Raw genomic sequence first — 71887 nt, 5'->3', positions numbered from 1 at the left:
AAGTCCATGGTGGATCCATGGCAAAGTGTGAAACGTAGGTATGGTATTTCAGTGAAGAAAACCATACTGAGTTGTGAAAAGTAGATATGGTGTTTCAGTGAAGAAAACCATACTGAGTTGTGAAAAGTAGGTATGGTATCTCCGTGAAGAAAACCATACTGAGTTATAGCAATGTGAAATATTCAAGCAAATCATAGCACCGGGCAAACGATGTACTTAAATCCGTAAGACGATCCTTAATTTGGCAGGTATTTGTAAGTGCAAATGAAGCTAAATGTCGGAATATAAGTTGACATCTGATATTGAGCTCGATTGGATAGATTCACAGTTTGAGATTGTGGTTGGCAAGAAATGTTAAATTTTTATTGTTTATTAATATTGTTAGTGAAATTTTGGTAAGATTTTATTATGAGCCTATGAACTTACTAAGCTTTCTGTAAGCTTACTTGTGTGTGATTATTGTTTCTTGTAGATTGATATATATATATGTTTGGAGGATCGGATCTACATCAACAACCACACCATCCAGATTTACTCCGGTAGATTTTGTTAAACAACTTTTTGATTTATATGGCATGTATAGGGACTTGGTCATTTTCTGTGTATCCTTATGATATGTCTAAGGAGTAGCAAGTAAATATTCGATAATGATTAGTTATTGAAATGGCTATGTAGGAACGTGTTTTGGTGTTGTGTGTGTTTAAATGATAGTTAATACAAAGAAATGATAAAAGAGTAAGAATTTGCAATGGAACAGTTTTTAGACAGCAGCATTGACATGAATTTGAAAAATCACCAAAAATGGTAGAAGTTGAATTAGAAGCTGAATGAGATATGAAATTAAAGCTGAATGAGTCTACTTTCACATAAAAGAAATATAGTAAGCAAAAGAGTTGTATATTTTTAGATATTTGAATTTTAGTGAGATGGGATCAGAATAGCTTTTGAAATTCTCTGTTCTGAATTTAGAAAATCATTAAGAATTGTACAAAAATAATTTGGAGTTATAATTTATATGTTTAGATTCATTAGTGAGTCTATTTTCAATAGAAACAAACGAGAATATTATCCGAATTCTGTTCATTGAGATGATTAATTTTTAGTTAAGAGGGGTCAGAGCTGTCGAATAGTGAAACAGAGGAGATTTTAAAGAATAAACTGTACTAATTGGCTAAACCAAAAATTCTGAAAATTTTATGGTAAGAAGATATATGAGTCTAGTTTCAGGGAAAATTTACGGATCTAAATTTTTAGTTTTGAAAACTCGAGTTATAATTAAATTAGTGACTATTACGCATGTGGACAGTTTTATTGTGAATAATGAAATGAATTGTTTTAATTTGTTTTAGTATTTGAAAAATTATTAATGTTCCCGGTTTGGACTCGAACTGTTTCTATTGCATGATTTAGGGTCTCGAGATTTCTTTTTAGGGACATATTGAATGAACGTGAGTGAATTAAATTTTTTAAAAGCAAATTTTTATGCTCCGAACTAGTAAGTTAGGTAATGCCTCGTGCTCGACTCCGGCAACGGTCTCGGGTAAGGGGTGTTACACTTTTTGGATAGACGATGAGATTAAAAATAATATTAATGAAATTAGTTACTATAACAGTGAGATTAAAATAAGAGGTGAGATATGTGGTAAGAATGGAAAATGATTATTAATGACATTAAGTTAAATTTTATGTATAAATAGAATAATTAATTAAAAATATTTTAAAAATAAAATATGTTAAATAATAATTAAATTTATTATAAATACTAATTAATTAAAAAAAACAATGAATAATTAAAATTAATTTTATACTAAATTATAAAATATATATTAAAATTCTATTTATGTTAATAATAATTTTAGTATTAAATAATTAAAATTTTATAAAAAATCATAAATCATTTCTATATTTTTTTATTATATAAAAAATTTGTAAAAGATTTTTATTCATATAAAAGTAATTAATCATTAAGATTATTTTTTAATCTTATCAATTTTGTAATAATAAATATTATATATTTATTAAATTAGTATACAAATCAAAATTATACATGTTTCATATAATAACAAAAAGAAGTTGTTTATGTATAATTTTAATTGAAAGGAAAAAGTTGCAATTATATAAAAGGAATGTAGGAGTTAAAAGTAAAAGCACAACCTGGTTGGGCATTGCTTTTACCAACTGTAGTTTGTTGCTCCAGTGAGAATTAAGGGTTGTGGTGGTTTTGGTTGATCTCACCATTAGTTATCCTCGGTGAAAAAGAATACATGAGGATATACTCCTCAGGTTCCATTTCACCATTGGTGTGATGAGATTCAAAGGTAGGATTAAGCATCATTGCAACACATGAAGTCATGTTTAACAAGCAACATATATCAAAACAAGACAGCAGTAGGATTAAGCATCATTACAACACATGAGATCATGTTTAACAAGCAACAGATATATCAAAACAAGACAGCAGTTAGTTGGCTTTCATTATGTTATCTTTGACAAGGCATAAGATTATGACCAAATTAATTATGGTACACTACGCCGTTTTTAATCTGATTTATAGCAGATGTAATTACTCTTCATCAACATGATCGTAATCCGTATAAGATAAATAATGAGAGAAGGGAAATAAATTAAAACTTTGAAATATTTTCCCATCACAGAATTCACAGGACAGAGAACAAAATGAGAACTGCATTACCATTTTTGTGAAACACCCAAGCCGCAATTTCAATCGATAGGTCCACAAAAATCAATCCTTGAACCAAAATCACTAACCTTACCTATCAATCATTATAACGTACTGACGCTCACTACTTGAAATCAACATCATGCAGATTCCAAGATTCCTTTCATTTTGGAATCCATATGAAAAAACCATCTTTGTAATAGTTTATGCTTGGGATGAAGTGAGGTGGACCACATGAAAACCAGCTTTGAAATACTAGCTTGGCGTGGTAGTCAGATCCCTCCACTCCTTTCTCATAACAGAATGTGTATGTCAATCACATTCAACCTGGGAAAGCAAACTTTGTTACGTTAAGCAAGCTCCCACTCAATCTATTTTATGGAAAAAGTTTTCCTTTTTCTTCATTGCAGCAGCCTTTGCTTTTTTCTTGTTTGGATCTTTTTAACCTGCAGCTTTAAACCATTGGAGGGCATAAAAACCCTGACCCAACGCTTCCAATATGACCCCATCAAGGTTTTTTTTTTAGGTTGGATTTAATTTTTCAATTATTGAAGTCGAGATTAATATAATTACCAAAATACTTTTATATATAAATATAATAATAAAATTTTATTAATATTTGCTTTAGCATACTTATACCAAAAAAACAATAGGGTAAATTCTAAAAATAATCACCCAATTATTATTGTATTTTTGTTTTAGTCATCCATGTTTAAATTTTTTTGTTTTAGTAACTAACTTGTTCAAATTTTAATATTTTGGTCATTCATCTGTTAAATAACTAATAGTGGCATTTTTTTATAGGAATAATAACAAATTTAGCCCTCCAATGTTTACAAATTCTATCAATTTAGTGTTAATTCTAAAAATTCAACAAATTCAACCCTCAACTTTACACATTCTATCAATTTAGTCTCACTTCTTAAAAATTCAAAAATAAAAAAAATAAAAAAATAACATTTAAAGTTTCATTTTTTATAAAAATAAATAAGATTTTATAAAATAATACATACACAATTATAAATAAATGAATACTCATTTTTCTCTTTTTTTGACATGAAATTTACTTATTAAAATTATATTTTAAAATAAAATATTTAAAAAAAACCCACAAGATCTAAACCAAATTCAAATTTTTTTAGTTTATTTTATAAATAATAAATTCTATTATATGTGTGGCCTTACTCTTTAGTCCTTGTCAAATTTGCGGAGTACTAGGCACTATCTTCACCCACAACCACTGACACCAATATAACCTTTACTCTGAACTCCTTAGTCTCCACTAGAGGTGCTCATGGGCCGCCCGGCCCGAAATATGGGAGAGTTTGGGTAAAAATATAGGCCCGAAATATGGGGTTGGGCAAAAAAACGAGGCCCGATTAAAAAACGGGCTGGGCATCGGGCAACACTTTTTTGGCCCGGGCCCGGCCTGGCCCAGCCCGAATATAATAAATATTTTTATTTTTTTATGTTTTAAATTTTAAAATACTTTTAAAATACTTTTTTTAAAATTTTTAAATTTTAAAATTTTTTTAAAATACTTTTTTAATTTTTTTAATTTTAAAATATTTTTAAAATACTTTTTTTAATTTTTGTTTTAATTTTTAAAATAAATTTTTGGTATTTATTTAAAAAACGGCCGGGCCCGGGCTTATGACTTTTTTCCCGGGTTGGGCCTGGGCAAAATTCTACGCCCATATTTCGGGCCAGGCTGAAATTTTTTTCTGGGCTCGGCCCGAACCCGGCCCGGCCCATGAGCACCTCTAGTCTCCACATCCTCCATCATTGCGCCATTAAACTAGAAATTAGTTTTAGAGTTGTTGCATAATCTTCCACCTATCGGGTCTCTAAGACCTTATCTTAACCTATACATCCCCAATTATGCTCACCCTCAAGCACAACCTCAAACGTAACAAACCTATTCTGAGAAACAACTTTAAAAACATTAATTCTCTCCCTTTTTGATAAAATATTTTTTTAAAAACCCACAAACAAGATCTAAACCAAATTCAAATTTTTTAGTTTATTTTATAAATAATAAATTCTATTATATGTGTGGCCTTACTCTTTAGTCCTTGTCAAATTTGCGCAAATTTGCACTATCTTCACCCACAACCATTGACACTAATATAACATTTACTCTGAACTCCTTAGTCTCCACATCCTCCATCATTGCGCCATTGAACTAGAAATTAGTTTTAGAGTTGTTGGCATAGCCTTCCACCTATCGGGTCTCTAAGACGCTATCCTAACCTATACATCCCCAATCATGCTTACCTTCGAGCACAACCTCAAACGTAACAAACCCGTTTTGAGAAACAACTTTAAAGACATTAATTCTCTCCCTTTTTGACCTTAGGCTATAATTTTTCACCCAACTTGGACATGATGATCGTTGATGTTGAAAAAAGGGCAAAGTTGAATCTATGTAAATCTTCTTCATGGTTTTCCCCATTAATTTGTTTTATTTATAAGATTATTATTTTTATAAAATTATTATTTTAATAAATAAATTTTATGTTAGAAAATGAGAAAAAAGAGATATTAATTTATAAATATTTTGATAAATTTGTATGTAATTTTTATAAAATCTTATGTACTTTTATCAAAAATAAAATTTTAAATATTTTCTAATTTTTAAAGTTTTTAATTTTTAAAATTATAAGAATCAAGACTAAATTGACAAAATGTGTAAAGTTGAGGGCTAAATTTGTTTTTATTGCAATAGAAAAAAGGTCACAATTGGTGATTTAACGGAAGCGTTAGTGACTAAAATGAAAAACTTTAAACCTAAGTGACCAAAATAGAGCACGCTAATAATAAAAACATTAAATTTTATTGTTTTATTAGATAAAAGTAAATAAAAATAAAGATTATAACATATTGAATCAGATCTCGATTAGAATTAAGTATAACTTTAATTTTTCATTAAAACAAAAAAAAATAACATTTAATTTGGAATCGGATTTTAGAAGTACATCTGATGAAGGTTGAGGCGAGCAAAAAATCTCCTTCTCCTGCATCCTTGCCATCTCTACTTATGTATATTGAATTCGCTCAAATAATATTAGTTACTGCGAGGTATATTTTGTTTTGAAAGAAGATGTGGCTGGGGCTTAATCTCTAATCACCCATAACCAACAATCCGGTAAAAATCCTTGAATTATTTTACTTTTTAACTTTTAGAATTTAGATATGTTTGAGTGATAAAATGTAATTATATTTTAATTTATTATATTATATTTGGTAGCAATAATTGAGGTATTCAATAATTACTCATGCATGAGATACAATTACATCTAAATATAATTTTTAAATACTTTACAAACCCACCCAAATATTGATTTGTAAGTATAAATTAAAAGTCTACAGTAAAAATATAAAAGAATTATCATAATTGTTAGTTATTTTGTATTATCATTTAAATGTCTAATTGAATTAGCCTCACTCATCAATAAAATTTAAATTTACTCAGAGAAATAATTAAAAATCGTAAATTATATTATTATGATATTATTTGGTTTTTATATTTTTATATAAAATTAATAAAAACGAACTTGACGTCATAGTATTATTACAAAATTGCTCAAGTCATTTTATTATTTAAAAATTATATTAATCTTATTAAATAATAATATAAATTAAAATAAAGGTTAATCTCACTAAACATCGTTAAACTATGGTTGAGATATTATATTTGTCCTGAATTTTAAAAATTTTAATTACATTTTCGAATTATCAATTCTGTAATCATCAAATCGGATCAATTTCCAATTTAAATATTAAATACTAATTCAAATTATGTTATTTTTTTCTTTAATAAGGGAGGAGAAAATCTCCTTTACTAATTAACCAATGGTTGGGTTGATAAATTATCAAAAAATTTATGTTCAGAGATCCAATTTAAACCTCTAATGTGGGGCCGGAGGCCATGTACCAGTAACGAGAAAAAAAGAAATCTAATAAAATCTACCTTGGCGAGGTTAAGCAGCTGACCCAGTGTTCCACCATATCCGTGAAGGCCTTGAACCAGTTCAAGAAGGAGAAACTTCAATGCCTCGGCTGCAAAGCTCGATTGGGTTCATTGTATTTGGGCTGATGGAATGCAATTGTGCAGCTTGAGTTATTCCTTTTCTGCTTTTCAATCGCACAAAAGCTCGTTAGATGTGTGTCATATGTGAATGGAGTAGCCCTACTATTGTTCCTTTATACTAGGAGATTAACAAATGCTTGCCTGTTGGAATTAATTAACAAATGCTTGCCTGTTGGAATTAATGGTTATTTTATTTTTTATTAATGCTGCTTTTGTTTCTGACGGCAACATCTGATAATCAGAGGACAAAGGATGTCATCACCGTTGTTGTTCAAATTGGATTTGAAGTGACCACTGCACTGAATAATGAAGTCACTTGGTTTTATTTACATTTGTATATATATTTGTTTGGTTGAATATTGGCATGATTAATGCATCATTAATCCGTATCAACACAAATTGCATACAAGTAGAACATAAAGCAGCACAAAAAACCCCCATAGCTTCTGGACTCTGGTGGCTCCCAAAGAACAAGACGGTGCCTATTTTTACTTCCCGGCAGCGAATGCGTCAACGGGAAAGGTCTTGGTTACACCAGCAAGGCTCTTGAAGTAAATTTTTCCAGTGGGTGGATCGTCCACTACAATCTCATTTACTGGAGGCCATAACATGAGTTCTCTAGCCTTAACTCCCTTCAGCTTCTTGATCCGCTTCTTGTCAACAAAACCGGTAATTTCAGTGTCATAACTCACCAGTTTGCTGATCATCTGAAATTTGTGTTCAACCTTCTTTTTCTGCACAATCCACATGTAACCTGTATTCCTTACGAAACCAACTTCAATCACATCTGCAAGAGGGAGAAGTCCCAATGGGAGCCCAAACTCTTCCAGAAGACCAATAGCCATATTCATTCCCTCATCATGCCCTTCCTTCACAATCCCTCCCTCCTTCTCTGCCATTGAATTTAGAATATTTCTCAACTTTTTTTTCACTTTGTTGCAATTGCTTGCAGTTGTGTGTGACCTTAAACATGAAGTAAGGAGATTACTTATACTGCTCACAGCCACGCTTACGACAAAAAATGAAATGAGAAATCGAGGTTAATTACATTGTGTGAGCTACCACAAGGGGTTTTTCACATAAAACAGTCCATTAACGTTTTTTAAATCTCTAAACAAAGTCCATAAAATTTTTTCCCGTGATGTATTTAACAAGTAACATCATAGAAAAAAGAAAAGGGAGTGGGAGACCTGTTATCACTCACTGCATTACTGTTCTGTTGTACGCGTTAATCCCATAAAAACTTACATTGTTATCCCATGTTTGATTTGTAAGCTGAAATAATAACTGGCATTTTAAATCTATATTTTTGGGGTCGAAAATGGATTCAAGGTTTTTTCTGTATTTTTTGCATTAGTAAATTACTGAATAGCCTGTTTCAGTTGTTTCTATCGCTTGATCTGCATTGTTTCTGCTGTTATTGTCCGGGTTCTCTTGTTGTTTAGCCTTCTTATAAGGAAAAACTGTATGGCCTGCACCCTGTACCAAAACAAGGCGAGGGGAGACGAGCAGGAAATATCTTTTGGTCATGCAAAGAAATGAGCTTGGCAACTAATATATTACTTTTTTTATGGGCGTCTAATAATCTGCGCCAAATTTATCCCATATAGGAGTTTGACATTACAGTTAAAAGTTTCATAAGAAATTAAAATGTCATTTTATCCAAAAGCCTACTTCTAAAAATCGAAAGTGTCACCTTTTATTGGTCAAACTATAACCTTAACCATATAAACCAAATCATTTTATTTTACTACTATTGCTTGCTTTTATGGGCCAACTTATACAAACTTTGTAGATATGATTAATCAAGGTTGAGGTGGAGATGACATATTCTTGAATAGTGATTTTTATTGAATTCGACAATCGGAGACAACCAACGATCATTGTCGAGATGCAGCGCCTTACGAGGTGTCCAAACCAATTTGTTTATTAATATTTTTAGCACTATCTTAATGCGAGACTGTGTACTCTATGGAAAACAGGAGCACAAAAACCTATACATATCATACTATACATGTAATATCCTTTATCCGGATTCAACCTGTATTTCCAGTAAGAAATATTATATTTAAACACCACAATCGTTTAATTTGAATATTTATTTAAACACTTTATTTTAATATATTTAAGATTATTTGAAGTTTTTCAAATAATTTCTATTCTTCCTTTAGAGTTTGGTCACAAATGAGAACTATTTGGGGGGTTTTTTGGGTCAAAACAAAGTCAATAACGTAATATTAAAAAATGAGTGTCGCGACACTGAGGGTAGAATATTCCAATGCTGCGACACTAACTCGTGATGTCGCAACATAGTCCAACGTTGCAACACTAAATATTAAATGTCGGCCACAACATGACTTAGAACACCTAAAACTAAGTCAAAACTATCTTCAATCACTCCACAACATTTCTAAACTTTTTTAAAATTTAAATATATCAAAATATCATTTAAAAATCACATATAACACATGTAAATATCCACCCAATAAAGATCATCCTAAGGTACAAAATAACGTTAAACATGCATAACATAGTTTTGAAACCACTTACCTAATAGTTTACTACAAATATTTCAATGGTTCTAATCCTATGTACATGGCATGCAATTATCAGAATACAATTTCCATACACTTCAAACTTTGCTTGATGATGAGATAAGGATGACCACTTCAAAACGATCTTTACCTACGCGTCCAAAACAATGCGTTAAGCTTATGAAAGCTTACTCATAAATTCAAATCTTACAATTAATTTAATTAGCTAATTTAATGAATAAACATATTTAACATGATTACAAGAATTAAACTAAAGATAATTAACACAATTTCACTTACCATACTTTCATCATTTAGAAGTAGATGAGCACGCAAGTGTTAGATTATCACGAACACTAAAAGTGTTTAAACACAAGTATCAAAGTGCTAAATACACGAGTCCGCTATAGAATTTCCAATGACATGTCATCTATATCCCACAAGTTCAAAACTTGTTTACAATAGCTTTAACATTAATATAAAATCAATATTCATCACAAGCACAATCAAGTTTCATAATTTCATAATCACACATAACTTTTCAATATTTTATAATTTAGTCCTTTTTTCTACACATTTAATTACATCAACAATAACTACAATCATTTACTACTTTCTTGAATTATTCACACATTTATTAAGTTACAATGACTTAAATTCATGACATTAACATGTTCATTAATTTATTATTTTCAAAAATCTAATTAGTTAAGAAAGATGTCTAAAGTACTAGGTTATGTTTTCTTCAAACTTTATTTACTTGTTTCCTCTTGCCTACACTCCTTCCATCTTCTTTCTTATCTTTCTCTTCATTTCATGGTAATTCCGTAAAACATGAGAAATCAATATACTTATTTCATAACATTTTCGTGTTGAAATAATTATAATAAATATAATACTACTACTAAATCATGAAAATCTTACCTTAAAGTCTTAGTTTGTCATATTATCTAGATTTTCTCTCTCTTCAAACATTAACACTAAGCTTGCTAAGTTGTAAAGTTTAATAGTTTTTGGCTTGGAGGGGTATTTGTTGATGATAAGGACCAAATTGGAAGGAAAAAGAATTTTCTGTCCAACAATGGTGGGTGACATGAGTAAGAGGATGAAAAGAAAGATGAAGAAATCCCTACATCTTTTCCATCATGCTATATATTTATTTTAATAAAAACTTAATACATTATAAATAAAACATTATAACTTAATAATATAAATATATTCATCATCCTTATCCACTTAATTTTGGTAAAAATTGCTCACCATGTTCTCACACATTTCACCACTAATTCAATTTAATTTTTTTATAATTTAAAGTTCTCACTTTGTAAAACCTTACAATTTAGTCTATACTTCGAATTAACATTTTTTAATACATAATCTTTTGAATTTTTTATGTTCTCCTACTACCTTCTCCACTAATACTTACAAATCACATTTAATTTATTTCGAAAAGTTGGATTCATAATTACTGAAAATAATACTATTAAGACCAATGAATTTTCGAAGATGTTACAATAGATGCACATAAAGAGGCAACTTTCTGCTGATGTTTTCAGTATTGGAAGTGGTTTCTTTTTTACCGTGAAAATGGGTATTAGTTAACTGGTCTGAAGTTCACATTTAGAGCACGTAAGTTTCCCTTTCTTTGCTAGTAATCTTTTAAGAATATCATCTCCATTTTTGGCACTTTGCTTGAAGTCAATGGTGAATACTACTTTCATCTCTTTCAATGTTGCATTGAAATGATGTTGTTGTCTTTGTTTTTTCTAACTTTTAATAAGTAGAAATATTAAAAAATTAAATATATTTATAATCCAACAATATATAGCTTGGTAATTTGCATGCGCTTGTTATTTCTAGAGGCATTATAAATTAAATCAAGTTCAAAATAAAATAATATTATTAATAATTTTTAAATATATTACAATAACATAATAAAGCCCGAACAATTAATGTAATTAGCATGACTCAAATCTAGACTACACCTAGGGCGATGAATAATATTAACCATCACATCATCTCATAGGATTCAATCATTTAAATGATTTAAATATAATCTATATTTTTATTCCCTCTTTATTTAAACTTTGACAAATATGGTCACTTTTCTTTTAGCAACCGTTTAGTTCTGAAAAAAGCAGTTATATTAAGGCCCTGTTCTTCTGCACGTTTTAGAAGGACTTTTGGCTGAAGTCTTTTTCCCTTAAAAGGAATGAAAAACAGCCTCCTTTTCTTCAGAAAATTTCACCATCGGCAAAGGACTTCTCTCCAGATGAAAAGCTAAAAATTTCTCATTTTCTTCAGCTTAAAGTGCTTTTGGCTGAAAATTGACCAAATTAACTTGTCGTCTTCTCCCACAAACTTTCTTTTCCCTCATCTGCTGGTTCTTTGGAACTGTCTTCTCCCACAAACGTGCTTTTGGCCGAAAAGAACAGAAATTTGATTTCTCATTCAGGATAACTGCTACTGCTTTGAGGCAACCCTCCAGTGCTTAAAAGCTTAAAAGATACCCAGGAGAAGGTACGTTGGTTTGTTTAAATACATAGCTGTTTTTGATGCTCCCCAATTTGTAAAACCTGTGCTCCCCAGTTCTGCTGGAAACGCTACAGTCTAACCTAAATTTGTAAAACCTTTTTGTATCCTATTTATGAATTTACGAAATTGCTTGATCTTTTTTTTTTGAAAATTCATTTCATTTCATTGATTGTTTTGGCTCATAATTTTTATCGCTTTAAATGTTTCTTTCGCTTTTTTCCTCATCTTCTTTATTCGTTGACCTTTCTTGGTCGACTCATTGATTTCAATTATTTGAGCTCTTAGAGTTGGATATTTTTAGATGTAAACGTGACCTGCCTAGCTCTTCAATGTTTTCGGCGATTTGTTGCATAATTTATGTCTAAGATTAAGATCGTGTTTTGCCGATTTAATTTAGTTTTTGCGTTTTTATTGTTTGAAATTATGACTAGCGAAGCTTCATCTTCTTTTTCTTTAATATGTAATTCCCTTTGATTGAACCTACATTTCCTACCCATCTTGAGATGTCTAGGTTAACCTCATAAAGTTCCATTTTCAGTTAGCCCTTGATTATTGCCTTTACAATTGCCCGTGTCACTTTCTGTTTTAACTATAATTATCCAGCAAACTTGCATGATTTTTTGTTGAAGTACCATTCATTTGGCTATGCTTTTGATTTTTGAACCTTCATAAATGATACGAGTTTACAAATAATATATTTGCCATTGTTCCCTTTTATGAATCTTGAAGAAAGTATTTGGTTGATTTAGGAAGATGTATTCAGTGTTCTCCAAATTTGTAGCACCTAGTACGTTAGTTTCTGATAGGTAGGATAAAATAATGCATGACTTGAAAACACTCTCCTAGTCGGGTTTATCAATTCTTAAATATATTTATCAATGTATATTGGTGGTTATGGTAGTATTTTTGTGCCCCCCTGATGCTTATTAACTTGCTTAACATTTAATCTTAGTAGTAATGGTTAAAGCTTGTTTGATGTGGAGATGTTGAAATATCTTATATCTACCTTATTGGTTGGAAACTTTTTCATGTTATGCTTGGCTGCATTTAGATTTGTCATTTTGTTTGTGGTAGTTTACTTCCTCGCTAAAATTGGGTTGTATGGTATCTTGCTGCAGGTGCTGGAAGAACATGAACAACTTGGTTTTATCCCTTGCTCCTAAATTTACCAAATTGCTAACTCTCGTACTAGGCTAAGAAAATCCGCAGCTTTAGGACACTGCTGTGGAGACGATTGCGAAATTGTCATGGTCTGCAGGATCTGGACCTCAGCAAAAGTTTCAAGCTTGGTGATCGCTCATTGTATGCTTTGGCCTATGGTTGCCGTAATCTTGCAAAACTTAACATTAGTGGCTGCACATCATTCAGTGATGAAGGTCTTGAATATTTGACTAAATTTTGTCGAAAACTAAAAATATTAAATCTCTGTGGATGCGTTAAAGCTGCAACTGATTGCGCATTGCATTGCAGGTATGAACAATACTGTAACACCCCCTAACCCCAAACCGTCGCCGGAACAGGGTTACAAGGCATTACCAGACATATCAAACAATTTACGGATAATTCATAATAAAATAACATTCGTAATATAATTGTATAACTAAGTCCCTGTAATAAACTTTTGAAATCCAAAACGTGAATTAAAAGTGAAATGAAACTCGTTCAAGTACTTTAATTTTTTTTTACCAAATTTCGGCAGCATTTTTGTTTATTTTCACATAAAACCCCCTGCAATTAAAAACCATATCATTTCCAATCACAACCAATTCATTTAACATTCTCAATTTCTATTCCAAATACCTTCTAATCAACTTAATCAACATAATATCAATTTAAATTTAACAATATACTAAATTAAATAAAAATAATTAAACTTCTTTCATTTTAATGCATAAACTTATAATACTAACATTTTTTTTAACCATTTATATTAAAAACATAATAACATTTATACACATCCTATGTACATGCTACATTACCAAAAGAAAATATACATCACCAAAAGTTTGTTGAAGTCGGGTCTGGCTTTGGATGCTGGTTCAGTACTTGACTTCTACAACCTGCGCACTGAAACAACCGTACGCTGAGTATGCATATACTCAGTGTTATCACTATAATTCAATTTATAATTAATTACATTAAATCACACACATACTTTTTATTACAATTATCACTACTAATAAACAATTCAATATTTTTATATTATCAATTAATTATATATATAAATATCATTCTTATTTCTTTATTTCAAATTTCACTTTTCACCTATACTATATCATTCGAGATTAGTTTTATCAGTAAATTTATTTCATTTATCTCTATTAACTTGACTCGGACTTGGCGGATACACGGATTTCAACCAAACACACCAGTAGCAGTAATCAGTAACGGTAACAGTATTCGACACACAAAGTGCCGAATCGGTAACAGTAACAATAGTCGGCACATAAGTGCCTGATCAGTAAGCCGGCAAATACCCCGTTCTCTTCCATATCCTATGGCATGCCAACTATATCCGACTAGCCCGACTAGTTAATAGGGTATTTAATTCACTTTTCAGTACAATTTTCCTTCTTAGTTCAGTATCAATTATAAATTCCTTATTTCAATCAGTTTCACAGTATTGCAGTAATTCATTATTTCAGTAATTTCACAATTCAATGCATTATACATACAATATTCAGTATTTTCACAATTCACTCAGTACTCAAAACAATATCCAGTATTCCATAATTCAGTTCAGTATCAGTTTCAATTTCATTATCACATTATAAATTTATCATTTATTAAACACTTACCTTAAAATACTTACCACACATAATTATCAAATTAAACACTTAATAATAATAAAGTTTGAATTATAGTGATACAAACCGTGGTTCTCGTGTCTATTCCTCGTCTACTTTTTCTTTTCCTTTCTTCGTGGATGCCTCGGGTGCGATATTAGCTACGAAAAAAATTAAGATAATTTTCATAACCATTAATACAATATAATTTAACTGCTGAAATTTTTATCTAACATTTACTTTAATTCTAATTTAATCCTAACTAAACCTATATATTTTTCTTTCTCAATTCATACCTTTTTACTACTTAATTTCCTATCAAACTCACATTTAACTATCTAATTTTTATCATATTTTCATAATTTAGAATTTATTTCAATTTAATCCCTAAAATTCAAAACTTATAGTTTAGTTTACAATTCAATCCTTTATTCAATTCCAATTAAAATTTCTATCAAATAAACCCTCAATTCCATCATTTATTCAACATAAACCCTACTCAAAAAAAAATCTATCAACTTTCAAAATTTCAACTTAAATCCAAGAGTATTTCACTCTAGGATTCCAAAAATATCAAATTTAAAAGGAAAGGACTTGATTAAACTTACCTTTAAAGCTTTAAAGCCTTAAACCCAAATTTTTCCTTTCTTTCTCTTTTTCTTTTTCTTTCTTTCTCCCCTGTTTCTTCTCTGTTTCGTCTCCTTCTATTCTGTTTCTTTCTTTTCTTTTGCTTTGTTTTATTTTACTTTATGTTTAATTAATTAATTATAAGTATTACAACTATATGTATTTTATTAATACACTTGTATTAAATCATCATCATACACTTGTCTTTATTTATTTTGTTTATCAAACAAAAATCTCATAATATAATTATTTAATTAATTAATATTTTTTACTTAAATTTTAAGTAAATAATAATTATAATACAAGTGTATATATATAGATATATCTTATTACACTTGTACCATCTTTTCGCCATACATTTGTCTTAATTTTAATTTATTCCATAATAAAATAATATAATTAATATAAATTACCATTTGAATAAATAATTATAATAATAATTATAATAATTATACACATATAATATTTATATATAACTTAAACAAAATCTTGGATTTAATGCATATATGACGCCTCTTTCCATGTAAATGGCTTAATTTCCATTTTAGTCTCTATTATTTTCTTTTAATCTATAATTAAACTTTCACTTCTATTGCAATTTAATCCTTTTTCCTAATTATTCTTAATTAGACTAAATTCACTTAATTAATACCTAATTAATCACACAACTAGTCTCGTAAATACTTCTAATAATTATTTTCGAACTCAATTCACTAAGATAGAGGCCCGATAATACACACTTTTTCGGTGCCCACGAATTTTGGGTCGTTACAAATACTATTATTTACTTGCTGATTAGAAAATTGACTTACTTGAGTCAGAAATATTGGTATAGGCTATTGGACAGAACAACAATATGTTGCACTCTTTAAATCTGGGATGGTGTGACAATGTTGGTGATCTAGGAGTTACGAGTCTAGCATATGGATGCCCTGATCTCAGATGCCTTGACTTGTGTGGCTGTGTCCGCATAACAGGTATTGCTTTCATTGGGTTCAGATTTGGTATTTTCAATGTAGTATAACTTACTGCTTTGACATTGAAATTCAACATATTGTTTCAGTTCCAAATTCCAACACTCTAGCCTAATTCATCCCCCTTTGAAATTTGACATGGCATTTTGCTTCCACTTATATCTAGTGAAGTTTGGCAGCACCTAGTGCTAATGGTTGTCGGTAGACACAATTTAAAATTATGCATTCGTATTCTCAAATGTGGATATCATCTATTTATTGACTTTAAATTGGCTTCCCTATAATCTAGTTTAAAACATATGTGAAGTTTGCATGAGAGTGGACTACAATATCAAGAAACTTTTACCGTCATTTCTAGCTTCTAAAGCAGGTTGATGTTCAGTCTTTGAATAACTAAGCTTGTTTACCATTTTCACTTTCAAGAACGGAAGGCAAACATTGTATGCTTTGAAGATGAGGACTGATTAGCTTTTACATTGTATTGCAGATGATAGCTTGATTGCTTTGGCGAGTGGATGTCTCCATTTGAGGTCGATTGGTCTGTACTATTGCCGAAATATCATAGACAGGGCAATGTACTCACTGGCTTACAGCCGAGTGAAGAACAAGGCTTCAATCTGGCAGCCGATGAAGGGTAGATATGATGAGGAAGGTCTTAGAAGTTTGAATATAAGCCAGTGTACTGCACTGACTCCTTCAGCTGTTTAGGCATTATGTGACACGTTCCCTGCTCTTCACACCTGCTCTGGAAGGCATTCCCTCGTCATGAACGGCTGCTTGAACTTAACGTCCGTGCATTGAGCTTGTGCAGTCCAATCACACCGCACACTAAACAGTATTCTCCATACAGCTCATTGAAAGGGGACGTTAAATCTAATGTTGATATTGTAAGTAAATGTACTACAAGGTCTTAGAAATCTTCAGGCGTTGTGATCTGGTCTATTGAGTTGTGAATTATGCAGTGTTTCTCTTTCGGAAGCCAAACTTTGCCGTTTTCACATTGCTTATGGTCTTAATGATGAATTTGGGACTTTCTCAATCGTAAATATAAAATTAGTTAAAACACATGATAAATGCATGAACTGCAAACCAATTTCTTTTATTTCTGTTGACGGACACTGATTGAAAATAATGCACTAAAATTTAGATGAAATTGAACACGAGAATCACAACATTTAAACAAATTTATATGGACTCTTCACTTTATTTAAGTACTAAATAAAATAAAATTTTAAAATAATGTATAACTATTTTTATGAAGTGTTTATTTTAAAATAATATGAGTTACATATTCAAATACATTTTAAAATAAAATAATACAGATGTGTTAAAAGCATTAATTAAAAATAAAAAATGATTTTTATAATAATACAATCGTGTCAATATTTAATTACAAATATTTAATTTTTTTATTTAAATATTTAAATATATTTTATATATTCTAATTAAATTTTATAAATAATTAATATTAATTACTTAGAAATATTTAAAATTAACATTATATATTAAAATATTAACAATAAGTTATAATAAATTATTTTTTTATATTTTTGCTAAAATATCATAATATTAACTAATTTGAACATTATTTAAATACATATTTGTTACTTTATAATATCATGTCTAAAATGGACATTTTATTCTTCAAAAGCACTTTTTAACAGCAATGTCAAACACTCAAATTTCTCAAAAGCAATAAAGAACTGGCCCTAAATATAGATCAAGCCTACATAGAGATGGCAACATGGCGAGATAGAACGATATTCCACTTACCCCAACTTGATTTAATATATCCCAATTTAATCCAATCCACATCAATATTAAATTAAGTATTAATTTTTTTACTGAGCCAAAAATTAAAGGTACATCATATGGTTGGCTCTAACCAACCTTGATATACTAATTTTTTATTTTTAATATTTTTATCAAGCAAATAAAATAGATTTTTAAGATACACTTTGCTTATTATGATCCCACTTCAAATAATTGTAGATAATTATATCCAAACAAAACAGAACAAATTCTTTTTAAACTTCATTCAACTAATTTTAAAATTAAACTCACCCAAAACCCAAGTCTAATTGAAACTCGTGGAGTTGGAGTTTCATTAACCATCGCGAGTGATGAGGTTGACCTTACCGACTCCTAATAATTACAGGAACTTACTTGGAATTTGCTAGTCCACACTTTCACCGAAATCTCACCACCACCAATTAATTTTTGACTTGTTCTCCCACGCGTATACCAATGGTTAATTTCACAAAACTTGCATGCAGGCTTGTAATATAGTCGACCAGCAATTAGCATCCTTAAGCATCTGAATTACTCGATTCAGGAGGGTTATGACAAAGGTTGCAGCTTGAATTACTGTATTACCAACAAATCAATAATTTCTTCACTGGGTAAAACAAAAGGCAAAAACAGAGAAATTCCCCCATACTGTATTTGACTAGTGTTTTAAAGTCGGGCGGGTTATGTAAGTAATCTAATTAATTATTTGTATATTGTATTGTTACGTTTGCGAGCTCCTTTATTTAATTTCGAAGCAGCTGCCAAGCTTTTTCCCTAGAATCCTTTGAGTACTGCTTTGTCCCCAAGAAGCAACTTGAAGAAAAACAAAAACCCTTAGTGAGGACTATCTTGAGTCTTGACGTTTCCTATATATAAGTACGTCCCCATGGTTATCAATTCTCATCCATCATTTTTCTTTTTAAAGCCCAAGATTACAGATACTCAAAATGGCGGTTAGTTTTGTTTTCTATCGTTTTTATATGTAACAAATTACCAGAGAAAAATCAGTTTTGCATCAAACTGTAGTGTATCTGCCATCGTCATATTAGACAAATATTGGCTAATTAATTACTGATTGTATTTTTTGTTTGTTCTTCCTCTGCAGATATTAGAGATGAGAGTACATATGGACTGTGAGGGCTGCGGCGCTGCGCGGTCAAGATAAAGAAGGCTCTTGGAAAACTCAAAGGTATGTTCAACTTTCGTGTCCGTCCATCATTGAAAAAAAAATATGTAGTCCATCATCAACTTGCATATGATGCAAGCTTTCTCTTGAAGCTCTAAAACGATATTAATGTTAATGACTTAATTTGGGTGTTTTGTTTCAGGAGTGGACAGTGTAGATATAGATATGAGGATGCAAAAGGTAACGGTCATGGGGTGGGCTGCGTCAGACCAGAAGAAGATGTTGGAAAGAGTGAGAAAAAGTGGAAAAAGAGCAGAGCTGTGGCCGTATCCATACAAACCTTACAACCAATTTTACTACGAATACTATGAAAGAGAACCCACGATTACGTACCATGCAACCGGCCATTCATCGTCCTACAACTACTACAAGCATGGGAATGATGGCCATGATCATGGTTACTATCAGCCACCACCTTATTCAACTCTTGTTGATGAACAAGCCAACTCTATCTTCAGCGATGAAAATCCACACGCTTGCTCCATAATGTGAGATATATATATATATATGAATGACTGTGTAAATAAAAGCTACTAGTATTTGTGAGCTGAATTTCCCTAGTAAGCCTAAGAACTGTTGTAATTTTGTGCGTTGAAGATGAAGAATTTTCTAGTGCATTCTGTTAGTATTTGTTTAGGGTCGCTTACTTGGCACTTCGATCTACATCTCTTTCTAATGGCACATTGTAGAAACAAATATAATTTTTACTACGACAATACCATCACATAAAAATACATAAACTCCGATAACTTCTTAACGTAATATTATTAACAAATAATATTATGTTATAAACATAAATTCTATTTCTCATTCCCAATTTGTTTTAAAAAATTTACATCAACATAAAATGTTTTTTTAATAAAATAAAATAAAGAAAAAGATATGTAAATATTTATCAATCTAATTGTTGGAATTTTGAGTGTAATTTAAGTTACATCATGTATAAATGTTATGTATATTATCCTTGAGATTATTTTGAGTATAAGTTCCATCATGTGTGTCATGTTAGGATTTATTTTGGTTTAGATTCGAATATATTTCATTTTTCGGACTATTTTGTTTTGTATTGAGTTATTCTAATTCTAGTTGATTGAACATGTATTATTTACCATTTATAATTATATTTGTAATTCAACTCCTAAATTTCTCTAAAAAAAATGTAGCCATTTAATTGATTAACCCACAAAAGACAAGTCATCATTCGACATAACTAAAAGACAGAGATGATCATGAGTCTAGTTCAATCGGGCCTATACATAGTATTAATATTATATATAATTGTCTAAATTTAGTCGGACTCGAAGTAAGAGTTTCAAATTTTGCTTAAACTCGAATATTTGTAAATGGCTAATTCAAGTCCATTTAAGCTTGCCAATATTTTTAAAAATATAATTACTTAGTAGTTATATATTTTATTATTATGTTTTTTAATTAAATCTAAATATACACAACTTAACATGTTTTTTTATTTACATTATAATATAAATTACATACTATATAAAACAAAATATAAAAAAACATATCATAAACAAACTAAGCTCGAGTTTTAAATATTGAAACCTAAGTATAGGCCATATTTTAATTGAGTATATTTTTTGTCAACTTTATTTTTTGTCTAATAATTTTATTTAAACTCTCTTAAATTTTGAAGAGTCCTTCTAACTTGAACAAAAAACTTAACTATTAAATAGATCTATTTAAAAGTTGTTTTCTCCAATCCTTTTTTATGTCCCCTTATCAAAAATTAGATAACGAAATAATATTTAATGTATTGTATATAAACCCATCTAATTTTATCCAAAGTTAAATTAGACAAGGGAATGCTAATGCGGAAACTTGCGGTCAGGGGATGGATAACGATAAGGATAATGATGCAAACATAGAAAGAAATGGCAACACAGCGGCTTCTCTGATTCATTTTCTTAAGCCTGTAAATACTAATTGGGAAGAATACCATGCATCATCAAGGCCTTTGAGCAGAAGCAAGGAGTGGCTTCATCACCCATGCCCCCACTAGAGGAACTTTGTGACATCCCTCGCCACCTTCCTCTTGTTCATCGCATATCTTATTAACTAGGTAGTAGGTGCTTAAATGACAAATGGGGTTTGAATTTTAGTTGGTCAAATACTTTAAGGCAATCTTCTTGCCTTGGATTGCATGCCCATCTGCCCAAGCACTGTTGTGTATTTGTACTGCATGATGGAATTAAGTTAAATGGTCTATTATTGTATTGATATAGAAGCCCATTTCCCTTGTCCTTAATTCGGATTAGTGAAAGCCCAATTCTTTCCCTCGGCAGAGTTTGGGGTTGGTGGAGCCATTTTCATGTATACAACAAAAAGAACCGACTGGTAGATTTGGGGGTCTGAATCTTTCTAACTCTGTTAAACAATTTCAGTTTTCTTAAGGTAAAACTTAATTTCACTTAAATGCTGACCTATCTCCATCATTTCCTTTTCCATTCAAACTTCAAAGAAAGCAACACTCTCAAAACCAACGATTACGTCCCAAACTCCTTAAAACGACCTCGTAACACTACCTTATTTAACAAGGAGTGTAGGCCACAGCCCCAATCTCGCGTGGGTCATTGACATTCCAAATCGAGGCCGGCCAGTCATGTCTTGTCCCCGCTTCCTCCACTTTTGCCCATCTTAGTTCTCCCTGATTGGTCCTCCTCAACCAACCCCACCCCCCACCAAAAAAAAAAAACCCTGAAAAAGAAGGACCATCTTCTTCCTCTCCGAGTCCCTTCTCCTTGTTTTTTCATTTCTCCTACAAAAGAAAAAGCTTGTAATCGGCCATGGATTTCTCCAAAGAACGTGAAAGATTCGTTTACATCGCCAAGCTCGCTGAGCAAGCAGAACGCTTTGATGGTCCGATCTAATTGACAAGGTCATAAACTTTGGTTCTTTTCTTCATTTAAGCTTTTAAAATTGTGGGATTTTTTTGTTTTGTTTTCCAGATATGGTGACTTCCATGAAAAAGCTAGCGGAGCTTGATGTGGAACTGACCGTAGAAGAGCGGAACCTGCTCTCTGTTGGGTACAAAAACGTGATCGGTGCTCGAAGAGCATCGTGGAGGATCCTGTCTTCGATTGAGCAAAAGGAAGAGAGCAAAGGGAATGAGCAAAATGTTAAGAAAATCAAAACGTCTAGGCAGAAAGTAGAATCGGAGTTGTCCAATATTTGTAAAGATATTATGGGTGTCATTAATGAGCATCTCATTCCTTCTTGCTCGGGTGGAGAGTCTACTGGGTTTTATTATAAAATGTGAGAACTATTTTTGGGTTTTCTTTGTTGATTGACCCTGGGTTCTTTTTTTCTTTTTTTTTTCTCATATTCTTGGGGATTGTTTGGTTGCAGGAAAGGAGATTATTATAGGTACTTGGCGGAGTTTAAGATGGGTGATGAGAGGAAAGAGGCCGCTGATCAGTCCATGAAAGCATATCAGGCAAGTTCAATTATGTTTAAATTGGCTTAAAAGAAGAAATTTGGTTTATAAAATGTTGGTAGCTAAATGTACATTTTTTGCTTATGAATTTGTTGGTTGGTTGATGAGAAGTGAAGGGACAATAGAAGTTGGAAAATGCTTTGTCTGTTTTCATCTTTGCTGCACCTGTTTCTCTCTCCCTATTCTTGGGAGAAAATATAGGTGGGCAAGAATTATTTATTTCACAACAACAGGCATCCTAAGTTTTTGGACTTTAGCTCCTATTGTTTAGTCTGCAATTTATTACATGGAATGATTTTATTAAAGAACTTCATGGCCTTTGCATGCGGAATTGTACCAATGGTTTTCCCATTTTTAACATATGTTCTCTTTTCACCCTGTATTTATAAATCAAATGTCATAGGCCGAAAAAAAAAATATTCGAAGCGATGTAAGAAGAAAATTTTGCCCCTATTGCTATGCTTTTTAATTATGGCTACTTCCATGACATTTGCTTGATCCCTTGTGCTGAGCTTGTGGATATAAGTTGTCTACCTTGTCTTAGAAAATCCTAAGATGCCTGTAAATACTTTTGGAATGTCTGTATTCTTATAATGCCAAACATTTTCCGAGCCTGTGGGTATTATTTGTTTGCAGTCTGCAACAACTACAGCAGAAGCTGAGTTGCCTCCTACGCATCCAATCCGGTTGGGTTTGGCCTTGAACTTCTCTGTCTTTTATTATGAAATTATGAACTCTCCTGAAAGGTATGCATGCATGTTGTTTCCTCTCTATGTCTTAACTTTCTTGTCGAGCTACTTCTGCATAATTTTGGAAAGCCGTGTTACACGTTAAACTTGTAAACCAGGGCCTGTCACCTTGCTAAACAAGCTTTTGATGAAGCTATCTCTGAGTTAGATACTTTAAGCGAGGAGTCATACAAAGATAGCACATTGATTATGCAGCTTTTAAGGGACAACCTTACTTTATGGACTTCTGACATCCCAGAGGATGGAGGTAACTTTTCAGATTTTGCACGACTGAATATTCCTTAGCTAGGATTTGCCTCTTTATTATTACATTTAATACTTCTTACCTAGTTCTGCCATTTGATACATAAGTTTCTGCGTCCATGTATTTGTCTCATTACAGAAGAAGCCGCAAAGCTTGGTGCTGCTAAAGTGGGTGAAGGAGATGAATGAAGCTACTTAAAGTCAGTTCTTATCTTCATTAAGAAAATCCTTTTTTGTAAATTGTGGCCATAGCTAATATTTTCTTTTTACTATATTTGTATTTGTTTATGTATTTGAGTTTGTTATGTTGCAGTGGATTGGGACCTGTATCATGAAAGGAAATAGTACAATCTGAAACTGTTGGAAATGCCCTGTTGTCAAGAGAGATTCAATTGTTATGACTTTTTATGAGCTATTGTTTGATGTTTGGACTGTGGAGTGTCAATGGCATTTTACGTTTTTGTCTGTCTCTTTTTTACATCCTTCCCTCTGTGATCAAATAAAAACTATTTTCAGGATTTTTCCTGCTTTATGTGCAGCTTTGTTCATTGAAATTTCAAATCCCATTTGGATTCTTGACTCGAAAACGAAGACCCAAATCTACTTTGCAGCTAGCTGAGTTCATAGATTCCATGGAAATTGTTAGTTTTTGGAAGGAAATTCAGGTTATTATCTCCAAATTGATAAAATCTCTTTTATAATGTTTTTTAGAAAGAAGTTAAATTTGTCATCGGATCTTGTACTAGGGGTGACTAAAGGACGGTTCAAATATATATGATCGATAGCTTTTAGTCAAGTGGGTTCGGTTAAGTTTGTAACTATGGTTAAGGTGGTTTTGTAGGCCATTAAAATAAGTTATGTCGATCATTTGTTGATAATGAATATCCATAATCGAATAGATCAATTTAATGGACTTAATGGTCTTTTGATATTTATATGTTTATCTTTTAAAATATAATTTAACCAAAAATAAAAAAAACAGCCCAATTCAGTTTGGTTTAATCAATTTTTAATGGATCCATTTTATGTCAGATTGATTAGGTCGTTTAAGACTTAAGTCGGTTAAAGTATGAGATTGATCAATGTGAACCACTTTTTTCGCAAGGAAAGAGATAGATGAACGGATGTAAATATTTGTTCTACAAACGAGGAGAAAAGATACAATGACATCATCTATCAAAGCCATCTTATTCTTTCCCTCGGCCCTTTGCATCTGATCCCTCTGTCTTTCTCATGCTAATGGACCTTCCCTCAAATTCGCAGTGGAGAGAAAAGTTCTCTGCGGCAACTCCTGTTTCCAGTTCGTAACTTGAATCAGCAAGTACATGGCAGGTAATCTTGCCTGTCATGTATTTGATAAACATTTGAAGTTTCAACCAACATTTGAGACACATTTCTCCTATGTTGTCAGGTTTCTTATGGCACAAGGTAACGTTGGGTGTGCTCTATAAACAAGTGCAAAAGTGCGGTTGCAGTCATGAAGATGGACAGGCATCCCACTCTTCATAAGGTGAGACCATGAGTTGTGGACCTACCGTCTTAGCATGGGCAGATACCATGAGGAAGATGTACGTGAGGTATCACCGGCAGAAACAAGCTATCCTAAATGCGTTGAGATCAACACTGCATCTCACCTTAAGAAGACTGCTGAGGTTAGCCTCATCAAGGTCATCAGATTCACCAACACCATTAGTCTTGTCAACCCTCTCAGCTTCATGACAAAATATCCGTGCCCTAGTGCTCGAAAATCCTCAAAGAAGTCGGACTGATTGGAGTTGATATTGAATAAAGGCCATTCCTTCGTTAATGGCAAAACAAAGTGAAAGTTGATATATTCAATAAACAGAGGTCGGTTTATTTTTCTTAACAATTTCACTTGCCAATCTTGCCAGAGATATAATATGAAACAAGCTAGTTCTTAGTTTTATTTATCATGGTAAGTTTTACAAGAATAGTTCCCGAAAATCTACTGTCCTCCCTGATATATGTGTAATAAATATATTTGATCTTCAATGTGCTTATTGATCAGAACAATTGATTTTACAAGATATTCATGAGTAACATGGATCTTCCATCTTGCAGTGAACCTTTTTGACATGTTCAAACATTACTATTTTCATGAAGTGACAAATTTGTGATGGTTCGGATCTGGTAATTGTTCTAAACCTTTGATTAAATGTATTCTTGTAGCAATTTAACTGCAAATTCTGCAACATTTACCATAAAACAAAAGGGAAATGGATGCCAAATTCCTAATCCACTTCATTTATAAATCTCGAAATTTTATAAATTTCTCTTCTTTCTAAATTGAAACTTTGGATATAGAATTTGTGGAATACTACTTTATCAGCTGCTAGCGTCATAAAATTTTTATATGCTCTTTTTAGAAGTGATTCAGAATCATGCAGGACAGAAGTAAAATCCAACGGCTGATATAAGTCCTCAAGAAGTGTTGAATGCCCAAGACCGTTGGTTTAAGTTCGCCATATAAAGCTTACCGAAGCAGGATTCCAACTTCCGTCATAAGTTTGTTTAATTACTGTGGTTGATGATCATCCCATTTCAGGAATCCAGTTAACAAGGCACTTTTTCAAGGCCTTAACCCCTCTTGAGCCCTGGCCTGCGCCATCCCTTTTTCTCTCTTTCGTCAAGGCGGCAATACAAGACAATGGCTTTCAAACTAAATGACCTGGTGGAGATATGCAAGAAGGAAGAGGGGTTCTCTGGCGTCTATTACACAGCCATTCTTCTAGCCGCGGTAGGAAGAAAGAGATACTTGGTACGGTATGAGAATCGTTTCAACGAGGACGGATCAAGGTTCCTCACTGAAGCTGTTGACTCCGATGAAATCAGGCCTTCTCCCCCACAACCTTCTGGCTACAATTTCGCCATGGCTGAAAGGGTTGAAGCCTTCGTCGACTTTGCTTGGAGGGTTGGAACTGTCATTAGAAAAGTTGACCCCAACTACTATGTCAAGTTGGATTGCAATGGCAAGGAACATCACTGTCCTTTCTTTAAAGTTAGGCGTCATCTTGAATGGCAAAATGGGACTTGGCTCTCTCCTGCAACTGGGTAATCTTGCTTTCCTTATCTTCTTGCTATTGGGTTTTTTGTCCAGAGTCATCTGCCAAAGTCTTCTGCTTCTTGGTCCTTCTTGATTAACTTTTTCTGTTTTAAGCACTTATTATTCTTGCTAGTCTTATATGTTAGTGATTCAAATAGTTGCTGTTTTGCATCTATTATCGTGACTTTTTTTCTTTTTACTTGGTATTTCTAGCTAATTGGTTTAGAATCTTGGGGAGTTTCTGCCAACTTTTTCCTATAATTTTTTGTTCCAAATGCAATATTAACATTCTTATTTCAAATATTTTTTGCGTTTCATATTCTGCTTTGATTAGACTTCTTGCTGATCCAGGGTGCAAAGTTTAAGTTTAGGTAACAAGATACTTTAGTACTACCTGTACTAATATTTTGGTCCTGAAAGTTATTGATTTCTAAAGCAAGACTTGAGCTTCTTTCAGTCTACTACTGTGGTCAACAGGTCAACTAAGAGCATTGGCTTTCCATTTCCAGCATTGGATTCCATTGTTTGCAAGCTTATAGGTGGGAATTCTTTAGTACGTTTGGCATCTTGTATGAGAAAATGCACCCATTCCAACGATGCACCAACCACCCCTATATCAACCAGGCCTTGCCCTTTATTTCTTGGACTAATACTGTCAACTTGTGGGATGGAACATCCTGTTTAATTTCTTGTCTAGCCCAACCCAAATGTTACAGCATTCTGGATCTACACCTCTCAGAAGCTAATATCCATGTTTTAGCCAGGCCAATTGCTAGTCTCCTCCGCTGAATGTAGAACTTAGACATGCGGCCACATTTACCTGTAAATTAAGTACTGAAAATTAGCTGCCAGAATGTAGTGCTTTTTATGTTCTTTGTTTCAGATGTCTATGACTTAAATATGTAATTAATATTTTTATTCATAAGCACTTTGTTTCCACTACAATGATGTACGAGGACTGTGAGTATTGAATCTAATTTATCTGGGTTGATTCGTTTTATCAGATCCGAAAGCAGCCAAGAAAACAGATCAGCGCGAGGGGATCAACCTGCAGATCCTGGCAACTAAGCAAACATGAGGGAACAAATTGGGGCTAACTTTGATTAGCTTAGATATTAGTCTGCAGTAGCATTTGACTGTTAAGTCATTCTATGTTAGTGAGATGTGAAAACCCATTCTGTTTCTTTGTTGCTTATTGTGTTCTTCAGCTGCTTTGTCTAAAACATGAAAACTTTGTGGGCTGATGGCATTCATTGGTCACTTGAATCTACAATTCTCACGCTTCTTAGTGTTCACTTGTATTTAGCTACAGATACTTGATAACAACAACAAGAATATTAATGAAACATTAAAACGAAGGTAGGATTAGAGCCATGCACTTGGCAGGAATCATGTCACGAATTCCTTCTGGAAAGAACTCTATTTAACAGAACAGATACAAGGAAAAAGTAAAAAAGGAACTGTGTAGAAAGTCTTACAATGGAATATTACTCTTATTCTTTGTGAAGCTACATACTCAGTCAAATGCACTTGTTTAATCTCTAAAGATACAAGAACAAGTTTCGACTAATCTGAGTAGGAAATTTACTTCATGGTAGTTGATAAGATGCCTAATCCTATAACCTCAAGGCATCTGTTTTCCCTACTGCAACATCTGTACATGCTTATATTATAATCATGTCGGTTTGCTTTTTTATATCAAAATCTCAGATGAATATGATTTGATGAGATTAAAGTTCTTCTGGGCCTGGCTCCGAAATCTAGATGTTATCCATTTACATTAGCTTTAACTGTTTCAAGCAATCAACCTTTTGTCCGAAGAATCTTTGCTATTGTCCGACCAACCTGTCCCATCTTATCCGTCAAATTTTAGCAGGTGCATAACCAAAGAGGATGCTGGTGCTGATCATGGTTTTGCTTTCGCTTTCCCATCCCATCCCATCCATATCGCTTGATAAATTTTGCGGCTGGTTTGGATTAATGGAATTGGATCATGGACTCCTCACTAGTGGGTTGATTTTGGTCTACTGAGAGGCCACATGAGTCCCCATGATCTGCGAATACCACATTTCTCCTTGTTAATTTATTCAATCCAAGATTTGATTCTCCCTTTGGAAACCATCTAAGTTCAATCCAGACTTATTGATTTTTTTTACAGATTTTAAAATAATAAATAGTAGCAGTAGAAGGATGGATTTATTAATTCTTCAAAAACCAGCCTGTATTTACATTAGTCTATTATCATAATATAATCCCTACAATTTTCTAATCCGTGTTGAAACTTCAGCACGCGAAAGAAGAAAATAAAATAAAATAAAATAAAAGAAGAAGATCAATTAAGTTGACCTCCTGAGCAGCTTATTCGCCTCCGCTTCATTGGGAAAACTTGCCGGAAACCACCATTCGCTGCCGCCGAGTGCCACTCGTCCAACACCATCCCCTCCAACTCAAACTGGTGCACGTGCACCCCACTAGAGCCGTCAAACAAGTACCCCTCCTGAAACCCAGCAAGACCACGACCCGGTACTGGCTTCGCTTTCCGGCGACCAGCCCCTACCGGAACGTTCCGAAGGGCACCACCTGCAGTCCAGTACCTCTGGCAACCTTTACAGAAATGTCTGGGCTGATTCACGTTGTAGTTATTGAAGTAACAAAATTTGGTCTCCATGCTCTTACATCTAGGGCAAGGTATGATCTTGTCAGGCCTCTTGTCGGCTTTTGAATGGTCATCTTCTTTGTGTTCTTCTTTCACTTGTCTTCCTGCATGCAACGTAATTGTTGCCCCAAATAGCTTGATCCCTTGGCCTTCATGGCTAGCCATGACCATTTAGAGACAAAGATAGAGACAGAAATAGCGGACGACAAAATATGACGAGTGTTTCTTTGGTTTGGGGCGAAAGGGTGTCTGGGAATTATGGTTATAGATATGGGGAAGGGAGTGAGGGGGAAACGCACAGGAAAAGTGGGTGGAATTGAAAGGAAATAAAAAAGAAGAAGATGGCATGTGAGGGAAGTAGCCGCCGCCAACGCCAAAGAACCAAGTGGCGTGGAAAAGCTGATGATGAGCTTTTTATCCAAATCATTACTCCAAGTCATCAATATTTATAATTAATACATAATATTTTTCTTAATTTGCTTAAATATAAAATTTAAAATTTTTCAAAAAAATAGAGTAATAAAGAGATGGATTTTAGCTAATGACTACATACACTCATGATTCGTAATTCCCATGAAAAAAATGCAAAAGTGGGTCCGATCCTAGTAGGTTTGCGTACAGAGTATCAAAGTGATGGAGAATTGGAGCATAAATAAAAGAGATAAAGATTGGTTCTAATGGAAATGGCCAATGGGTTTATTTCCCAATATTACAATATTCTATTTTGTATAAAGAGATAGAGAGATAAAGGTAAAACCTTCCTACTTTGCCTTTAAAAATCTATAAAATTTCTTTCTTTTCATAGATATGGTTTCTAAGGTTATATTATATATACTATAAATCCAAGGAAAAAGAAAAGAGTGTGTAATGCATGGTAAAGAAGAAAAAGAGAGAATTCCCACTACTAGTTGCATGAAATGATGGATGCATTGCTCAGGAGAAAAAAAAATGGTGATTTAATAAAGAATAAGAACTTGGTTCTCTTGAAGAAATTATTTATTTTTATTTTTTGGGTGACATACCAACTGTTGTGAAATTCGATTTCCAAATCAATGGAAATAATGATAAAAATTTCCCCTTCCAAAAGCTATACATTGGCATTGATAATTTAAATTAATTAGTGTCGTATGTCCAATCAGATCCCACCAATAAGCTACCTTGCTTCCCAGCTTCATCACTTCACATTTATTAACTTTATAAAATTATAGAACAATTTATAATCATAATTCATGGTCCAAAATAATTATTTTTTCTTTAAACATTTTTATCATGTTTTTAGTACAACAAAATTATAAAAAAAATTCAAAATTAAAGTGATGAAAATAAAACTTGGAAAAAATTATATTTTGTATATAGTAAAAGATGTATTGACTTCTTCAATTTTTTTTATTAAAAAAAAAAGTACTACCATTATTGTGGGTTTCTCATTCCAATGTTGTAAGCAGAGTCTAGTTTCTCATTCCATTTTAGAAGATGATAATTAAAGTCTAAAAAATTTGTGAATGCTGAATATTAATATAATACAAGTTAAAAATTTGATAGTACCTTTTCACTATACATATCTTGAAATAAAGTTGAATTAAGCATATGGAATTGCAGCAATTCCTTTTTTGCTTTTCCATGCGGATTTTGAAATTTCAGTGATAACTTTGTTTTAATTAATTTAATCCTTCCCTTTAATAAAGCAATCATTAATCATTAACATCACTTTTTCCAATTCTATAATGTAGACAAACAAATATTTTTGTTTCTTTTAGTTGGAAAAAGATGCATTTTTTCTTGATGCCTTTTCTTTTTTAAATAAGAATATGGTGTTTTAGATTATAACACACTAGTAAAGCTAAAAATGAAAACTCTTTATTTCATCACGGGAACAAAATTGATTCAGTTGATTTTCCAAAAAAGTGTACCCCTCATCAAGTTTTTTAACAAGTTTTCGGTGTAGGACGAAGATTAACATATTGCTGCTTCTTCTTGCGGTTGTTGATTATATAATGTCAAGTTGCTTTAGTTAAGAAAGTTTCTCTCCATTACTTTATTTCTCTGTTTAATCACTTAAAAGTTTTTCTTTTTTTCTTTTTATCAATTCATGTCTGGGTAGTTTGGAAGCTTTGTTAAGGCAACATGGGGGATATTCATGTCTAAATTTATTATTACAATGGTACTTACAAGTCATAATAGTAGTGAGCTTGATGTTTGTAATTTTTGTAGAAATTGAATTTATAGAATTGTTTTAAATTTTGAATCAATTTATTATTTGTATCCAATTTGAGTCTTATTTGAATTACCCATAATCTTTTAAATAAAAATTTTAAAATGTAAAAAAAAAAAAGATTTGAATATCTAAATCTAAATTTATTATTGGCAAAAGTAAAATGAATTTACTACAAACCCATTTAAATACTAAAAAGAGCGGATGTCCATCTATAAAATTTAGGGGTGAGTATTCGATCGGATCGAGTCGAGTCGAATCAAGTCAAAAAATTTTAAGTTAGTCGAATTAGCGAATCTTATTTTAGCAACCAAACTCAATTTGAATTTTTTTTTGAAATCGAGTTAAAAAATTTCGAGTCGAGTTAACGAATCCTATTATTTATACTCAATATTGCGTTTACATGAACTGATTATTTAATTAACTACGTAAACAATATAATGATTTTGCCTTTTAACTTAATGAGTAAACATTTATCAAAATGACGTAATTTTACCTTTAAATTGAATTGTTTTGACTTTTAATTTTAGAAAGGTAAACATTTATCAAAACGACGTAGTTTTGCCTTCTCTTATTCGGATTTTCGGATAACTCAGATTGTGTAATTCATATTCGAGTTAAACAGAAAAACTTGATTTTTTATTCGAATTGATTCGAATAACTTGATTAACTCAAATAACACGAATTAATTAATTTAAAATTTAAATTTTTTATATCAAATCGGATTTTATCCACCCTAATGAAATCCATGGCGGTCCATAGTGGAGGCAAAGCCTGATGGAACCCATCTCTCAGCATCGGAGGCATGGCAAAGGCAAAGGGTGAGAAAATAAAAAGGGGGTATAGCATGAGTGTTAATTTGGTTGGAAGGCAAAAGGTTTTGGAGAGCTCCAAAAACTTTTTTGATACGGACAGCTTTTGAACAGTAGGAGATGGAGAAATCGCAAAAGATGCATGCATGTTTTTAGGGCAACTTGTGTGTTTAAAAAGTTTGATATCGATCATAAATCTTTTTACTTTTCTTTGACCATAACCAATATTCAAAAGCAGACACTTTTAAAAGAAAGTATTCTCTCTAATCTTTTCTTCTCAAGCTCGTGCTAATTCCTTTTAATTTGCACTGAAATGACACGTATAATAATGTTAATCTACTTTGTTTTAGAGGGAAAGTTCCTTTACGTAGTGGGACAATTATTAAATTAGCAATTAATAAATTATTAGTCAAAAATAATTAACTTTGTTCATTCTTTTCTATTATTAAAATAAGTCACCATTATGTTAGTATTTTGGAAATGAAACTCGTCTTCTAGAAAGAAAGAAAAAACTAATGAAGTTAGTGCCTTGGTTCTTAAGTTTCTTTCTTCTCCCAAATTTGCAGCTGGATTTGGAGTGTCAGTTGGTTTTATAGCGTGGGGCTAATGCTATCCATATCTGAATATAATACTATTTAATAATAAAAAGGACCGCACTCTAAGAATAATAAAACAGGTTGCTGCAAAAATTAGGATTAAAATATTACACTTGCTAATAGGTTATGTGAAAAGTGATTATATGAATCAATTTAATTAAATTAATATTTAATTATTTGATAAAGGCCCTCAATGAACAAAATTAGGCAACAAATTGCAACTGCGATGTTGATACTAAATTTGTTTTGTAAAAAGGAAAAACATATGTTGACTTTCGAATACAATTACACTCCGCTGTTATAAATTCACTGAAAAAACAATGACTGGATCTAAAACACAAACTGTCTTGGCAAATTTATATTGATGTTTGGGCGGTGAATGTTGGGATGAGCTTGACTCGATTAGTTTTCTATGCTGCTGCTGCTGCTGCGTGCAAGTTGCAAAATAAACGTGGGTGCTTAATTAATTCACCCAGTTGATGGGAGTTTCTGAAACCTATTCCGTTTAAAATTAATCTAAACTTGCTGGCTAGCGTCAATTTTGTCAACTCCTTTGAGCCTTTTTCTTTATTATTTATTTGATGATGGGTTCTTATCCCTTGATTCTTGGCAGAAAAAAGAACAGCAAATTAAATTGATTAATTAAAAACATATACTGCCAGTGCCCTATGTCACATTAAACAAAATCAGAAAAAACTCAATATTCTAATCATTTACCTTCTGTATTGAAACACTACCGAAACGGTTTAATTAAACTAAATATTTGAATGCAAAACACAAGAAAAACAAAGTAATGATGATTCAAAACCAAGTTAGTGGCTACTGTGCACGCAATTAACCGGCACTGCTAATCCCTGTTTTTGTTGCCGCTGAAAATTACACTTTCAAGCAAGACGGAGAAACGGGCAATTGTAATCATTCTTTATTTGCTGCATAAATTGGCAACATCCATGTTCTAACGACGACACAACATCCAGCTTTCCTTATATTCAACGGCCAAACTGAAATGCTTTCTTACACACAATTCATCCATATCAAGTTGCATTATAATTTCTGACTCCTAGTTGACGTGCCAAAATAGTAAAGCAATTTTCGGTAGCAATAACCTCGCGTCCTCAGTCCTAAGAGGAAATAACAATTCCCTATGAGGCAAAACAACAGAAAATTGCGAGCATGGTAGAGTCCGTTAAATATAAACTAAAAAAAAAGGGGGGGAATACACAACTTAATAGACTATCATATTCTCATGCATTATGCATCATGATCCACCTAAATACCTGTTCAAAACATTAACTATTTAAGAAACGAATGCAAATAATCACTATACGATACAAGATGAGCCCAAGTAACTAATTACAAGAAGAAACAAGGATTATACACATTTCAAACAACCTCACCCAAATTTGAAAACCCAAGACTGGGAGAACTTCTGATTGTCTTTTGCATTCGTATTCCAAAATAATTAATTGTCACTCCAGTTATCATCGTCATCACTCCCAACAGCCTGAACAAGTTTCGTAAGTGTTAATCTGGTTGCCTCATTCATAAGAGAACTGAGATGAGAGGGGGGAAAAGTAAAAGAGGAGGAATTACAAACCTGGCGAATTGCATTTGCTTTCTGCAAAATTGCAGTGACCTGGACATTTGCAGTGGGACCAGAAATAACAGTTGGTCTTGCAGTGGCTGTGGGTCTTAGGTTGAAAGACTGAAATGACAATGAACAAAGGCAAGTGAATGAAATATACTCCATTTTATCACAATAGCCATCAACTCTCTACGAGATACATGCGTCCATGCATAAAACATGCTCAAACTACACAGACTAACTCCCGCTCTATAACAAAGGAACTTCTTTCTCTTATTTTCTGTTCTATAGGAGAAAAAGAGGGAAGAGCAGTGGGAAATTCTTATCTGAAAAATACATCTGTAAGGCATATGCAATTATTGTTGTCAAATTCAAAAAGTACTGACAAATAAGCCATTAAAATGATCAATGATATTTTAGTATTTACATAGCTATCTACTGCTTTTGTTTTCCTTCTTTTTCAGAATTTGATCAAATAAATTGTTTCTTCAAACAGTGAAATTCACATTTGTATATGTACATCTAAATTAGGGGCTCATTATTCATTTGGACGATGACAAGTGACATAAAAGAAAATAAATGAATACTCACTTTAGTTCTGATCTGATGCAAGAAATCTTCCTTTTCATCCATCCCTCGGCCACCACTGAGCAGGCTTACGCCTTTCTGTCCATTATTTTTCTCTTCGTCCACCTACCGCATTCATCAAATTTTTACCATTTATATACAACCAGTTCCCATTTCACAACATTCATTTCAAAATAGTAATACTAACAATAATAATAATACAGATTGACAACATTGCTGAAGTACCTTCTTCTCTGGTTTCAATGCATTTGCCTTATCATTTATTTTCTGTTGATTAACTAAAGCTGGCTCAGGCTTCTGAGAGACGAAAGAACTAAGAAGTTTCAGATCAAGCTCATGTCTCAGTGACTCTGATAAAGCATGTTGTCTTTCTTCTGCCTCGTTGAAGCAGGGTTTTGAAACCCGCCATTGTGCAGGGGGGGGAGGTGGAGGCAATGGTTTGAGCTGCATTGCATTTTGCAATTTTACCTGATTCTTTTGATCAGAATTACTTTTGGTTTCATCATGCAGTACAGGGTTAATGACATCAAAACCTGGGAGATCGAGTGGCATAGATAGAGATGGTTCTGCTGCACTAGACCCCGGTGCTATAGGTTTTTTATTTCCCCTATTAACACAGATGCCATTATTGGCTGCTCCCCTAACTTGTAAACAGCTTGAAACAGATTCCATCGATGACAATCTGCTTAATGCATCATGCAGCGCAGGATCATTGCTTTCAGGTGCTTCACCAGATTCCCACTGCTCAGAATTTGACTCAGAGCAATGACTAAGGCAGTCATCAGACATATAAGGGGATGATCTGCAGAAAGTATCATCATCAGAGTCTGAAGCAACACCATGCGCTGAAATAGCAGGCACTGGGACCAACTGAAATGAAGGAAACATGTCTCTAATGTTTTCATGATAATGATTCCCGTCAGGAAATTGCAATTTGAGTTTGGAAGTCCCAAATCCATCTAAAGGGTTGAAGGATATTTTCATATGTTCAAGTGGTGGAGAAGAAGTAAGTGAATTTATGGGAGATCCATTTCCGATCTGTTCATTAACGGTCGTCTGAGGAATTTTCTGATACGATATGCGCTGCTGCTCATTCCTAGGCTCCAATACCCCAGTTTTTCTAGAAGTGGCTGGTTCAGAATCATCATCATTGCCAATTGACACCTTTCTGCGAAAACCATTTACAAGTAATTTATGGCCAAGTCCAAACATCCTAGATGACTTGTCATCCTCCTCCTCATCAGATTCAATAGATGTAGCTTTGATGTTAGGATTGACCGGGTTCTTGTTTCCATGTGGCAAGGAGGTATTTAGGCTAGAGCCAACACCATTTAAATTATCAAGATTATCATTAAAATGAGAATTAACAGGTCTTCCAAGGTTTGCATCTAAATTAGCATTCTCAACCACAGTGCCTGCATTTCCTTTGAGTCCATCTTGCAAAGACATAAGTATTTGATTTGGAGGACCAAATACTTCACTAGTTGTAGCTGCAGAACCCTGACCTACAGTTGATACAGCAAAATCAGGAGGTTTTGATGGCTGAAGTCCCAAAAGGCCACCATTTGTCCAGAACCCAACTGAATGCACAGAAGAAGATTCAGTCTGGGAGTTTTGAGAGTCATTAACACTGTTCATGATCCTATCACCGGCTGGATCATGCATATCAGAAACTGTGGAGCCAGAGGATGGTGATGGATCACTGATGACAAATTCCGCTTGTGAGCCATTACAGATTTCCTCACTTATGCATAAACCAGTATTTGATGTACGATCAGGGTCAGAAGATTTGCCTAAGATTTGAGGCACCTGTTCACAGGGAATATTCTCAGAGGCTACTGGATCAGATGAACTCCCAGACATCCCATTGCTAGAAATAATATTGGATGAGGCAGACGGTTCAATTATAGATGAATTACTGTCCACGTTATCATCCATAACAACCTGTTCATCTTCTCTATTCTCATTACTAACGTTGTTAGCATCCTCACTCCGTTCCATTCCCAGTTCTCTTTGACACTCGATATCATTTTCAGAACACTGTTCCACTTCTTGTTTTCTATGGCACTCAATATCATTTTCAGATTCCGACTCTATTGTGTTCAGTGCATCCATGTAATTGTCTGGTTCACTTTCAATTTCATCATTTTGGTTCTCAATAATGCTTGCTTGGGGAGCATCCACATCATTAAAGGGGATATGCACTTGGTCACCATTTCCGGCATTGGCAATTCCAATTTCCTGCACATCTACATCAAAGTTCATCTCTGGAACTTCATCTATATCCCGATTTCCTGCTTTGGACTCCACTATTTCTGCCTTTTCATCCCATGTTACACAAGATAAACTAGGGACAATCTGCTCTTGTGATGAACTATGTGAAAAATTATCATCTAGAACCCGAGTTTGATCAACAGGAAAATTGGAACCAAGGGTATCTGTTTCTTGCATCAGCTTAGAGGAGAATTCCTTGGGTTCCATTTCCTCTAGCATGGATGAACCAAGATTGAAAGCACATTCAATATATCCAGACCCAGTTCTTGAATCAAAAGAACTTGAATGCTCTCCCATATCAGATTTCGGTGCCATATCAACTGTAGATGCATTTTGAGAGGAAGTTCGCCCATTAGCAAGTACAGAAGTAAACTGCATTCTGCAAAGCCAGATTTCAAGTAAATTTTAATTGAATCAAACCGCATTCAACACAATAAGGCGTATGCAAAAATATATATATACACTTTTGTGTTGGTATGCTGTCTGTATGAATGTGAGTGCACACATGCCTTTTATATACATATACATGCATTACCTGCCACTGCAACTTGATACTGATGCACCACGTAATAGTTTGCCATTCCTGTGGGACGATCTTCTTTTCTGTCCATTTTCAACAATGTTAATTCAGAAATAATTCCAAATTGAAGAACATATAGCTTATTTAGTTGCAACATGAGCCTGAAAAGGTTGAATTCATACAAACTATACCTCCACATCATAGAAATCCCAACGACAAATATATTGTAAAGATTAAACTATGTAATACATTAAATTAACATGAATTGAGTCAATAAAAAACCGTTGCAGAAATTGACTCAAAACTATAAAGATTCTCTGCCTGGATGGTTGATAGAGTAAATAATACCACCTTGCTTTTACGACTCCTCTTATCTCTTTGGACTTTCTCAACATCTTCTTCAATGGAGCTACCTGAAGCTCGCTTAAAGAAGGTTGGATCAGAATATCTCTGTAAACAAGATCCTGGGCCACCAGCATCAAATCTGAATGCAAAGCAGAAGTAAGAAGAATCCAGAACAACATACTTACACACATCACAAATTTATTTCTTGAAAAATGCTTGTCATGGCTAAAAAGAGGGAGTGGATGTAAATAACCATACTTGTCAAGCAAGTGTAGATGTGGAGGGTCGCGACAAACTTCATAGGAATCCATAATAAATCGTGGCAAATCATTGTAAATGAAAAGATTTTTCTCATTCCGAATCCGAGGGTGCCATTCAGAACCTGTAGGTCAACTGCTTTCCATAAAGATTTGAACAGAAAGATAAAAAATTCCCTATAGCTAATACAATAAATTCAAACTTGCAATATAAAAAATGAAAACTTGAACCTAGTTTATGTCTAAGTAAGAAACAAGATCACTGTTTTCCTTGTATCTTGATTCTTAAACATACAGGTGTATTAATATGCAATAACCTCGAACAAAATAATATTAACAATTAACATTACATGCAACAAATATATATGTGTGTATAAATGTACTGATAAAATAATCATATTAAAATATTTCAAGTCCATTTATTCTGTAATCAATGTAAACCTTCCCAGGATTTAAACGACTAAAGCATGTTTTCTGTTGAACATGTTTCCAATGCCATAGATCTGCTTTCTTTCAATATAGTCATCTCCCTACATGAATATTGCTTCGATTGTCAGCAGCAACTTACAACTGATGCCACATGATTGAAAACATGCAAGGTTCTTACTGAAACTAAGCTCTTACTAAATATTTGAACTTCAAAAAGGAAAAAGAAAAAAGAAAAAAGATGCCCTTTTTGCTGCAGTAAAGCATGAATAACAGTGAGCTTAAGGTCTATATCTTGCTGGTAGACAACCCAAATTCAGGCAACAAATGCTAGAAGAAAGCATAAAAGCATACAATATGACTATAACAAATAAATAAAGTAGTATGTACTGAATTCATATCTCTGTAACCGCGAAACAATGAAGAAGAAGCATTATCTGTCAAGAAAAATCAGTGGCTTTTGAAGCAAAGGATACGTACAGAGGCCATACCAGCTGTATAAGCAAAGTGAATATGACTAGTCTGGGCAAGAACAGCCTTCTCAAGAGGCGGAAGCGCAGCTTCAATCCGTTGCACACGAATCGTCAATTTATGACTCCTAGAAGCTGTGCTCATTACTTGCTCTTGTAATCCATGAAAAACCTCTGCTGCAAATCTACAGCATAACAAACCGAGCTACACCAGTTAAACACCGCAGTTTGAATAAATAAGTAACAATTTAAACGCAAATCAGAACCGAAACTAAGTAATAAAAGAAGAACATCCTATAATTAAAAAGCTTAAAGGTCCATTAATCAAACTCTATAACTTCCAACTTCTATAAATGCTTTCGATTTCCTTAGTAAGCAACCAACCAGAGGTGTTATAAAGCCGATAAAAAGAATAAAAGCTTAAACATACTCAGCAAGATCGCCTAACTGGCGCAAGATCCCAACGAGGCCGGCGACGGCGATGCCGTCGAGAACAGCTTTTGGATCTTCTCTATTGACTTCCTTGTAAAGCTCCGGTTGACCAAGCCCGTACTCATTCCTCACCTGAGCTCTAACCAGAGGCATTTTCGATTTTTGCTCTAAAAAACTCAAGAAAAAAAAAAGGAAAGAGAAGAAGAGCTATGTACAACCAGCAGCAGCAATATATATAGTATAATTTATAAAACTAACTTGAATGAAGGAAATAAAAAGAAGAAAAAAATTGTATACAAATAATAAAATACTTATTAAGGTAATTTAATTTGGTATTTGCTAAAGAGTAGGTGAAGAGATTGGAGCAGCTTAACGAACTGCAAAAAGAGAGAGAAGGGGAAGAAGAAACGGAGCACATTGCCAACACTGCAAGCCATATTTCCTTTCCCTGGAAAATCTTTTCGTTTGTGGAAAAGACAGAATTAACCTTCCATTTTCCTAGAAATTAGTTGGGAAAAGGTTAGCTGAGATACCTGGGTGGGGGAAATTACGGGATAGGGGTTTTTTCTGCCATTTTATGGGTTGTGTTGGTTGGTTCCGAGGCTTGACACCGAACGTGGGGACCACTCCATTTTATTAATTTAAAATAATACCAAATATTTGTTTTCTTCGATTTCTTCATTGAAATTACTTTTTATTGCCGAAATTAATAGATTTCATTTTTTCTCACTTGCCTAATCGTGGTATTCACTTTAAAAGCGACACTCATGGAGGAGCAGGTGATCATTCTTGTCATCTTTCTTTTGTTTATAGGACTCAAAAAGTTATATTCTTCTTTTATAATCTCTTTTCAAAATTTAAAATATTAATTGAGTTACAACCACATCAATATTTCTGATTTTACGTAGATGAAATCAAAATTATGATATATTATAAATAAGTAAAACACTCCATATTCACAAAATCAATATGGGAAAGTATAATCCAGGATTCCACAAAATTTCAAAAGTTGGTTGATTGACCTTTCAACCGCAAACCCAAAATCTCAAGCAAAACGCTAATTCCACAAATGCGGGATTATAGCGGAAGTTTAAGTTTCAACCAACAAAAATCAAACTTTAAAGTTTTTTAAAACACCCGTAATCTTTAAGCTGGTTTAAATTTTTATTTTTGATACCCATGTAACAACTTAATTAACTTTTTTTTATTTTTTTATTAATTTTGTTGCTGTGATAACTTGCAAATGGAAAAAAATTTGATCTAAATTCTAAAATCTGAAAAAATAAAACAACCAAATCCTTAATTTTTGAAAATCACATGAAATATAAGTATTTTCTATTTTTTATTAGAAATAATCTTTAAGTCGGAATGCTCCTGACTTATGTTTGATTTTTTTTCAAATTTATTAATTTTATTTTAACTTTAAAAAATGATTTTTTTATTAAGCCGAGGTGAAAATACATTCCTAAAATTTACCAACTTAATGCGTGGCAGAGCAAGTACGTTGTTGGAAAGCCATGTTATAATAATAATATTATTATTTTATTTCAATTGTTTTCGTTTTTAGGGTATCTATTGACTCTGACGCTCCATTATTAAACTTTAAAAGCATTTGCCTACCAAATAAAATAACCTCGCGCGTACCATGTCCATCATCAGATTCGATCCAAACCCTACCTTCTTTATATAGAAAAACGAAAAAATATATATATATTTTCAAAGAGCTTCGGATAGAAATGGACCCATAAATCAAATGAGGTTCATCAATGCTAGCTGGGTCGATCCTTTTGGTCCATTAAACATTTTTCGAATTTTTATTATTTCAGAATGTTTAAAATTTTCTAACCTTTAAATTTAATTTTATCTCAAATAAAAAATTATTTTATTCTTAAAATCTCTTTATGCATAAGAAAAAAAAAATCTGGAAGCAGAATGATGGGGCCCATATCCTGTAGAACTAACATGATCCATCCTCCTCAGCATGTAGCCTTGTATCTGATCACTTTCTTCACCTTATAATTCTGCCAATCTGTCATTTTCGCCTTAGCTAATATCTAGAAACATATATATCTCTCTTCTTTGAACAAATATTCTGTAGTTTCCATTAGGTGAAAGAAAAAAGAAGAAAAATAAGAAAAAGGATTGGGCCTACAACATTGAAGCGATAGTGAAGGAGGGAAGGGGTAGCGAATTAAGTTGGGAAGTGTAAGATGCAGCCAATTGTACAGCTATCTCATCTGCGGTCCAAGGTGCAGAAAGTTTTAATGCAACCACATCTTTTTTCATAAATAAAATTGTACTGCAACTTCGTCCCCACATTAATGCTTTATTTTGATTTTTCCCATGTTAAAAATTGGGGAGTGCCAACTGACGTCACTTCTCCAAATCTTGTATTGGAATTGAGAGGTGTGAAGATTTTTTAGACTTGATATAGCTAAAAGACCTTCGGCCCAGTTTTAGATGGATAATTAGGCCAACCAGTCCAGGACAACTACTGACGATAACTGAGAGATTCCCTGAGACGAATGGAGGTAGGCCAGTTTGTGAAGGCGCCCCTTTTAACTTTTGGGTTGGGTTTGGGAACCTAGTGCTAGTGTTAGCCGATGTTGGTGGCAAACTGGCACTGCCATTACGGGTTTTGCTGGATTGAACGAACCTAGTACAAAAAGGTAACTTCGTTTGGTATGATCAGAAAGGGAGTGTTTTGAGCACTCAACAGTTGCATTTTTGGTGGGCCAAAGCCCTACCATCCCATGATTCAAACAAAGCTGGTTAGCCGCATGTCTAGTCTATAAGTACTTACGAAGAGCAGCCTTATTAAGGTGTTTGAAGATGTATTAGTACAAAAGCAAGAAGTCAGCCATGAGTTTGAACATAAAATAGATTGATTGTAGAATCAGGTGCTTAGGAAGTGTTTGCACTTTGCAGGTTCCTCAGCTTGGTACTCTTGTCCAAGTAAGGTTTTTTTTTTCTTTTTAAATTCATCTTTCATATCCATTTTATAATCACAAAAATTAATCTTTTTGAAATATATGACTGTTCTCTTCAATAATATTATCTTTTTATTAGTGAGTCATAGCCATGCTGGAGGCCTCTACTTAAGTTGGGTGAGGATATAGAAACGCAGTGAAGCTAAGATGCTAATGTGCCTACATTTACTTTGAAACCCAAGCTTAAAGTTTGCTGGTGAGAGTCTGCGAGATATAAAAACAAATCTAAAATTGTCTTGAAAAATTACAACAGATGCTTTGGTTTGCATATACTTAGGGTCCACGATCCATCAAACGGTGCACTCAAAGACAATTGGTGAAGGAAATGGACCCATTCACGTGCATTGGCCGCTCATTCTGTTAGATAATTAAAGCAGATTTTTTTATAAAAAAAAAGAAAAGAAAAGAATAAAGAAGTTGGAATATTTTATGACTCTGTAAGTTCAGGCAATTAAAAGGATGGTTGAAAAATTAAAAGCTGATGCATTCAAATAAGATTCTATAAAGTGATGGAAGTTGAAATTTCAGCCGTGAATTAGTTTTGTAATATGCATTTATGTGTCAAATATTTCACTAGAAAGTTGGCTTTTGCTTTTGTTTGTTTTTTTGGAATGACTAAACATGGCAACTTGGGTGTAGGATGGGCAGGGCCCCCCCGGGGGTTGCCTTGTTTTGAGAGTGACCTCACGGTTTTGTTTCATTTGAAATACGTACAAGTAGCAATAATGCTAATATCATGTCAAATCTCTTACTAAATTGGGTTGGGGGCTTTGCTATTAGACCCCCAACAGGAAGATGTACCTAGTGTTTGTTAGCTAGCTAGGAGCAATATAAATTGAACGATGAATGCTTTCTTTGTGGACAGGTCGATTCAATCATTGCCGACTTCTTCTTCACTTATCTCCTTAGCACGTATCTTTTTCCAGCTATCATAAAAGATGATGAATAATGAAAGTGAATAATAACAAAATTAAATTTCAATATTTCCATATTTACGATTATCCATTTCGATACAATATATACATCCACTTCTTATTTTTAATTTATTTTTCTTTTGGATAAGTATTTTTTTTATTTTTACCATGGATAATAATTTGTAAAATTATATTATAAAAACTTTCAATAAAATATTTTAAATATATTTTTATAAAATTTAATTATTTAAAATATTTAATATTATAAATAAGAACCAAATGAGAGAATGAATTTAAAAGTTTAGCGTAGTCCAAATGAAATTATTTCCTCGCTCTATTAATTTAAAATTATTTGCTTTATAATATATGTTCAGGGTTTGTGATTGTTCGGTTCAATATAATAATATTATCTCTCGAATCACCACATATAATATTTACCAGTGAATTTATTTGTTCTATGGTAACAAATTTAATTTTTTTTAAATTTTCTAAAACAAATTATTTTTTAATCTTTCATCTTAATGTTGAAAATGTAAAAAATCATATTTAACTTATCAAACTTTCCCTGGTTTACTTCCACAATTTACTTTGATTTTCTTATATTGCACTAATGATTCGTTTAATTATTAATGTAATAATAGGAGGAATAAAACTTTTTAATATATATATTACAATGGTTAGAAAATAGAGAAGACAATTGATACAAATTTATATTTATAAAAAATAAGGCATATAAAAATCATTCTCTTTTCCAAAATCAAATTTGTGTGTGACTGAAAAATATCCATTAAAGTTGATTTATTACAAATACCATACTGAAATCGTACTTTTTAGTCATTACCATTTTGGCTCATTTTTTTAATGAGTATTAGTATAGTGATTTTGTTGAATGTAAAGACATTAGTTAAGAAATGAGGTGGTTGTTTTTTTTGGTTGGCATACACCAACTTAATATATAATTAATTTTTGAAAAATCTAGAAAGTTTGGTACGATGGGCTGTCGAATTTGGCAAGTGGAAGAAGCTGTTAGAAGTTTGGGATGTAAATATATTAATTTATAAATTTCCTTTCTTTTGAGTTTCTTTAATATTTTATATTAATTTAGATATGAACCCCTCAGTCCAACGGTGTTGTATTAATCGTAGAATCGGTGATTAAATGCAAATTGTGGTACTTTCATTTTCCATCCCTATTATTTTATACCTTTTCAATATCCAAATCACTTCAAATGTTACATCTGTTTTGAAAAACAACTTCCTCCATTTCACTTTATTTCAAATACAACGATAAAATTAAGTTAATTTAACTTTAATAAATATATTACTTACTTTAACTCTATCCATTCTTTTCTTCATCTCCCTTTCAGCCATACTCTCAACTTCGTCCATATCATTTGACTAGAAATATCCGAAACAAATATAATTTTGTTCATTTGATTCCATACCAAACTTACTCCAATCAATCTCTTTAACCAAAACAAACCCTTATTTCAATTTAAACAATTCTTTTTTTTAGAGCCCGTTTGTTTACATGTAAAAGGTTTTGCAGAAAATGTTTTCTGTATTTTCCTGTGTTTCTTTCACAGAAAATAGTTTGGTCAACGGAAAATGACTTACAGGTCAACAGAAAATAAGTCTTTTTCCTTGTAAAATGACTTACCCTTTTGAAAAGCGTAAGTCATTTTCCGGAAAAGAGCTCCTCAATAACTAATTTTACTTTTATATAAAAATTAACTTAAATCAAGTTTAATATTATTATATTGATAATAAATTTTATTTTTATTTTTAAAAATATTTAAAATATTAATATAAAATATTATATTTTTTAATATTATTAAACATACGTATTTAATTATTTATATTTAGTCATATAATAAATTATTAATATAATTAACATAATTTATTATTTTTAATAAATTATTTAATATTTAAATTTTATTCTAATAGTAAATTTTAAAAATAATAATTTTAAATAATATTATTCACATTTTATTGAAAATATCAATATTAATATTTTAATTCTAAATATTTATTACAATTATAAATGGATTAATAATAAATGTTTTGTAGTATAAATATTAAAATATGTCATAAGTCTATATACTCTTCACAAATTTACAATTTAGTTTCTGTACTTTTATTTTCAAGAATTTAGTCACTCTACTTTCTAGATTTGAAAATCAAGTCCACCTGCTGACATTGTTGATTTTTTTGTCAATTTTATTAATGTTACATTTTTAAATTAAAAAAATACTCAGTTGGTAGTCATGTAACTAAAAAATGATCATTGCAATGAACCTAAATTTAACAAAATATTTTTAATATGTGTAAAAACAATGTAAAATATAAATTTATAGATATAAAATAAACTCAATTAAACAATGAAAAAAATCTCAAATGTATGTTTATTTAATTAAGAACGACTTTTATGAAATATTTTTAAAGAATCTGCCAAACAAAAGAAAATATTTTACACATTCATCCAAACACCAGAAAATATTAACTTTTCCAGAAAAGTAAGTCATTTTCCAGAAATGATTTTCCGGAAACCATTTTTAGTGAAACAAACAGAGCCTTAGTTTTAATTCGGAAAACCATTCAACAGCTGCTTCAAAATCTGTATTTGTTGAGATTTCGTATCAATTTGGTGAAAATGTAACAACGCATTGTCTGGAGACAAGAATATTGGAAGAGAGGAGAGTTACTGATTGCAAGCTAACTTGGCAAGTTAAAATTATTCTCACCGGGAATAGGAAAAAAAAAGATTCTTTCGAAGAGCTATGAGAGTAAGAACACAAAAATTCCTATACGAAAGAAGAAAGAAATAAACCTTAGGTTGGAACAATCTACCTTGAAGAGAGGAAGAAATAGAGTAAAAAGTATAAAGAGTAATTTTTTTTTGAACATTTTTTTTGTTTTTACTTATTTTATAAATTAATTAAAAGTATTTTTTAACTTTCACTGAATTACTAAATAAAAATTTTGCAAAGAGATAAGTTAAAAGGATAGAAAAATTAAATACGAACTATTTATAATTATTCAACCTCAATTACCTGCATGCATTACCTTAGCCTCACTTGTCAACATTTTTTCAATTTATTATCTTTGAATTGGTACATGAATGGTAACTTTTATAATCCCTATCTTTTATTTAGGCTAAACTAGAAACACTTAACCTATATTTAACACTAATTAATATTGAACCACTCTAGTTTTTATAGTTGAACTAGAAACCCTCCCAATTACAAATTGGCGCAATGGTGTAGACTAAAAAAAAATTCTCTTTAAGGTGGGTGTTTATAAAGTGTAAACTCTCTCAAAGATAGAATAAAAAATCATTGAAAGATTTAGCCAAGTAGAACTCAAAGCCTATGTACAAGAGAAAGAACGTAAGAAAATAAAATTTTCTTGTACTTTCATTTCATTTGATGCTTGGATATTGATTTTTTTATATATATAAACAATATCAGGGGTAGAGAATGGGGTAACACAGTTCAAACCTGTGCCAAACAAATGTTTAATAAAAACTTTAATCACCGCTCCATTTAAGTCAAGACTAAATATTAATTTCTTATTTCTTAATGTTATTGAGGTATATTTATATCGAGCTATTTATAATAGTTGGAGACAAAATACGTTATTGGGGGTGAAAGATATTTTTTACAAAAATAATTATTGGAATAGGGCATCAATACCATAAAGGCAAGCATGATACTATTGGGTTAGGCATCAATACCTTAATAACAAGTATCTATATTTTGCTCCTTTAGAAATAGTTGTGACTACTGACTTCCTAAAGCATTGATACTTGAGCCTAGGAGCAAAACATAAAAACTTAATTACTAAATTGTTTTAAAAATATTTTTAAATTCTTTAAAATGATTTAGAATCAATTTAAAAACTTTTAGTATGAGTCAAATTATATTAAAAACATGTACTTTAAAATATTTGTTTTGTTTTCCAACATAAATGATTTAAGGAATAATATAAAAAATTTAATAATTTTTTTGAACAATAATCTCATTATAAATTATTATCATATCGGTTCTTTTTGATAAAATATTGCTTAGAACTACTCATCCCCAACCCTTAAATAGGAGGATAATGTGCTTCACATGTACTCAACCCACGTCCTCCTACACTGGCAATAATACCTATGCCAATCAAATTAAGACTTAATCGACAAAAACCTTATAAAAGCAAAGGGTAGGTATAATATTTTTATTCCACAATATAAACAAAGAGATATACAACATATCGACCACTAAAAGTATTATATTATAGGCATAAAGCTTTAAGAAAATAAATGCATGAGTTCGAAAATAAAATAAAATTTATTAAAATTTTAATAAAAGGAAAACAACTAATTATATTATATAGAATTAAAAGAAAAGCGTGAATAGATAGTTTGTTTTTCGATTAATACAAAAAGAGTTATAAATTGAGAGAAAATGAATAAATTCGCCCATTAATAACTAAAATATATCATAATTATTACTTTAATATTGATGATAAAAGTTGGGAATTTTCCAAGCTTGCAATACAATCACCAAAACTCATACAAATTCAGCCTGCGCTGAACAGAAATGGTAATTATACATTTAAAATGATTGGTGGTGTATACATCAAATTTAAAAGAGATGGAGATGCCGACTTATAAAAGAATCTTGGCTTATTGATATACATACACATTCATCTAAAATATTCTGGGGTACACCTTTTGGACCAAACCAAAACTTATGAAGTTGGAGAATAACCTCTTCAACTTCATACTTGTTGTTGATGATAAGCGGTGAAAGAAATTATGAAGAAATGGAAAGTGGGATTCCTCGCGGGAGGCTAACTATTTGTCTTCAAAGTCACCTTATAGACTTCCCTTGTTTCAAACATATGTCCCCACTGCCCACATGTAGTACTTGAATCATAATAATACCAAAGTAGGCGTAATTATTATCACCTTCAAGACCAAAATAATATCACTACAATTAATTAAGCAAAATCTTCGCCATTCATCGACTAGGTGTTGATCATTGTCCACAAATTAAGTTATGGCAACAATTAATATTAACCCTAAATTTCTCCCGATTTCATTGTCATCTTCTTTCAAGTTTGGAGTTGGTTCAAGACAGACATGGGTATCATTAATGAGTAGGATGCAAACATATATAAATATGCAGCGCCAAGGGGTGTGGGTCATCATCATCTGAGAATATTGATTGCCTTTGGCCTAGTATTTTTCCTTAAACCTTGCAAAGGTCACCAATAATTTAAGATGCACCCTGAAACCCAGTCATGGTCACTGTTCTAAAAGTTGAATTGTTATGGAAAATAGTTGCCAAAATTCTTCCAAATCTTGGTGCAGTAAAATATGTTTTTTCTTTTATCATTGTACTGCCTATTCTATAGGCTATACTGCAAATCACTTTTGGGTTGGACCATAAATAAATATATTACAACTTTGGGTGTTTTACGATATTTACACAAATCATCCTATCTATTTTCCTTTTTTGTTCAAAACCACAGAAAACTAAACATCAACTGTTTCACATATTCCTTCGAAGTTTGAAAGTCATAAATCATGAATTTTAAAATTAACAGTAAAATGAATATAAAAATATTTTTAAGGGTAGGCAAAAAGATCCATTTCGCTGAAGTTTTAAGCTTTTTATACGAAAGAAAAGATCATGATGAATTATTGAGAAGAAAATCAAAAATAGATTGTATGGGTGGATATTTTGAATTTGAGGATGGAGACATGAGACATTAATATTTAGGGTTCAGGACCCCATCTCCCAAAGATGTCTCTCAAATTTGCAACAAAATCATCCACATCCTTCATATTTTCTTCTTTTCACGGCCCTCAGTTTTCTTATCAACACTTTTCCCGATCCGAATGGGAATCTTTTATTTCAATTTTCTTCTTTTATGTTGCCGCTTCACATAAGAAATAAATTAAAAATGAAACAATGCATGCACCACTAATTCAAAATCTATGCTTTCATGTTTCTATCTGCTTTGCTAATTAAAAATGTGAAGTTTTCTTTATCAAAAAATAAGAAATTAGAAGCTTGTGAATCAGGATCTTAGATTTAGCTGGCATCATCATTCATAATTTTAATATGATGGGTTTTGAATTCACGTCAATTGCATTAATTTATCACTCAGCTGAAATTTTATTTTGATATTTTTACACATTTTAATTTTATTATGCGCACAGATTGCATATATATATATTAATAACGTATTTGATCAAGTTAGTGTCATAAATTAACTAGACACCGACTTAAGATTGATGACAATATCATGATAAATAATTTAATCTATCCTTTTCATTTTAATATTATACCTATTTCATGTGTTATTATTAATTAACTTTAAATGCATTTTGTTATTTTAAATTTATAATTTTCACACACATATATATGTAATAGAATTTTTAATATATTTTATATGTTTTAGTTTAAAAATAATAATAAGACAATAAATTGAAAGTGTTAATGGCTTACATAAATTAGCTTCCTGTGAATTTCCCAAGATAGAAGTTACTCCCCTAAATTTAGGGACGCCGTTTTAAGGGAGTCAATTTATACATTTATAATTAAACACTTGACTGCCCTATTGATTCGTTACCAATGTTGTAATTGCCCACCAAAACATTTCTTGCTCAATTCCCGATTTAGTTTCTAAAACACACTTTATTTTTTTTATTTAATATTTAAGGTATTAATTATCTCTATTTTTTTTATCTATTTTGTATCTTGACCTTAAAAAAAATTGTCAAGTAATTTTAATTAATGAAAAAGCGCCACATGACATATTTTGACTAATAAAAAATGTTACATGGTAATTAAATTTATTTAAATTAAAAATATTAAATTATTTAAATATTTTTAAAAAAATACTTTTTACTTTGACCTATCGTTGATTGATTGTTGATAAACGTTAGTTGACTATTGATTGGTGTTGACTGACATCGACCGAACGCGTCGCTCTATTAGAACACGTCATGTCTCCTTCTTTTAGTATTATATATATTATATTGATTAAAAATGTAAATATATATAATATAAAAAAATTAAATAAGTTAAAAAATGAATTTATTATAAAATTTAAAAATTAAAAATAATATATAAAAATTTAAAAAATGCTACAAAAATTAAAAAAATCTATATTTAAATTTCAAGTAACTACAAAAAAAAAAAACTTGAAATTTAAATACCATTTTAGAATTTTATAAAAAAATTATTTTCAAACCTTATTTTAAATTATTTTTATAATTTTTACTTTTTTTTGTATAATATTATTAATTTCAACTAATTTCTTTTCAATTATTGTATTTTTTAAAATTATGTTTTTAAAATTTAGATTTTTTTTAGATTTTATATATTTATATTTTTTTTATATTTTTTAATGTGTATTTACATTTAGTAAAATTTTTACATAAAGATACTACATGACACTTTTATATTAATATTAATATCAAATAAAAATAATTATATTAATATAATATAAAATAAAATCCTCCCCACTCGTTTCTCTTTCTCTCTCCCCCATCGGAGCCCCCACTCCCACCACCAAAGATTGTGACCAAAAACAATGAAACAAAGATCAAAGAGAGGGACTTTTTGAGTAAACCCATTTCAGAGAACTGGATGGTTTTATTTTCACAAACATAAAAAACTATGGTTTGAACAGGGTTTTAGCTGCAAAAAGGAAAGAGAGTGCTATATATATACAGGGTTTGACTTAAGACTACAAAATTGATTATTACATACAGGAAGATTTGAATTCTGAACTGTCCTTTCTAGCTTTATTTTTTGGTTGCTTTCATGATTCTAATTTTATTTTTTCAATTTCAAGTTCTTAGCTTTAATTAAAGTTTGGAAGATGGTTAAATTAAGGGAGAGGGAGAAAGGGGAACGGGGATGGTAGTGGGAGGAAGTGTATATTTTTTTTTGAATTTTCTAGAATTAATATTAAATTCAGAATATTTATAAATTTTGGTATCATGACTAAATTGATATAAAATGTAAAAGTTGAGGATTAAATTTATTATTATACTAGATTCATATAGAATTAATATCATGGGTTGGGTTGGGTTTGAGATAGGCTTAAGCATGATATTGTAATACTTTAAGATTGTACAAACTCCACTTGACCTGAAATATGGACCTAAAATTTTGTCTAAACTCGTCAATATTTGTAAAAGACTAACCCAAACTCAATTTAAGTATGTCAATATTGTTCTTTTAATTTTAAAAAAATATTTATATTGTTTTAACTTAATATTTTTTATTTATTGAAATTTTTTATATAATTATCTTAACATTATTTTAATGTTCACATTAGAATAGTTATATATTTAGTATAAGTTTATTTTTTATGTGTTATAAATTACATAATATATAAAAATAACTTATATAAAATATTATAAACTTAAAAATGGGTTGAGTTGGGACAGACACGGGCCTTGAATGTCCAAGTCCGAGTCCGACCCATATAATGAGCCTAATTTTATTTCTTAAGTTCATTTTTCGGGCTTAATATTTTTTTCCAAACTCTTCCAAATTTCAGACTGGTTTTTTGACTTGGACGGGTAGCCTAACCCATGAATAGGTCTTTATACTCATTTTTAAATTGTCTTGTCAGCTTGCTGCTTATAATTTTAACGGGAGTGATTAAAGTGATTGAACTATTTAACAAGAGTGCTTAAATTATAAATGTCTAAAATAAAAAAAAATTGAGAAATAAATTTAGCCTAAAAACCGAAGAGTTAAATAGTTTTAAAGTTAATTAAACCAGTAGACTTTAAGGACCATAAATACCCATTTAATTCAAAATGGAAAACCAAGCAGAAACAAAGAGGCCTCTAAATTAAAGAATTAAATGCAGAAAATCTTTGAAGAATCCATTTCAAAATTGTCTTTTTGCTAAAACATTTTTTTCTTTTAAAAGGAAAAGAAAAGCAAATGCAAAATTCAAACAAACCCACTACTTAAAAAGACTCTATAATTTCAACTAATTGTGCATTTTCAAACAATAAAATAAATCAAACCAGAATATCACAGAATCATAATAAAATTAATTTAAAAATTCTAACCCATAATCAATTTCGATTAGAACATTTAAATTTAAACTGTATTTCGAGAAATAAGTTTTGAGAGAAATTTTTTAAGTAGGCATGACAATGTTCCATGCATGCATATTATTACCATGTGCTCGGAAAAACTGACAAAGAGGATGTTAAAAGCTTCCACACATTGTTCTAAGGGTTAGGGCAGCCCTCTCCTTATTCCACTAAAATTTTGCAGTAGTTATTTAGGAGGTAGAGATGAAGACAAGGACATGATCAACTGATATATATATATTATAATCCAGCTATATTGATATGTTAATAAACCAAGGAAACATCAGCAATACCACTAAAATATTTATTTATGTATTATCAGTCATAATTATTATATTAGTGGTGAGGAATAGAATATCATAGTGGTAATAATTTCTTTCTCGATCTGCAAAAACAAACCATGTAATTTGTTTTCCATTCCCAAATTTAATCTTCGCACTAAGTCAAACACCACCAACTTTTTATTTTTTGGGTGGGAGATCAAATCAAACGAAAAAAAATGGTATTACCAAGGTAAATCAAATGAAAATGATGGTAATGATCGTAGAGATGATGGCATTGGCATTGGTATTTATACACTGGATTAGAAGATATTTGTTAATTGTTTGCGTCAAAGAAGGGGAAAAAAACATAAAGGGCGAAATAAGAAAGGAGAGAAATTAAAGAAGAAAACGGGGAACAAATTAAAGCAGGTTTATAGAGGGCCCATAACATGTCTCCTCAGTTAGACCCAAAGACGTGATATTCATCTTTCGCTCCACTGCACTATCCCTATTCTTCCACCTTTTTCTTTTCTTTTTTTTTAATGATCCTTTCTTGCCAAAAATACCCAATAATTCCTCTGGGGAAAAAAAAGATTAGTTGAGTTCACAATCATGTCAGGTGATATTGCCAGAGATTCTGCTGAAGGCTCCTCACGGTCCTCCGTCAGCCACCACAATCAACCTCAATCGCCTCCGCTGAGCCGGTACGAATCACAGAAACGGCGAGACTGGAACACTTTTGGGCAGTATTTGAAGAACCAGAGGCCCCCGGTTGCACTCTCCCAGTGTAACTGCAACCATGTTCTTGAATTCCTAAGATATCTGGACCAGTTTGGGAAGACTAAGGTTCACCTACATGGTTGTGTGTTTTTTGGACAACCTGATCCGCCTGCTCCTTGTACTTGTCCACTAAGGCAGGCCTGGGGGAGTCTTGATGCACTGATCGGACGCCTAAGAGCTGCTTATGATGAGCATGGTGGGTCGCCCGAGACTAACCCTTTTGGAAATGGAGCAATTCGGGTTTATTTGCGTGAAGTGAGGGACTGTCAAGCTAAGGCCAGAGGGATTCCATATCGAAAGAAAAAGAAGAAGAAGACTCAAATTAAACCCAACGTCGACGATCCTATGCCTTCTTCCAACCAGCAGCCCTCTTCTCAGCTAGCTACCTAGGGTCTTTCTTTGGATTCTTCACATAAACGGTAATTCTTTTGACTTTGTTACATATCATATACTATATATGTTCAACATATCATTAGTTTTTTTCTTTTAAAATACGTTTCTGCTTCCCCCCACAAAATCCAGTTAATAAATCTACCTAGATGCACAAAGGAAACGTAATTTAAATAATATATATACAAAATCCACCTTAAACAAAATTTCAAGACTATGAAAAGTAAGATCGCTCCAATAACTGCAACTGATTAGCCAACTAGAAATCATTAACATTAGCGTATTAGCTTTCCGATCTTCTAAAACCCTAAACCCTAATTCTTAGGCTCGGCCTGCAATATTGCGGAAATGGTGGTCAGTAATTTTAGCAAAAAAATTTTACCCATCGATCATTTCTTACTATTACGTGCCGTTGATTGAAAGAGAAAGCTGATTACCCCCTCTCTTTCTTTTCTTTATGTCTTTCTCTCTCCCTCCATATCATGCACACACACACACAAAAATAATGTAGAAAAATATTTCCCATTTCTTTACTTTTCCCCTTGTTTTTGGGTCTTTTTCTGATTCTGTTCGATTTTGTGCTCCCCATGAAATGCATGTCCATGTTGGTATTATATATACATATCAATTTTGGGGGATTTCTCGTAGAACACATGGTCCAAATTAGTTTAAATATTAATATTTGGGGGGGGGGTGGAATCAATTTACATTCACAGTACTAGATTTTCTCTAATAGTATATAAACAGATTCAAATCATTTATTTAATCATACGTACGTCATCGTATCCCCTCTTTGATTGCATCTTTATAAACTAATGATAGAATACATATCAAAAGATTGTGGTAACAAGGCATTGCCATTACGTTACGTATAGACTTTTAATTTCATGCATTTTTATTTTGTATACAATACCTGGCGTGTAATTATGATTGCACTTTTCATCAACCTAATTTACTAATCACGTCATCAACTATAAAGTTGTAGCTAGTACTATAATTAGCATGTTTTATGTAATCAAGCTATGGGTTAAGGTATATTGCCTGATAGAATTCAAGTTTGAACCCTCAAAAAATTAATTTTCATAAACAGTAAAATGAACATAAAAAATACTTAATTATATATATCATTAGCAAGGTAAGAACAATAGAAGCCAAACACCCGATTAGCCAACATGTAAAAACAATTATGATAAATTATTAGAATTGAGTATTAGTTTAGTTGATATCAACATTGTTGTTAGTGTAAGAGAACGTGAATTTTAGCACGGTAAAACATGTTTATCCTTCTATTTGCATTAAGTCCTAATTAAAGAGGGAAGGAAGAAAACTCTTGGTCTAAATGTATTCAAAGTGACTTAAAATTTGAACACGCTACTTTCTGCATGAACAGTATGGCGTATAGATTGTGTGTTTTAAGAGATGCTTGGTTGAAGTATATAATAGTATTACACCGTTGGATTTTGATCTTAATTATGTTTTGGTATGGGAATATTTAAAATTATCATGCAGGAAAAAGAAAAGAAAAAACAGATCAAACTGGTGTTGATTAGTGTAAATAGGAAATTAAATGCCCGTGAATGCCAAGTAGCTTGACTGTAGACTGGAAGCAAGTTGAGTGGAGACCGTAAGTACACACGTGCATCTAAAGCCAAAAGCTCTAAACACTAAAAAGCTACCTTCTGACTCTGGGTTCAACTGAATCCAATAAGGAATATCAGATAGAATAATAATAATAGTAGTACCAGTGCCACTTTTTTCCCTGCACTACTATCAGCTCTGATTAGTACGGAGGCTAATAATAAACAGTTTTTCGTAGGCGGACCAGACCAGACCAGATTTAAAAACTTGACTCCCAAGTTTTTTCCTTCGGAAAGCAAAGCAATATGTATAGCAATCCAGAGTCCCTAGGAATAATAGCAGAATAAATATGATGAGGAACCTTAGTTCGTGAGATTTTTCATGCATTTGTAGTCATCGATTTTTGGATCATTTGAGGAGCTTATTTTAAAAAATTGTTTGTTAGGTTGGAATGTCTCAGATAGCTTCTTGGTCCACTTAGAATGGAGGTGCAAATCAGTAAGGAGTAGCTAATACTATACCATGTCAAACATTATACTCTTAAATACAATGGTGGTCTGTGTTTATTCAAATTATGATTTCAAACCCAAATTTTTTTATTTCATTTTTATAAATAAAACTTTAGCTTTTGGTTTTGGTTTTGGTTTTGGTTTTGAAGATCAAATGCTTTCTAAAGAAATGATCTTTTTATCCTTCCATTAAGTCTTATACTTTACAAAATGTTTAAAATTATCAATAGTAAATATTATCAAATTTTTTAAAAATATTTTTTAAAAGATTTTTTTCACAACATTTTTTAACATGGTAAACTAGCCCTAACTAAATTATGTTTAAGAAAAAATATATAAAGAAGAGAGGCGAAAAAGGTTATTCTCCTTTAGATTTCTTAGGGCAAGAGGAAATCAAAATGAAAGCCAGTTATATCACCTTATGTGGCTAAAGAGAATAATGAAAATAGAGTTAATTCTACGCAACATCTCAATCTATAACTTTTATCTTAAACTATTTCTAAACTTTTATATATTCTAATTACATCCTTCTTTTATTAAAATCGTTAATTTAACTGTTAAATGAGATGTTAAATCTGATGTGGTATAGTTTAAAGGAACAATGAATATTGTAAAAACGAAGGTTATAAAAATCTTAGTTTTGAGGTTTTCAAAACTTTTAAAAAAGCTGTACCATTTATTCTCTTTTGTTCGGTTTTACTTGATTTTTAATTTTAGTTGTTTTTAAAAGTTACACGGTGACATTTTACTTTTATTTAAAAATTTCATTTTAAATTATGTCGTATTAAACTAAATAGAATTTTATTAAACCCCAAAAGGGTATACTAACTAAAGTCAGAACCAGACTTGAAACCAATAGCATAAACACGGACCCAATAACGAAACATTTCCTAATGAGGGAAAAGCATCCCCACACAAACCACTAGGGGTGAGCAAAACTCGATTCGACTCGAAAAAATCGAAAAAAAAATTCGAATTTCGAGTTAAACGAATTGAGTTAATCGAGTTATTCGAATCAACTCGATTTTTTTTTTTTGAATTTCGAGTTCGAATCGAGTTGAGTTTTCGAATTCAAATAACTCGAATATCAAACTATAACATTTTAGATTTTTACCCTAAACTCCCAAACCTTTTTATTTTTCCCTCAAAACTTTTACTCCTTCCCACTTTTCTCCCAAAACTTTTACTCCCCTCCCCTCCCAACCCCCCAATCTACCCAAAATCCATTTCCCACCAAAATTTTACTCTCCCATTAACTTTTTCTCAAAATTTTACTCCCCAAAACCCTCAAAACATTTTATTTTCCCCCACAATTTTTACTTCCTCCCACTTTTCCCCTAAAACTTTTATTCCCTTCCCATCCCACCTCCCATCTACCCCAAACCCTCCCCCCTCCAATTTTTTTTTTTAATATTTTCCCTCCAAAATTTTACTCCCCCTATTTACTTTCCCTCAAACTTTTATTCCCCAAAACTTTTTATTTTCCCCCTAAACTTTTACTTCTCACCCTTTACTCTCAAATAAAAAATCAAAATTATCCAAAAAAATCACTAAACATAAATAGTAATAATTTTATTTATATCTACTATTTATATTATTAAATTAAATTTCACATTTTATATTATTTATATTATTGAATCGTTTAGTCATATTGAATATTTATATTAAAATTGAATTATTAATTATGCCATAAAATATTCGTGTTAAAATTTTATATTGGTATAAATTTCAAATTTTATTTTTAAAATAACTTTTATTAAAAAAATCATATTTTTACATTAATATATTATTTAATTTCAAAATACATAGTGACAAGAATCTGAAAATAATTGAAACAACTAAGCAAGAAAAGAAGCTAACTAGTATATAAAAATTTAATAAATAAATTATGAGGAGATGAAAGTTAATAAAAAATTTGATTAAGGTGGACAAATTTTATTACGATGGGTGACAATGGTTACAAGGACCCAAAATTATTTTTTAAAATTTAACTCGAACAAATATATTCGATTCGATTCGAATTCCATCTCACTCGACTCGATTCGAGAAAACTTCAAATAAAGTTAGGATGATAAAATGAGATTCGAAAACTCGATTAACTCGAAAATTTTCGATTCGATTCGATCGAATGCTCACCCCTACAAACCACAAATCAAATAAAATGAGACAACACCCTCAAAATACAAAAAAAAAACTCATACAACACTTCAAAAGAATAGAAAAATATGATTGATAAAACAATATCTAATAAGATCTAACGTTTGATCTAATGATTAAAGTAATAGAAAGACATAATTGATATAATATGATTAATTTATTTGATTGTAAGAGGCAATAGTTGATGAGTAATGATGTGCATTTATGTTTGGTTTTGATTTTTTGTTTTCTTATTCTTCGTTATTTGTATGGTTAGGATGTTCCTTTTAAGTGATTTTCTCAATTATATCTTTTCAAATACATTTCTAAATGTTGCAAACTGGAGGGTTTTGAAGGAGAGGAGTAGTAAATGAGGGGTGTGTCAAGGAAATTTCTTGAAATTACTGCTTTATTTCTTGTTTCAGATCATAAAAAGAAATTATGGTTTAGATATTGGTTATTGGATATTGGATATTGAAGGGGCAGTGAGCTTTTCTATGCCAGGCATGGAATTAATGCTATCCTCAACACAGACGGGAACAATATATATTTAATGCATCAACATTGTCAAAATTTCATAAATCATATGATATGATATATATTTGCAAACAACCATGAAAAAGAAGACCAAGAAATGGAGAGAGGATGGAATGCACACACATTTAAAATATATATATTCCTGGCGCAATGGAAGGTAACATTGTCAACAACATTGCCACTGGTTGGGATCTATAAATTTATATTTGTTTGTATACTATGTCAACCTAACTTCTTTAAAATAAATACATAATTTTACACTTTTTTTATGTTTATATATAAAAATTTAATTAAAATATAGATAAAAATAGTGGATTTTATATATATTGAACGAAATAATATTATTTGGATCAACCATTGGGAGAGCTTTTTAAATTCTACACATGATATCAATTAAAGATACATAAACATCTTCTAATCTTGTTTGTAAAATTAGAAAACTCAACTACTTATATACCAAACCATTATCCATATAAAAATCCATCCATTTTCTTTTCTTCTTATATATATCAAATGAGACAACTTTTTTTTTCATTTTTTTCTTGTTGTAAATGCTTAGTTTTGACTACTAACATTTTATCTCTTTTCAAAGATAAATAAGAGTATCTTTTGAGATAAGTAGTAACATTGTTTCACTTAAATTTTCTTTTGAAAAGATAACTCATGTTTAGAGCAACTATTGTTTGTGAATAGTTATGTTAGGAACAACTATATTAAGAACATGACTCCAATTTAAAATAACTGCCATTTAGTGTAACTATCATTTGAGAATAGCTCTTGTTGTGAACAACTAATGTTTAGAATAATTATGTTTCAAAGTAACTATGTTTAGAACACCCGATATTCAAAACAATTTCTATTTAGAACAATTGTGTTAAGAACCATTACTCAAAACAAGTTATCTGAACAAAACATCACCGCAAAACAATTATTGTTCAAAATAACTTTTTCTAAGAATAATTATGTTGAGAACAACTCATTATCGGTATAAGTTAGAATAGCTCTTATTCAAGAACAATTATTGTTCAATAACAACCTTTTTTAAGAATAACTTGTATCATAAGAGATGTTTTATAGAAGATGTTTCATTGGGTATTTCCACCATCACCAATCACCCCAAAACATGATAAAGTTCTTAGGTTTCTTGGTGAATTAAATATGAAGATAGTTAAAAGCTTTCTTCTTAATCTTTTTATGTAATATTAAGTATTTCTCCCTTCTTCTTAAGTTTTTTCCTAATAAAAAATCATTACTCCCACTCTACCATCACCATCACCAATTATTCATGTCTTTGTGACTGAAAAAGTTAATCTCATTACTCCCACTAAATGCTTGTTTTTATAACTCTCATTCCTCGTACCTATAAATATATGAGTACTCACAACTCAATTTGGACTCTTTGTTTTTTTTTTTGGCATTTTGATCATCTAACTTTCAAAAGTCTCCAAAGTTCTCTCAATCTATTTCCTTGCTCAGTTTTATTCCCAGTTACATGTAGTTTTTATTCACCTTAAAAATCACCACCTATTACTGCATTAGTGTTATAGGATTTATTCTAATCTTCCTTTCTATTTTCTCTTGTTACATCCAATTCATTTGTTTGCAACATTCCTCCTTCTTACTAAAGAAATCTCTACATTAACACTAAAACATTGCAACATTCCTCCTTCCTACCAAAGAAACCTCTACATTAACACCAATAACACTAGAATAATTTATAGAAGGGTTGAGCAATAATCTGTGTGAAAAAAATCAATTTACTAGTTTGCCTTTCTTCTAGTTACATCTATCACAAGATGGCAAAGTTTAAACCATTCAATGAATTTTATATCAATCCATTCTGAATGGGTTTCTTAAAAAAAATAAAATGCATGAGTAGACCATTAATAAATACTTGCTTCACTGCCTCCACTTTGATTTGTAAAAGTACTAATTTACCTTACCATATTTTTTGTATCATTGTTATAATTTTAGTACATATGCTAAATATATATACTAGAATTATTATATTATTCATAAAACAAAGACTATATCTGCCCAAATTATATTCAAGAATAAATTTAAAATATATAATTTTATAACATTAAATACAAAAAAGAAAAACCTAGTAAAGCAAGTGAGATAAAACCGCATGAAGCAGTGTGTAATGGTTATGGGTATAACTACATCCATGCAAATGTGGGGCAAAGGTGGATGAGACAATCTCTTCCTTCATCCTCTTAATTCTAACGAAGCAAGAAAAAGTTTATCTCTTGGTTGCCAGTTTTAACAACCTCTTAATTACCAGTTTAAGTATAGAAGCACGCTAAATTAAATTAACAAACAATATTGCAGTTTATTCTGTGAATATTTCTTTATATTCCCTCTTTGGTTTAGTTACTTAATGGTAGAAGAGTTGATGATTTATATTCCATTTTCTGTGTGTCAAGTACCATTAACGTTAGACGTTTCTGTATTTTGTGAATATTGATTTGTGCAGGATGATGAGCATTCAGAAAACATGCATGGCAGAGTGGTGGGGAAGGGTTTATAAGGCAAGGCAAGGCAACGAGTATATATGAAGTTAAATTTAGCACTACAACTACTATACAAGTAGGCATTAAGCACTGGTTTCTGAGTCTCTGGCGCCTTTCCTTGCATAATATGAAGCACTACTTGCATTATGATCAATTAATGCCCTTGTCTTACTTAGCAAAGCTTAATTAAATTTGTGTCGGTTGTTAGTTCTCAATAGTTTGTAAGTTCTATAGAGTTATCACGTCTGATGAATTAGACGTATAAATTAATTAAGGATAATATTATATAAACAAACATTTTACTACGTGAAGCTTTTTTGTCAGTTGTTTAAAGCAAAGCTGGATTAGATTGCAGTTAGCTTGTTATTATATTATCGATGGAAGAGTAGGGTTTGTTGGAAACAATGGTGCAAGATCACAAATTAATTGTTGATTCTATTAATTAAATTAATGCTCCCAAGATATGTGAAATAGAAGTGCTCAATTGTAGCTGATTTCAAGTGGCGTGGATGGCAAAGTTGAAGGATTTTAGTAGAATTCAATAGAAATGGGAGACTAAAGTATATCCAAATGCCTTTCTCAAGTCGTGGACTCCACAAACGACCATAATTACAATCATTCAACTAAGTCAACACAAGCTTGAAAGCATCATGAATCAAATTAACTTTATATTGCAAGGCAAACATTAAAATTGGTTGTTAGTTAGGAAGCAGATAATGCTAAAACTTATATGGATACATAAACCATTGAAAGAAAACAGGCAACAATGCTATGGCATTGAAGGAGAAAAGCATAGCAGCATAATTGAAGATTAACTATTGTACGACTATATCACAGGCACGAATGAAGCTACAAACATTTTTTAATGATTTCAACTTCTCTTTGTGAAACATAAGACGCAACAATTTGAGTCATATGGTGGTTAGAAGCACAATGCGGGTAGAGTCCCTCAGTCATCTCAATATAGTATCATTTAACAAATTAACTATATTTCTGTTTTAATAATCCAACATACAACTAATTGAAAATATACATTTCAATCAATCTAGATAATGTTTTCATGAGGAAGAATAGGCCTCACCACTGGGGCCCCAAGATCGCTTCATCCTCATCCTCTGCAATTCCAAATCTTTAGCAAATTGCATTCTTTGCTTCTCCCCTTCCACTCTTTCATACACTTGCCAATCCTTCTGGCGGAGATTCCCACTGTTAAGCTCGAGATAACGTCGACCCCAAGCGTTGATAGTGAGGGCGACTCCTTAACGTCAGACATTGGGCGCCGGGAAGCGGAAAAAAGTTGGAATGAGTTTATGGTAACGGAAAAATCAGCTCAATTGGTTGAGTAAACAAAGCGTTAAATGGAGTTATATAATAATAAATTTAGTGATATTATATTGATTTAGTTATAATTTTAAAAAATTAATTCTCAAAATTTAAAAAGATCTCAATTCAATATGTAAAAGTATATAAATATTTTTAAAAGATATAATAATAAATTTTAAAAATATATAAAATAAGAAATATTATTGAAAATTTAAAATATATAAATATACATAAATATTTTAAAAATATAATAATATATTTAAATTTTATATTAATATTTAATAAAAATAATTATATTCATATTAAATAAAAATAACCCCGTCTCCCTCCCACCACCGTCCCCTCTCCCTCTCTTCTGTTGCTGCTGCTGCAGTAGAAAACCAAGCTTAGGTGGGCATTTGCACTTATTATAGGGCTAACGACTGGCCTAGTTGGTATCTTTAACAATATAGCAGTTGAGACTGGGTTCGAGCTGCTGCTCACCACAAAACTCATGCTGAAACACAAATATTACAAGGCTTTTGTAGCATATGCTGGCTGCAATTTAGGTCTGGCAGCATCAGCTGCAGCTCTTTGTGCTTTTATTGCTCCAGCAGCGGCAGGTTCTGATATTCCCGAAGTGAAAGCATACCTCAATGGTGTGGATGCTTACTCCATATTGGCTCCAAGTACTCTCTTTGTAAAGATTTTTGGTTCAAATTTTTGTGTGGCTGCTGGATTTGTTGTTGGCAAAGAAGGGCTTATGGCCACAGGTTCTTGCATAGCTTCTTTGATTAAGCAAGGAGGTTCCCGATTTGGTTTTCTATTGCAGCAGCAGCAACAACAACAACAGAACAACAAGAGGGAGAGAGACGCAGGGAGGAGAGGGTTTTATTATTATTTAATATTAATATCATTATTTTTATTAAATATTAATATAAAATTTAAATTTATTATTATATTTTAAAAATATTTAAGTATTTTTTATATATTTTAAAATTTTATTATTATATATTTTTTGAAAATATTTACGTATTTTTATATATTTCTTAAAAATTTTAGGATTAAGATAAAATAGAGAAATTTTTAAATTGTGAGAGTTATTTTTTAAAATTACAATTAAATTAATATAATATTTAAAAGTTGAGAACTAAATTTATTATTATAACGAATTTTCAACTACCACATCATTCTCTTGTTAATATAATTAATGAAAATGGACTAAAAAAATTCAATTAGTTAAATGATCAATTAAAAAAAAATTCATAATTGAGTGATGGATTTTCATATATTTTTATTATCGAGATGAACCGATAAAGAGATACTACATGCTTTGTGGATAAAATGATGTGCAATTCTGACATGCCAAGGCATCAATTGAAATAGATTGCAGTCCAATAATATGATATCTAACCTAAGTCCTAATCCAATTTTTGGTCCCCGTTTTGTGGTGGGACTGCAGAAGTAAAACAAAATTGCAGTTCAAGATTCAGGAACACATCGATATGGAAAATGGGGGATAATTGTTTGATGGTTACTAAGGCATAGGAGAGTGATGATGAAGCTAGCTACCTCAACTCAAATTCCATCAGCAATTAATGCAATGTAGAGGTCAAACTCTATTTTTCATAAGCTTTTACAGGATGCCGGTTCCTTCGTAATGGTTCAACATATGCCTACTCAAACCCCACTTCGTTAGTGCAAGCTAGCAAGTGTACTACTTTCAGTTATAATTATATTCTATGGTGGAAAAAGATTTATGTGGGGACTATTATTCCTTGAAATCATTCATATCTTATATTTTTATGAAAAATATGATATTTTTGTTGTTGTGGTGGTGGTTTCGATTTTTCATGAATATTTATGGGCTCCAATTTGTTAAAGCATGCATATATGATCACGTGAATATCTTTTATTTTGATTGTGTAATATTACATATAAATTTTGATTTTGATTGTGAAGCATCCTATGTTTAGATTGATCTTCATCATGTGCTTTGATCCATCTCATATCAATATATGAACTGTCAGCTTCATGACAAATGACATGCAAAATTCACTTTTTTCTTTCTTTATTTAATGGATGGTAGGAATGATAATGGAGCGATTATTATTAAATTCCTTATCTTTGGTACAATCTATTCCACCATATTAGAAACGTATAATTTTAAAAATAATTATCACTTTCATAAATATTAGATACATACTTCCTCATCTCCGCTTCAATTTAAATATTTAAATATAAAATATATAAAATATTCTATATTATGTTATTTTATTTTTATCATATTTATAATTTATATATGCAAAGATAAAAACAATAGAACAGTTGGAGTAACACAAACAATTATGTATAAAATAAAATAAAACCTACCTCGTCCCATGTTACTTTTCAAACAAAAAAAAATTGACGTATTTAAAACAGATGGATACAAAATCTATTGATGGGGTTTTGTGCAATAACGAAAATTCATAGCAAGTGTTAAGTTCCCCTTCCTTTATGAAAAAGAATTTATCTCCCAATAATGAAACTGACATGTGAATTTCCAATTTATATATTTCATTATTTTGCTAAAAGCGCCAATAAATTATAGAATCTCAGTTTAAATTATGAGTAAAATTAAATATTATCAATTAAATTTATTTAGATTTCATATATGATTATTCTATAAATTAATATTTATATCTAGACATATTTTTGTTAGTGAACCACATATAACATATTAATAGTGTGCAATTGTGATTATTTATTTTTAATTTTATAAAAAAAACATTATTTTATTATTAAAATGGTGTGAGTATATGAAATTATGTACCAAATCCAAAGTCAAATGTTATATATTCTTTGAAGAAAGAACATCTATTATTAATCAATACATAAGATTCTATTGAGCTATCACTTTAGAATAAGAACCCCATTCATTTCATACCCAATTTATTCTTAGTTATTGCCTTCATATAAATGATAAAAATAAATAAAATTTCAGAATTTTTTTATCAGCATTCACGACAATGACAAGTTCCAAGAGATTTAGGTCTTGAAAATTACACTTATATAATCCTGAAGACTATGGAAATCGATAATCAAGACTGAACAATTTCCACATAAACTTGCATTTGCATTATTAAAAATCTTGCTTCTAAGTTTACATACATAATATACATAATCCAACATTAAAGAAAATCAATAAAAAGAAACCTTAATGGATGGATGTCTAAAAGTGAACCACATTAAAATATGAAGAAAATTGCAAACTCCATTTTTTGAAATCCAAAATAGTACTAGTATGAGACAGCGTACGTACAGGGAGATGATCAATAATTATTAAGGGTCTCGGAGATGCTCTCTAAGTGCGGTCTCCACATCCCAACTCGCCCTCTTCTTCTTCTATCCCTTTCCGTTGACAACTTATCCGAAAGTACCTCACTAAAACAATGTTCATCCGATGTCGAAAGATTCGCCACTAAAATTGTGTTGTTTTTGGTGTTGCTCGTGCTTCCGCTTTGACGATGCTGGCGGCCATTGTGGTTGGCGTTTTGGCCTCTTTTCTTCATGGTTGTTGGGGGCAGAGGCAGGAGGAAATAAATCTTGCCACATTGGAGCTTTGCATCGGGTGGGACGACAACAACTTTCGAGAGCATCCCATCATGGGAAGGAGAGGAGGGTAGCTTAAGGACGTGTTTAGGGTGAGCCTTCATGATCTCGGCGGCCATGATGGAGCCACTGATTTCTTCAATGAGACCGTTGGAGTGGACTATCCGAACCACATCCAGCGCTCCACAGGGAAGAATGCAAGAGATGCAGCACCGAATGCTGTTCTTCATGCCTCTTGAACTAATACAGAAATATATTTAATTAAACAAGTCTTTCTTTTTCGGTTGCCTTAGCTAACTCAAAAGAGAGAGCGGGAATTAGATGTTTTTATTATGAGAAAATTATATATACTACTCCTAGTAGGCCTACCACTTTTTTTTTTTCTTTTTAAGTTTCGGGTTCCTTTTATTCGTTTTTTTAAGGGAAATTTTTCTTCACTTGCCATAAATAACAGCACCTTACAATTTACTTTACCTTTTAGATCCACCATTTAAAGTGACTCCCGAAAATAAAAATTAAGGATATAAAAAGCTGTCAAATTTTGTAAAAATATTTAATTAAATTTTTTTACTCAATTGGGTACTTTAACTTTTAAATTGAATAAAAAATATTTGTATATTTGTTGACACCATTTTTTTGTAAAACGGGGTCGACTTGGATTTGAAAAAACGAATACGGGAGTCGCCACCAATCTTTTTTGATGATGTGCGATCGGGCCACCTCGAGAAATTGTTGTTTTTAATAAACGACTTGATTTTATCAAAACAAAGATTTTGGTCCACGAAATTCAGAAAACGGGTTCGGGAGTCGGTTACGCACAAGGAAGGATTAACACCCTCGTAACGCACAAAAATTGGTACTTAATTGATTAATTAGTGTCTTAGTGTCGAAGATTGAAAATTTTGAAGAATTTTAAAATACGATCATTTGTTGAAATGCTGAAAATTTTTGAGGAAATGACATATTTCACGTCAATCGAGAAAGAAAATTAGATCCCGTAAGTTTAGAACACAATGTCTTGAATTCCCGATACGCGAATAAATGCCAAAAATTTTCTTACTTAAAAAGATATTCGACTATCTCGGGTTTAGAAAAGAGATCACATCCCATAAGTTAGAACACGATCTTTTGTTAATTCCCGAGATCGTTTAAAAACAACTTATGTTTGAAAATATTCGTGTATTTGAATTTATCAAGAAGGTCGAAACCCTGTAAGTTAGGGTACGATCTTATCGAATCAAAACATAAGGTTTTACTTGTTTTAAAATCATGATTCATGCATCGAATAAGATTAATCGAACTCAAAATGGTAGAAATGAAACTCGGTGTTAATATGCGTAACAAAACAATATTGAATACGATGGTATAAAAATAACACGAGCAACAAAAAAAAAATAAGATAAATAAAAAAGACAAATCCATAACATACAAAACAACAAGTGTATAAGCAAATTAAATTAAAACATTCTTTTAAAATAATAATGAAAGCATAAATAAATAAATAAATAAAATGAATAAAATATAAAATTATAAAAAGATATATATATAAAATTATAAAATATAAAAATTATATATATAAGTATGTATATTTATTTATGAAAATTAAAAAATATGTATATATATATAGATATGTATATAAGTTATAAAATATAAAAATATATATTGTATATATATAAGTAAATTATGAAAGTATGCACGTGTATATATATTGTAGAAATGTATGTAAGCATATATATATATATATATATAACAAAATTTGAGATTAAAAAGGTAAAAATGAGTAAATAATAATTAATAGTAATAATTATCAAATTTATTAATTTTAATGTGAAAATAACCAAAATAACAAAAAGGGCTAAATTGAATCAAAAATAAAATTCGGGGTCAAATCGTAAATAAATTAAAGGGGATGGACTATTCTGAACGCACGAATAACATAGATGGACTAACAGGACAATTTTCCCTTCTCCTTTAAAACGGCGTCATTCGAATAGGGGCCAAATCGTAAGCGCGGAAAATTGTGGGGTAAAATTAAAAAAAAGGAAAATACTCAATTGAAAAACCATTAAAAAGTAGGACTAAAAGGGTAAATAACCCAAATCTCAAAAACACGCGGCTCCCTTATCATGCCGGGTCAACGCGCAGGTCATGGGGGTAAAACGACGTCGTTTTAGCGCCTGGAGCTATGGCTCGAAACAACGCCGTTTTAAATGCCTATATAAATCAAAATTTTTGCTTAAAATTTCATTTTCTGCCTTCCCTTAAAAAAAACCGAAATCTCTCTAAAAAATCCCCCTCCCTCTAGTCCATGCTCCGACTGACGGCCGTCGTGCCGACCGCCGTGGCTCCACCGCAGGCGGTGGTCGAAGCCACCGAAAAAATGGGTTTTTAACCCCGCTTCAAAAGCCGAATGAAGGCCGAGCCTTCATGAACCAAAGGCCAAAGGGAAAGATCCCAACACCCTCTCTCGGTCCGGGTCCGGTGACGAAGAACCACCCTCCGACAGCGCGTCACGGTGTGTCTCCGGTAAGTTTTTCTTCTCCTTTTATTTACTATTTTTGTTTATATATACAAGTAAAAGGAAAAATCAAAAATCAAAAAGAAAAATAGATCTATAGAGCCGAAAGAGAGAAAAAAAATAACCTTCAATGTTTCTTGCTTTTTATTTTTTTAAAGTGTTCCTAAAAAAGGGGAAAAAAAAGAACCCCTCATATAGTGATGAGATTCGGCTTTTATAGCCAATGTTACAATTTTTTTTTATATTTTCTACTGCTTGCGTGTCTTCTTCCTTGCAGGTGATTGATGGTGGCGTGTCAGTGAGCAGGTGGCGGTGGCAGGAGCGCCACTTGCACTGATGATGCGACGCCGGCAGCCCTAGAAAAGCTGAAACCCTCGTTTGACTAATTGTTTTGGGTTTAACTTGGGTTTGGGTAATTGGGTTAATTAGATTGGGCCATGGGGATTTTGGGCTTGTAATTGGGTTAAAATTTTGCAAATGGACTATTAATAATTTGGTTCATTTTTTGGTGCGGGCTCGGGCTAAAATTGGGCTTGTACAATATTTTTAAAGAAAAAGCAATTAGGCTTGTGCTTTTTTTTTCAATTGTCCCTAATTTTTTTTAGTTAAAACCACCCCGTGTCATAATTACGGTGTGACATGTGGCAAAAAAATATAAAAAATAAAAAACAAGTTATAAAAATTATTAAATTTTAGTGAAAAATATAAAAAATTATAAAAATGGTATAAATATATAAAAAATTGTAAAATTTTATAAAAATCATAAAAAATTAAAAAATGTATCAAAAAGACCTTTTAACCATTAACTTTAACCGTTAGCCGTTAAAGTTAACGACCTCAATTTTTTTTCCAATTAAAGCCATTACATGTCGCAACACAACGTGACATGTGACGATAAATGATAAAAATAATAATAATAATTATAGAAAAAATTATAAAATGCTTCTTTTGGTAAGATAATTTTTATATTTTTTTATGAATTTTATATTTCTTTACATTTTTTATAATTTTCTTATAGCTTTATAAAATTTTATAATTTTTTTACGATTTTTATAAAATTTTACAATTTTTTAAATTTTTTTACAATTTTTTTTCTAATTTTAATATTTTTTTATTAAAATTTAATAATTTTTATACCTTTCATTGATTTTTATGTTTTATCATTTTTTTCTACATGTCACGCCGTGGTTGTGACACTTGGTGGTTTGAACTAAAAAAATTAGGAGCGATTAGCTTTAACAGTCAACAATTAAAATTAACGTTCAAATAGCTTTTTTGATGCATTTTGATAGTTCAAGTACCTAATTGAAAGCAAAACAAAAGTATGGGCTTACTTTTTTTAATTTTTTTTAAGTTTGAGGGTCTTTTTTATGCATCTTGAAAGTTCAAGCACTCAATTGAATGCAAAAAAAAAAGGGACTTAATTAGTTTTTCTAAAAAATATTTGGGGACTTTTTACTCTTTTAAGTTAAAAAAATAATAGATGATGAATAGAGAAAGATTAAAAGTGAAAAATATATAAATTAAAAGCATTTGAAACAAAAATAAAGTTAGGGAAATGTAAGTCTAATGTAAAATATTAATAAGATTATTCATCATATACATTCTAACGATTAACCTTTCCAAACCATAATGTGATGAAATAATGTAACTTATTTTTATATTCATATTTTTTTCATGCAAAAATCACATTCAAAAACCTAAATTTTGACATGCAAGATTTATATCTGTCCTCGAGGAAGACACATGGCAAGCTAAAGAAATATCGTTGACTTCATATTGATTTTCTAAGCATGATCACCCGTCTCGCTTTAGATTGGATCTACCAGCCGGGCTCAAAAGTGAATGCTATCTTAATGTGAACACACGTTCAAGAAAATAAAGAGTTTATTTAGGTTTAACTACCCCATAATAATAGAATCACATGATGCATGCCTATGATTATCTATTACGCATTTAATAGGATTGAACGCTTATCTAGTCGTATCATAACAGTGGACAGAGAGACCTTTCTTATGGATACCTTGGAAAACTATGAACAAAGGGTGTTACTTTTAGCACCTTAAAGTTACTTTTAGCACTTCCCCTTTTCAAACAGCTTGTAACAACCCTTTTTCAGTGAAATCAGAACAGTGGTTTCGAGACCACAAATTCGAAGTCAGAAGAAAATTTATTTTAATATTATTTTATGGTCTATAGTATGATAGAAATGTCATATAAAATTTTCGTTAAGAAATTTTACCATTTACATACCTAATTTGATGAGAAGGACTAAATTGCATAAAGTGCAAAAGTTGAGTTCTAATATCTATTGGTATTAAATAGCTATAGAACTTGAAATTGGAGGTCCTTATATGGTAATTAGACCATTAAAATGCTTAGTAGATAAGAATGATTATTTATCATTGGAAATTGAAGAAAATATTAAGGTTAATTTTGGAAAGTAAATAATATAATGATGATAAATAAATAATTATTATTATCATATATTTTCATCATCTTTCATCAAAAACACATGGAAACCCTAGCCATTTTCTTAATTAGGTAAGTATTTTTGTCCCGTTTTTAATGATTTTTATGTTTCCGAGGTCGTAATAGCATAATCTAGCTATCTCAAGGATTAATTTGCAAAACCGTTAAAGTATTAGGGTTTTTCCATGGATGATTATAGTTGAATTTTGAAATTTTATGATAGAAAATGAAAGGTTGTTGTTAGATAAACAACTTTTGTAAAGAGAATTTTGATGAAATTATCAATTAGGGACTAAATTGAAAAGATGGAAATTTTATGGACAAATTCTAAATTTTGTGAAATACATGGGCTGCTATTGATATGTATGAAAATCGG

At 31.4% G+C, this 71887-nt stretch overlaps 7 protein-coding genes and 1 pseudogene across 11 annotated transcripts; 4 read left to right on the top strand and 4 right to left on the bottom strand.

The window, feature by feature from the left end:
• Window positions 1-7041: 7041 nt before the first annotated feature.
• Window positions 7042-7714, bottom strand: LOC121217739 (uncharacterized). Its single transcript, XM_041093868.1, has one exon. It carries the CDS (start codon window positions 7670-7672, stop codon window positions 7262-7264), a length of 411 nt encoding a protein of 136 aa, XP_040949802.1. The 5' UTR covers window positions 7673-7714; the 3' UTR covers window positions 7042-7261.
• An 11420-nt stretch (window positions 7715-19134) lies between these two features.
• Window positions 19135-19911, top strand: LOC121217738 (heavy metal-associated isoprenylated plant protein 28-like; annotated as a pseudogene).
• Window positions 19912-21643: 1732 nt separating this feature from the next.
• On the top strand, window positions 21644-28008 carry LOC107905378 (14-3-3-like protein D). Of its 3 annotated transcripts, XM_041092111.1 has the most exons (12): window positions 21644-22080; window positions 22170-22476; window positions 22570-22657; window positions 23294-23403; window positions 23505-23653; window positions 23789-23849; window positions 23963-24314; window positions 24913-24981; window positions 25061-25497; window positions 25732-25800; window positions 26058-26721; window positions 27718-28008. In XM_041092111.1, the coding sequence occupies exons 1-6, from the start codon at window positions 22008-22010 to the stop codon at window positions 23836-23838; spliced, it is 777 nt and encodes a 258-aa protein (XP_040948045.1). In that variant the 5' UTR covers window positions 21644-22007; the 3' UTR covers window positions 23839-23849; window positions 23963-24314; window positions 24913-24981; window positions 25061-25497; window positions 25732-25800; window positions 26058-26721; window positions 27718-28008. The 3 variants fall into 3 exon arrangements, with proteins under 3 accessions (XP_040948045.1, XP_040948046.1, NP_001313880.1); XM_041092112.1 differs by lacking the exon at window positions 24913-24981; NM_001326951.1 differs by lacking the exons at window positions 23963-24314; window positions 24913-24981; window positions 25061-25497; ... (1 more) ...; window positions 26058-26721; window positions 27718-28008 and having other exon boundaries at window positions 22008-22080; window positions 23789-23838.
• LOC107905813 (protein AGENET DOMAIN (AGD)-CONTAINING P1) lies at window positions 26318-26807 on the top strand. Its single transcript, XM_041092655.1, has 2 exons — window positions 26318-26721; window positions 26768-26807. Exons 1-2 carry the CDS (start codon window positions 26318-26320, stop codon window positions 26805-26807), a joined length of 444 nt encoding a protein of 147 aa, XP_040948589.1.
• A 172-nt stretch (window positions 28009-28180) lies between the features above and the next one.
• LOC107905812 (dof zinc finger protein DOF1.5) lies at window positions 28181-29784 on the bottom strand. The gene is made up of 2 exons (XM_016832574.2): window positions 29060-29784; window positions 28181-28767 (listed from the first exon to the last, which is right to left on the bottom strand). The coding sequence occupies exons 1-2, from the start codon at window positions 29538-29540 to the stop codon at window positions 28691-28693; spliced, it is 558 nt and encodes a 185-aa protein (XP_016688063.1). The 5' UTR covers window positions 29541-29784; the 3' UTR covers window positions 28181-28690.
• A 4370-nt stretch (window positions 29785-34154) lies between these two features.
• On the bottom strand, window positions 34155-40433 carry LOC107905815 (protein SCAR3). 3 transcript variants are annotated; one of them, XM_016832579.2, is made up of 9 exons: window positions 39885-40433; window positions 39476-39639; window positions 38560-38683; window positions 38308-38440; window positions 37972-38039; window positions 35388-37815; window positions 35166-35267; window positions 34587-34694; window positions 34155-34493 (listed from the first exon to the last, which is right to left on the bottom strand). In XM_016832579.2, the coding sequence occupies exons 1-9, from the start codon at window positions 40037-40039 to the stop codon at window positions 34452-34454; spliced, it is 3324 nt and encodes a 1107-aa protein (XP_016688068.1). In that variant the 5' UTR covers window positions 40040-40433; the 3' UTR covers window positions 34155-34451. The 3 variants fall into 3 exon arrangements, with proteins under 3 accessions (XP_016688068.1, XP_016688070.1, XP_016688069.1); XM_016832581.1 differs by lacking the exon at window positions 39885-40433 and having other exon boundaries at window positions 38560-38694; window positions 39476-39610; XM_016832580.1 differs by lacking the exon at window positions 39885-40433 and having other exon boundaries at window positions 39465-39601.
• Window positions 40434-53587: 13154 nt separating this feature from the next.
• On the top strand, window positions 53588-61958 carry LOC107905816 (protein LIGHT-DEPENDENT SHORT HYPOCOTYLS 10). The gene is made up of 2 exons (XM_016832582.2): window positions 53588-54378; window positions 61589-61958. Exon 1 carries the CDS (start codon window positions 53792-53794, stop codon window positions 54347-54349), a length of 558 nt encoding a protein of 185 aa, XP_016688071.1. The 5' UTR covers window positions 53588-53791; the 3' UTR covers window positions 54350-54378; window positions 61589-61958.
• Window positions 61959-65930: 3972 nt separating this feature from the next.
• LOC107903190 (uncharacterized) lies at window positions 65931-66830 on the bottom strand. Its single transcript, XM_016829233.2, has one exon. The coding sequence runs from the start codon at window positions 66749-66751 to the stop codon at window positions 66242-66244; it is 510 nt and encodes a 169-aa protein (XP_016684722.1). The 5' UTR covers window positions 66752-66830; the 3' UTR covers window positions 65931-66241.
• Between the last annotated feature and the right edge of the window lie 5057 nt (window positions 66831-71887).

The sequence above is a fragment of the Gossypium hirsutum genome, chromosome D05 (assembly GCF_007990345.1).
Source record: "Gossypium hirsutum isolate 1008001.06 chromosome D05, Gossypium_hirsutum_v2.1, whole genome shotgun sequence".
Classification (NCBI taxonomy): domain Eukaryota; kingdom Viridiplantae; phylum Streptophyta; class Magnoliopsida; order Malvales; family Malvaceae; genus Gossypium; species Gossypium hirsutum.
This window is presented reverse-complemented; position numbering and strand designations above follow the sequence as displayed.

What these genes read in the sequence shown, in the direction of transcription:
- LOC107905812 (XM_016832574.2), bottom strand. Translation starts at nt 29,540, where the DNA reads ATGGTCATGGCTAGCCATGAAGGCCAAGGGATCAAGCTATTTGGGGCA. An exon ending in GCGAATAAGCTGCTCAGGAG is followed by an intron (nt 28,768 to 29,059) that starts GTCAACTTAATT and finishes TGGTATTCGCAG; the next exon opens with ATCATGGGGACTCATGTGGC.
- LOC107905813 (XM_041092655.1), top strand. Translation starts at nt 26,318, where the DNA reads ATGGCTTTCAAACTAAATGACCTGGTGGAGATATGCAAGAAGGAAGAG. An exon ending in TGGCTCTCTCCTGCAACTGG is followed by an intron (nt 26,722 to 26,767) that starts GTAATCTTGCTT and finishes TTTTTTGTCCAG; the next exon opens with AGTCATCTGCCAAAGTCTTC.
- LOC107905816 (XM_016832582.2), top strand. Translation starts at nt 53,792, where the DNA reads ATGTCAGGTGATATTGCCAGAGATTCTGCTGAAGGCTCCTCACGGTCC.
- LOC107905378 (XM_041092112.1), top strand. Translation starts at nt 22,008, where the DNA reads ATGGATTTCTCCAAAGAACGTGAAAGATTCGTTTACATCGCCAAGCTC. An exon ending in ATTATGAACTCTCCTGAAAG is followed by an intron (nt 23,404 to 23,504) that starts GTATGCATGCAT and finishes CTTGTAAACCAG; the next exon opens with GGCCTGTCACCTTGCTAAAC. An exon ending in TGACATCCCAGAGGATGGAG is followed by an intron (nt 23,654 to 23,788) that starts GTAACTTTTCAG and finishes GTCTCATTACAG; the next exon opens with AAGAAGCCGCAAAGCTTGGT.
- LOC107903190 (XM_016829233.2), bottom strand. Translation starts at nt 66,751, where the DNA reads ATGAAGAACAGCATTCGGTGCTGCATCTCTTGCATTCTTCCCTGTGGA.
- LOC107905815 (XM_016832579.2), bottom strand. Translation starts at nt 40,039, where the DNA reads ATGCCTCTGGTTAGAGCTCAGGTGAGGAATGAGTACGGGCTTGGTCAA. An exon ending in GTATCAAGTTGCAGTGGCAG is followed by an intron (nt 37,816 to 37,971) that starts GTAATGCATGTA and finishes CTGGCTTTGCAG; the next exon opens with AATGCAGTTTACTTCTGTAC. An exon ending in TGCATCAGATCAGAACTAAA is followed by an intron (nt 34,695 to 35,165) that starts GTGAGTATTCAT and finishes TTGTCATTTCAG; the next exon opens with TCTTTCAACCTAAGACCCAC.
- LOC121217739 (XM_041093868.1), bottom strand. Translation starts at nt 7,672, where the DNA reads ATGGCAGAGAAGGAGGGAGGGATTGTGAAGGAAGGGCATGATGAGGGA.